This window comes from Prunus mume, linkage group LG6 (genome assembly GCF_029339155.1).
Source record: "Prunus mume cultivar Tortuosa linkage group LG6, ASM2933915v1, whole genome shotgun sequence".
Lineage (NCBI taxonomy): Eukaryota > Viridiplantae > Streptophyta > Magnoliopsida > Rosales > Rosaceae > Prunus > Prunus mume.
In genome coordinates, this window is record NC_142703.1 from 3,382,812 (window position 1) to 3,453,368 (window position 70,557).

A 70,557-nucleotide genomic window follows, 5' to 3' on the forward strand; every position below is an offset into this window, starting at 1 on the left:
AGCTTTGGTAGCCGTCTCCCTTATACCTTTTTTAACATGTGAATCGGCAGAATCGTGGATTAACAACTTTACCTTCCACGGCTTAAGTTCCACCAATTCACAAAGGTTAGCAGCGTCCTCCTTAGTCTCCACAGCAACTTTTGATTTAGACCTAAGAGAAGCTATGGACTCTTCCATGGCATCTTCTTGTTTCTTCAACCTTTCGTCCATATCTTTCAATATAATTTCATTAGCCCTCTTCTTTGACTCACAAACTTCCTTCTTGAGTGAGTTTCTGACATGTCCGAGTCGCTCAAGAAGGAAGTTTGTGAGTCAAAGAAGAGGGCTAATGAAATTATACTAAAAGACATGAAGGAAAGGTTGAAGAAACAACAAGAGGCTATGGATTTACGTTAGCAACTAGCAAGTAAAAATTTTGGAAACTACAATCAGAAAAGAAAGATGCAATACTTGAGGGGCAGGGGGAGGGGGTATTTAATGATTGAAACCATATGCATCCATTGTCCTCATGCAATTAAAATGAATAGGGTAGAATGTGGTTAACATGTTAACATGCAAATGGTAAGTGAACATGTTCAAGGGATGAACTGACCTTTTATCAACGAACATGAGAAAGCTATGGACGAACCACAAACTACGGACAAGGGATTGAACTGACCTTTTTATCCTTCCACGCAGTGCGCACAGTGGACTCAAATTGAACATATATACTATGGACAAACCACAAGACGCACGAGGAGCATCTGTGCAATTTAGTCAATTTGATATTTTCAGTTTCGGTTTGAATTACAGTAGAAAAGTGGTCCCACCCTTACTAAAAACATTGGTGGTGTATTATAGTGGTGATTGCATTTCTTACGAGGATAAGGGAAGGGAAGTAATATACATTTCTTACAGACTTCTCAAATGTAAATTGAGATATTCTTTTAGGAGAGAGAGAGGTTTAATTGAGAGATACCCTTTTAGAGCCCATCGTGCATTGTATTTTAATAATCTAAATTGTCTAAAAAAATAACTCTAATTTGATAAATCGTCTAATTTGATGCTATTTCTTCTCAATGTTTAAGTACTTTATATAATGCACTATCTATATAATTAAGCTTCGATTAGTTATAAACTATAGTAGTTTATTTGGTGGGAGATGAAAACTTGTTCCGATATTCATTAGCCTGTGGAATTTATTTGGTAGGTTGGTATTGATGTGGAACATCGCTGTCAGTCTTGTTTGTGCCTTGCGTGGCTCTTCCTGACTCACCCCCTATTCAAAGGAATCATAGTACAATTTTGACTGCTTTTGCATTAGTATCATTTATATTAAAACTTTGAAGCAATGGTACGACATTTGTGTAGTGTGGTTCCATATGATTTAGATGATATTGATCATTTGAAGGACACTATTTGTATTTGTTTCTGTAAATTTCCCCATTTTGTGTCTTATCTTTTGACGCACAAATGTAAAAACTACTTCTTCTTTTTTTTTTTTTTTTGGAGAAGAAAATTTGACAGTTCAAATTCTCTTTCATAGGTTTATTCTGCTGCAAATTGCTTGCTTTATAATTATCTCGTGTGTATTTGATCCGTGCTATAATTCCTTTTCCTACTCCTCAAGTCATCTTCGTCTCCAAAACAAAACACACACAGAGAGATAGATCATGTTCACCTACCGTTTGCATGTTAACCACATTCTACCCTATTCATTTTATTCGTTGAAACCATGCATACATCGTCCTCATACGATTAAAATGAATAGGGTAGAATGTGGTTAACATGCATATGGTAAGTGAACATAGTGATTTTTCATTTAGTATGACTGAATTGAATGGATGCAAGGCTAGTACCAAAATAAATACTTAGTGATTGAATAATTACTAATTAACAATAATGACTGCTGGTAGCCATTAATCTTAATTTTCATTCTTTAATTTTGCACCTACAGTCTACATGAAAAAGAATTTTACTCTCACACTCTCATATTCTCACACTCATTCATCACAACACCAGTAGACAACAAGAAATAAAACAAAAAAAAGGAAAGGCAGCACTTATGTGGGTTTAGAGTTGTCCAATAGGCAGTTTTAGTGTGGAAATCACCATGAAGATGCCCAAGGAGGGTTATCATTGTGAAGCCTCCTTTACCGAATTTGAAGATTCATGCGGTTATGGTTTTGGGCGCTAGAACATTCGAAACAACAAAACTACAAACTTTGCTTACATACAAATGAGAATTAAGTGGCCTCATTTTAATTTTTGGACATGGGCCATTCAAAACTCAGAATTGGCACTACTCTGCGTTGGCTTAATTATACTTTTGGTGTTGGGTTCATGGGTTTAAAAGTTTATCCTCATAACAAATAAGATATACTAGCCCCAATTGGTTTTTTTTTATTTTTTTTAAATTAAAAAAAGATAACATGAGTAGTTATGTTCTTTAAAAGTAGGACTTATTATTTGATTTTTTTTTAATTTTTAATTTTTTTAATATGAAAAAAATATGAATTTACCATATTATCCTCATTTAATTAATAATTTCAATTCTTAATATTTGAATTAACTAAGGGCATTTTCTGGTATTTTGAATGTTAATTTTCTGGTATTTACCATATTATCCTCGTTTAATGAAAAAAATAAGCAAAAACAAGTATAGCCGAACGGCTATACTATCTCTTAAGAAAAAATAAAAATAAAACAGCAGAGTAAAGCCGTTTGGCTATACTCCTTAGAAATTTTCTTTTTCCTGGATCGAAAATCAGCGAATTACTATGGAGCATTTTAGGAAAGTGATGCGACTGTTGACTTTAAGAAAACACCGTGCGAATCTATCTATATATGGTTAATTTACCATCTTTTTTTCAATATCCTAAAATACTCAAATATACTGAGATTGCAATTCAAACTTGGATGTAAGAGAGCGGGCACACTACCATTGCCAATAGTCAATTGATCCAACACACATGTATGATTGCTACTATATGAGTAATGCACAAAATTGGTCTGTCTGCAATCCAACTGATTATAAGTTTGTCACTACAGCTCTTCTTTTCCCCAGGAAATTTGATCAGGAGCAATCAAAAGGTTTGTAATCGTCAAGTAAATTTATAAACAGCTGAATGCATGTGCCCAAAACCAGTTTTCATTTCTAGGAAATCACCATGAAGATGCCTTCCATTTTGAAACCTCCCTTACCGAACTTGAAGATTCACACGGTTATGGTTTTGGGCACTAGAACATTCGAAACAACAAGACTACAAACTTTGCCTACATGCAAATGAAAATTAAGGGGCCTCATTTTCATTTTTGGACATGGGCCATTCAAAACTCGGAATTGGCTCTACTCTGCGTGGGCTTAATTCTACTTTTGGTGTTGGGTGGGCTTAAAAGTTTATCCTCATAACAAATAAGTTATATGACTGTCGATAGTATTTTTTTTCTTAATATTAATTTTAAAAAATTAAAATCGACCACTGTCCTATATTTCAACCCACTTATATTCCTGGATTACCCCATGAAAATTTTAAAAAGAACGTTAGCCTTTTTGCATTGACCTTTTTTCGTAAACTATAAATTTGGAGAATAAGTTGCAAAAGAAAGTCTTACAGTAGTAAGTAATCAAATACTTGTACAAAAAAGCCAACAAGGTTGGCTCAATTGGTAAGGTTCCTACATTGTGTGTAGTCCCATTAGTGTTTGACTTCCGTTGTCAGCAGTCCTCGTTGGTGTGTGATATGTAATTGCATACATAAATCCATACTGGTGGCAGCTGGCGTTATGCTATCGTAAGTTCTTCCGGCTCGAGGTTATGAGTTTGCTCTGACGCTGGTGGTGAGAGTAGCCAATCTCCTCTTAAACTTTGCTCATAAAAAAAAAATTATTGTTCATACAAAAAGGAGACAAACTTATTGGACATTGTGAGCCTGGAAGGTAAAGCTTTTAATCCACGGCTCTACCTTCAGCGGAACCTATCCTCCATTGTATCAGGTTCTTGGGTCACACTACTTTGATTGACACTTTCCACTTCTTGCACCAATTCATCTTTTGTGTTGTTACATGATGCAATCACCTACAATGGTGTTCTGCAAAGCAATAGAAGTATCAGGTAGTGTCAAAAGAAACAAGAACTTCACTGAGAGAAATTTAAAATTAAAAAAGAAAATAACAATAAGAATAATCACAGTGCAAATGTTAAAATCTAATATAGTTTTAGGGTGTGCTTGGGCATTATTCTGACAGTGCCAAAAGCACTTTCAAATATCCAAAAGTGCTTCTCATATTGTTTGGCAAAACACAAAATGCTTTGGGCTATAGATGAACTTTTAGGTGCGTCATCAAAAAACACTTCCAAAGTGAATGTGTAAGAAGCACGTCCAAAATGAACATGTAAGAAGCGCTTGTGTTCTATACGGGAGCGGATCCGCTGTCCCCAATTTGGTGTCCCCCTCATGTCCCTTGTTTAAATGTTTGACAAGTGTCCTATCACTTAACCCTAATATAACAGTGTTAACTTAATAAAATAAAAAATAGTAAATTTGGCTTACACCCTTCAAATTCAATTTGCCGTATCTAAAACCCTTCACTTTTTGTTCCTATAAATAATACCCAATTTGTATAAGTAAAAACTCATGACTAGGATCCAACTCAGCAAGTTACCTAATTAAGCATAAAATCTGATTTATTGTACTTTTTAGATTCCAAAAATACCCCCAACTAAGTCATTATTGCATTTTGTATATTAATGTATGAATCAATATGGAAACAGTTTTTAATTGGATTGTATATAATGATATATGTTGAATTTGGAAAGATCTCCAAATGGTTGTAATGGATGTAGGAATTAATTTTGAAACATTTTTAAAAAAATTTAACCATAAATTCAAATTTAGGTAATCGGTTTGTTTAATAAAATGTTTATGTTATTTTCTTTTTATGAATTATACATGACTAATAATCCACTTTACAATTGTTTATGAATAAAACTGTACATACTAATTATGTTGAAAAAATAATGTACCTATTACTTGTTTGTTTTATGAAAAACATAATTTACCTAGTATGAAAAGTGTACATAATTATCTATTCCAAATAATGTACCTATACACATTTATAGGTATATTGTAAAATAATTTACTTGTGGGTAAATAATGTACCTATATTTTATATAAATTATTGTGTACCTATTTATAATTATGAAAAATATACGCAATTACAAAGTAACTGACTTTGTTTTTTTTTTTGGTAATATACCTATATTTTATATGTATATATTTATATTATATTTTTCATAGGTACATTATTGGATATGTAATTTACAGATTTTTTTTTTGTTTGCAATTTTAGGGGGCGAGATGTGAGAGGGAATGACAACTAAAAGAAATGGGTGATTGATATGCTATTAATAGGGAGTATATTAATTACAATTATGGCAGTTAATGAAATGCTTAAAATAAATTATAAATAAAATATGAAGTTTAGTGGCAATGACGTAAAAACATAGAAATACTAAGACCTCTTATATCCTACTGGTCATTTAAATTTGAAATTGGGTTTTACATGTAGATTTATAGAGTGATGAGTATATGTCTAGGAAATAGAAAATGTAGGGATCTATATTGGACAAGCTCAATAAAAAACTAAAAATTGAAAAACAACATAACAATAAATCATAGCAGCCACTGTTACCAAGTGCCTCCGCCCAGCAAACACCAACAGTCCACTCCAACCTCTTTTTTAACCTTGGGAGCCTCACGAGCAAAGATAACCGGCATTTGGGGATATGAGGTTAAAGCTCGTCATCAATCAGCATTAAGAACTCCAACCTGGCAGCCACCCACTCCAACCTCTGTTTATGTATCTGTCTCTTTCTCTCCCTCCCTCCCTATATATCGTTCTTTTCTCTGCCAATCTTTATTTTTTGTTTCAATTTGATTTTTGGGTTTGGTTTTGTTGTTTTTGCATGTGTTTACAATGAAAGGGACTGCTCACTTGTGTATGATTTCGGGAAAGGGTGGTTGATTTTTATTGGTAGCAGAGCTTTAACCCACTACTAGATCGTGAACCTGGGGCGGCTTACGTTGGGTGGCTGGCCTAGGGTAGGGTAAGAAAGGTAGGTTGCCGCCAGTGGGATGGGGTGATTGGGGTGGTTGACTGTTGGTGTTTGCTGGGCGGAGGGACTTGGTAACAGTGGCTGCTATGATTTATTGTTATTTTGTTTTTCAATTTTTAGTTTTTTATTTTATTAAGTTAACAATATTATATTAGGGTTAAGTGATAGGACACTTGTCAAACATTTAAAGAAGGGACATGAAGGGGACACCAAATTAGAGACAGTGGATCCGTTTCCGTTCTATACTCCTAAAATAAAAAAATAAAAATAAAATAAGCATGCCATAAATGAAATTGAGTGCAACTTTGTTTGAGGAACAAGTATTAACCAAAGTGAAGATGCTCACCAATACTCCACCAAGATTAGTCCATCAACTAAACTAATATTAATGGGCTCTTGCGCATATCATTCCTTAAATTTAAGATTAAGACCTTGTTTTGGGATTCTAACCTAATGAATTTCAGTATTTTGAATTGGGGTTCTTCGATCTAAGTCTAAATTCCTAGCCGTCATTGGGTTTAGTCCACACCTTTTTTGCTGTAGATTTGGGTTCATTGACTTTTATTAATTTTTTTCACGTGTCAATTTTACCCTTTGAGGTAAATAAGGAAAGAACAATAATTGAAAATCCAAATTAATGTATCGATTCGTTTCTTCTAAATAGATTTCAGATTTAAAATTTGAAATCTTTCTATTGCCGCCATGACATAAAAGAAGTTCATATAAAACAATGAAAGTAGGAGAATTATTGATGATATCTTCCCAACAAATATTTACCTGACTACTAGGTAAATATGATATAATATACCTAATTATTAGCTAGGTAAATATAAGATAATAGACCTAATCAATATTACCACCTGTCCAACCATGCCTCATCATCTGCCTGGTCGCCATCTGCTGTTACAGGTACAAAGTACCCAGTCCTTCATTTCTTGTCTTATTCTCGCATTTCATCACCACATTTTGCCTTCTTAGCCAACATTTCAGGCACCACCGAACCCATTAGTTACGCTCAAGCTATCCTTGATCCCAATTGACAATATGCCATGCAAACAGAATTAGATGCTTTAGCATAAAACGATACATGGACTCTTATCCCGCTGCCACATAGACACAAACCCATTGGTTGTAAACGGGCTTTCAAACTCAAATATAAATATGATGGCACCATTGATCATTACAAAGCCTAGCTTGTGGCCAAGGGCTACACACAGGTGGAAGGCATTGATTACCAGGAAACATTCTCTCCCACAACCAAACTCACCACATTGTGTTGTCTTCTCACTGTTGCCGCTACTTGTAATTGGTTCATCCATCAATTAGATGTTCAGAATGCCTTCCTCCATGGTGATTTGCACAAAAGTGGTGTACATGGAACCTCCTCCTGGACTTCGCCGACAGGGGGAGAATACCGTCTGTCGACTCAATAAGTCCCTTTATGGACTTGAACAAGCTTCCAGGAACTGGTTCTCCAAATTTTCTGGTGCTATTCAACAAGCAGGCTTTCATCAGTCAAAAGCCGATTACTTATTATTCACCAAGGTTCGAAATAATTCTTTTACTGCAGTTCTTATTTATGTGGATGAGATACTTCTCACAGGGATGATTTGCAAGAAATGGAGCGTCTTAAATCTTTTCTCCTCAAGCATTTTCGCATCAAGGACCTTGGTGATTTAAAATACTTCTTGGGTATTGAGTTCTCTCATTCCAAGAAAGGTATTTTCATGTCTCAAAGAAAATATGCATTGGACATATGCAGGTATCTTAGGCTCTTGCCCAAATAAGTTTCCTATGAAATACTGATGGTTAGTGGGACGTTTGATCTACCTCACTATAACAAGGCCCAACATAGTATATTCAGTTCGGACATTGAGTCAATTCATGCATGAGCCTAGAAAACCACATTGGGATGCAGCACTTCGTGTTCTTAGATTCATCAAACATTCTCCAGGTCAAGGCTTATTATTTCCTGCATCTAACAATCTTGCTTTGAGAGCTTACTGTGATTCAGACCATGCCGGTTGTCGTACCACAAGACAATATGTCATAGGTTTTTGTATTTTTTTGGGAAATTCTCTCATCTCATGGAAATCCAAAAAGCAACAACGTGTTTCTCGTTCATCCATAGTAGCAGAGTATCGAGCCATGGCTAACACTTGCTTGGAACTCACTTGGCTATGATACATACTACATGATCTGAGAGTCCCTCAGGTTAACCCGACTTCTTTATATTGTGCCAATTAAGCTGCTTTATATATTGCTGCGAACCCTATATTCCATGAGCACACCAAATATATTGAAATGGATTGTCACATTGTTCGAGAAAAGCAACTAGCCGGACTAATCTCTCATTCATATGTTCCTTCCCATGCTCAGTTAGCAAAAATTTTTACGAAGCCTTTGGGAAAGAACGACTACACTAGATTAAGCAGCAAGTTGGGACTTCATAACATTCACTCTCCAACTTGAGGGGGAGTATTAGAATAATATATTGTAATTGATATGTTATTATTGTAATATGTCAATTATAGCCATACACAGGGTAGTTTACTTGATATAGGTAGACAAATCCAAATCAATCCCTAGGATTGAGGATCACGCTACAGTGACTTTGTAGTATTGGTAGTATATATTTTGCTGTACTCCGCTATTGTCAATACAACAAAATCTTTCAACCAAACATTCTTTACATGTTGTGCTTGTTCTCATCTTGCCAGTTTTTTTTTTTTTTCATACCGAATACCAAATTTCTAATCACGATCTTTAATCAAAGAGATCCAGTGGTCAAAATTGTGCCACATGATCATTCTAAAATCATCACGTAAACCTCTGAGGAAAACAAAAACGAGAAAATAAATGTGTGTTTTAAAAACTTGTCTGCTGCTTTATTGGAAAATAATTTCAAAAAATAAGTAGAGCCAAAACGCGGTTTGACCCTATAATGTTTTTGTTACAAATTAATGAAGTAGCCATAGTTGATTTTTTGGTTCATCATTTCCACATTTTTTTGCTCAAAATTTGACACCATTTATAAAACTAATTAATCAAATCCTTCATTTGGAATGTTTGTGGGATTTAATCATCATGGAGAGATTGCTATTTTTGAGGCGGCACCATGGAGCAATGAGACTGCTAGTTCATTTATATATAGTGGGTTTTTAGGTTTAGTGGTCCCTAAACTTTGATTTAAATATAAAATACTGATAGTTGGAAATCAATTTAAGTTTCAATTAAAAATTTTACAAATATTTTATGCACCCATTTTCTCCTCTCATTTTTTTCATCTTCAATTTAAATAGGCTAAAAGTCACTTTTGGTCCCCATAGTTTGGCACTTCAACCACTTTTGACCTTGTAGTTTCAATTCTGTCAAGTTTAACCCTGTAGTTTCGTATTTGTAACAATTCAAGAACAAGTTAGTATTCTGTCAATTTCTTTGACAGTGCAAGAGGCAATTTCGTCAACTCAAAATCCTTGAGCATAAAAGCTCGTCTGAAACTCCCATAATTTCATATTAGGGCTTGAAATTGGCCATTTGGGTTTAGGGTTCTTCAAAAATTGAGATTAGCAGTTGAATTTTGAGCCCTAATATAAAATGGGGAGAATTTTAGACAAGCTTTTATGCTTAAGGGGTTTTGGGTTGAAAAAAATTGACCATTGCATCGTTTAAGAAATTGACAAGAATATTAACATGTCTTTGAATTGCTACAAATACGAAACTACAATAGCAAAATTGACGGAATTGAAACTACAAGGTCAAAAGTGGTTGAAGTGCCAGACTACAGGGACCAAAAGTGACTTTTGGCCATTTAAATATATTAGGTAAAAAAAGGGGGAGAAATCAACAGGTGATGAAGTAGTGATTGAAGAAAGAAAGCAACAGAGTTGCATAATTTTTACGAATTGAGAAACATGAATGGAGAAGAGGGATGGATGCTGGAGAGAGAAGAGGAAGAAAATGGGTGCATAAATTAAAAATAATACAAAAATACCATTTTCACCCTGCATTTAACAGAAAAAATAACAAAATTGACGGTAAGACCATTTCTCTTAGCAAAAGTGAAGTTGAAGGACCACGGGAATGATTTTGGAAATTGAGGGACCAAAATGCGAATCGGGTCAAAGTTCATGGACCATTAGACCTAAAAACCCTATATATAGTTGTTTGAAACATTTTGGAGGTCATAAAAACCTTATTTATTGAAAAAGATCCCGCAGTGGCTTGTGCACATGTGCCTAATATGTAGACTTTACCCTATAAAGTTATGCTCTCCAGATTGTTTCACTCATTTGAAGTACATCCACTGACAGATCCTTACTTGGGCCTGTAGTAGAGGATACCACATGTAGCTCTATGTCTGGAGATGGCCTTAGTGCCTCAAACTACACACCGAATCAATACAGTACCTGAGTTTCTACTGGTTTCAATTTATACCTTAAACTAGACTACAGATAACCGAACCAAACCAAACAAGTCTAGTGATCAATCGGTTTGGCTAAGCCTAGATTAACCATAAGAAACGGACCAACTTCTTGCTCATTGATAATACAAAAAGAACATACATACACAAGTTAAAATGTACTAAGATTAGGTTTCATGATCACAAGCTTTATTGGTTTACTTATTTTTCTGTCATGTATATGTAACTTGAAATGAAACGGTGAAAATCGAAATTACAATGATAACAAAACTATCATTTTTTGAAAAGTTTGATTCCCTTCCATCTTGATTCCATGTAGTTACTTGAACCAGATAAGGCACCATAAACTCCATATTTGAAGTAAAAAGTAGCTCGACCGTGATCGTTGACGACTAACTTCTGGTCACCGTCGATAAAAATTGTCACTTTCCCTGCACCAACATTGTGAATCACATTCAGTCTAACCCATCTACTGTAGATATTAGCAGCTACCACATTTTTCCAATAGTACTTCAAATCCCCATTAATGACCCTTAGTTGCAGAGTTGTAGCTTCATTGGCTGCACCAAAGACCTGCATTATTATAGCCCCCGAGGTGCCTTGTGGCACAAAAAAGTTGCCTTCAAATTGCCAAACTCCAGAAGTGTAGTCATGTCCCTATAAAACAAAATCCATGCAGGAAAATAAAAAAAATATCAACTTGCTAGGAATTGTGTAACAAATAAACTATATTATTTTAATTTGAGATAAAAGTTAGAACCCTAACGCTAGAGAAATTAAACCAACAATATAAAATCTTACAGTGATTCTTATTTCTGTGCGTGGTCTGGTTGGACTGCCTTCTTTAAAGGGCTTGTCATTGGTGTAGATCCAGAACTTTTCAACTCCATCCACCTTACTGTAACGATCCTCAGGAGCTTTGTCATATGGTTTCTGTAACATGCGGTTTTCGTCCGTGAATTGCACACGGGTGAAGCCATCAGTGGGATCCGCAGCACATGAATGCTGCTGGGCTGCCAAAGAGCTCAAGAGCAGCAAAAACACCACCTTCTTTAAGCAAGAGGCCATTTTCATTCTGTAGGATGTATATGCATATCTGCGCATGAAGCTCAATATATTCATAGTGTAGATATGAGATGCGGTCAACAGCAGCATGGTCCATTAATGGGCATGACTTTTATCTATTCAAACTTTTAGGAGTCATTGCCTAACTTAGATTGCCTTTAGACTACGTTATTGCTGCAATTATTAGAAGAAAACTGTGGGTATTGAATTGAAACGGCGGGTCCATCTTTAGTCATTCACATTAGATTAGACCAAGTTACTTGATATATATTGAAGCAATTGAATTAGGTATTGCACATGCTCTGCCATCACATTAGATTAGACCAAGTTAACTTGATATATATTGAAGCAATTGAATTAGGTATTGCACATGTCTGCCATCTAATAATATAATGCTTTGTATCGTTCTAATTCAATCTATACTAAAAGATCCACTAGTGTAGCGGTTTGGAGCAATTACTCTCTCAAATAAAGGTGCTGAATTCGAAACTTAGTATCCGTATAATGTGTGTGTGAGAGTTTAATTTGCTATTATCCCCTAGATGAGGGTAACATTCACTTCTCATTTGGAACCAAAATATGGTAACATTCCAATTTCTTTGCCAATTTGTCAAGTTGCCAATTTCATTATGTACAAGCCCTGTCATTTACGGCGTCAATGAATCTTACTTGTCAAAATATGGTAACATTCCAATTTCTTTGCCAATTTGTCAAGTTGCCAATTTCATTATGTACAAGCCCTGTCATTTACGGCGTCAATGAATCTTACTTGTCCATGAGCGCCTTTGATCGGCTCAGTTGTAAGTTAAAAGTTAGGGAGTAGCTCTCTTATCTTTATATTAACCTCGCGCGCGCGTGCCAATTTGATTTTTTTTTTCAATGAACTTTATAATCTGCCTTTTGAAATAATAAAATACAAATTTATAAATAAACTCAATCCTAGACATGTATTTATAAAAAAAAAACCCAAGTACTATTTAAACATAGAAACACAGCCAAAATCAACCCCAAAGTCAACACCAAAGTCAACTTTTTGGGTGTGTTTATAAATGGGTTTTGAGTGTGTGTAATGATGGGTTTTGGGTGTGTTTATATGTTTAAATAGTGCTTGGATTTTTTTATAATTTCAACCCTCATTTTGGGTGTTTTAGTGAAACTCCCATAATAAAAAGGTCTGAAGACTCTCTGCCTTTATATAAATAGAGTTGAAACTTTTTTGAATTAAAAAATATTAGTTAATGTAAATGTTTTTAAAAAGAACTGGGAGGATAATATTATAAATAACAATATTCACATTAAAAAGATTTAAAATAAAAAATAAAATGAGAACATGAGTGTTATTTTCATGGGATAAGAAGACCAATTTCTCTTTATTAATACGAAAATGCCCTCCGTTAGACGTCGTCGTTGTGGAGTGGACACATATCTTTGCCTTGGTAAAAATATATCAGAGTTGCAAGCATATATCCTACAAAATGACCACTTTTTATAATTGCAGGAAGGTTGTGTGTTTGCTGCTGTTGAGATTTTTGGAAGCCCTGTGCGCTTCTGATCCTACTGATGGCTTCACGCGTGTGTCATCATTGGCTGCACAAAACCTCAAGTTACAGATACCATATGACAAGTCTCCGGCGGATCGTTACAGCAAAGTCGATGGAGTTGAGAGGTTTTGGGTCTACACCAATGACAAGCCCTTTAAACAAGGCAGTCCAACCAGGCCACTCACAGAGATAAAAATTTCTGTATGTATTGATCTCTTTCCCCTCCTCTCTATCTCTAGGCTGATTTTATTGAAATTAGAATAATATTTTTCAGATTATGCCCCAAATTAATATTTCATTAAGTGAATTTTGAACCAAAGTTGTGTTTGGGCCTACGGCTTTCATGTCCTTCGTATTGTTGCGAGGAAAACATGTGAACCTATTCCAGTCACGTGACATTGCTGAATGACATAAAAAATTATGTTAAAAGACGTGTCATGTATCTAACAAGTAAAAACTTATCATCACACACTTAATCGTAAGACATCTTTTAACTGATGCATTTTTTAGTTGAACACTAGCAAGAGCTCCTAAAGTAGGAGTTTAGTACTACTTGTAGAAAGTCTGTCCTATTTGGTGGAAATAGTCCACCTCATCCTAAAAATCAGTACTTTACCCTAAGAGCTCCTAAAATGAAGAAAAATAATATGTATAACCCATCCTCATGAAAATTCCTGACTCCGTCTAGTGTGCTCAGACCTCAAATTTTATCTCAAAACAAATGTGTATTGTATTTGATCGGCACAATTCCTAACAAGTCGATCGATCTTTTTCAAGCACCAATTTTTATTTTTATTTTTTCTTACTAGGGATATGACTACACATTTGGGGTTTGGCAATTTGAGGGCAATTTCTATGTGCCACAAGGCAGCTCGGGCGTCATAATAATGCAGATCCATGGTGCAGCGACTGAAGCTACAACACTGCAACTGAGGGTCTATAATGGGGATCTCAAGTACTACGGAAACCATGCAAGAATAAAATAATAATAAAAAAACAGGTTAATTAATAAAGCTTGTTTTTTGGGCCAAGAGGTATGTTCCGTCAATCTTTAACTCTAGGAAGCCTAAGAGGCAAGGCGGGTTTGGGCCGAATCACAATTTTGATCCTTGGCCGCCTGAAGAAGAGTTTGGGTTTTACTTCTCATGTCACCTAAGAAAGAATATAATGACAAATCAAAGTTGGCTGATACTGGAAAAACAATGTTATTATAACAACTAATATAATAACGGAAAATGATTATGAAAAAAAAAAAGTCCTTCACGGAAGACAAAATGTTATAATGGTCCAACTCCTCCAAAATTGGACAGATCAATCCAAATAGTGATATAAAATAACTCTTATGTCACTATCGAACAATGACTGAGAGTTGTTCAACGTCACTCTCAAGAAATGACTAAGAGTTTATTTCATGTCCTGTCGGATAGTGTCTAGACCCATTTGTCCAATTTTTTAGGGATTGGACCATTTTGTCTTTGTACCCTTCTATTTGTCCTTTTATGGTAAAGCCCTATATAATAAGATTGTTTTGTTTTATTGGCTGGAAAAATATGCTTGGTGAATTGAACGAAGAAAAGGAAAATGAAACAAGGAGCTATGGCAGACTGCTGTGTTGGCATGACCAACTACTCTTTTGAGTATTTGAGGAGGGAGGAAGTGGGGAATGCTATTTCTGGATTGAAGGATCCGACAAGGCAATATTCATGCGATAAGTTGACGCATATGACAAATAAATAATTATATAAGCACAAACAGCATTATTTAAACTTTGGCTTAATTATTTTGGATTAGCGGAAGCAAACCCACGTCAAGATTAACAATATCTAATTCACTTCCCTGTTTAATCATGTTACTAATGATATAATATTTGATGGGGGCAAGTTTAACACAAAAAAAGGGATGTTTTCAAGTGGTTAAGAGCATTTACTCCAACACTCGAGGTCCTATGTTCGATTTCCCCTTTCTTCAATATTGCTTCTATCCGGGAAAAAAAAAAAAAACTAGATGCCTCATGTAATTACCACTCAGTTTGATTGACCACAAAAAGAAAGATATGCATAGAATTTCAACTGGTGGAGTTTGTCATAATCAATAGCACCAAAAGAACAGAAACAAAAGCATGAAAGCAATTATCAAGTTGTTCCTATAAATAGGCTTACCATATTCTAGGTTGGTATCCATCTTCCACAGCCTCAATTTCCATTACTTCCATGTTGCCTTTAAATTGCATTAAAATGAATTCCTTCTTCGGCAAGCTCCTGTGCTTGATCCTATTGATCTTGAAGTACCGCTATATTTGTGCTGCTGATCCTACTGATGGATTCACCCTTGTGCCACTAACAGAAGAGAACTTCAAGTTACAGAAACCCTACAACGAACCCCTCAATGATCGTTACAGTGACAAGGATGGAGTTCGAAGTTTCTGGATCTACAACCATGACAAGCCATTCAAAACCGATAGCACAACTAGGCCCCGTTCGGAAGCGCGCATAACGGTACTCTCTCTCTCTCTCTCTCTACTTCCCCGCCCCCCAAACTCCTTCCTATGGCAATAACAAGTTGTCTCACTCGGGTTTTCTTGCAGGGTCATGACTATTCTTCTGGGATTTGGCAATTCGAAGGCTATGCATTTGTGCCGAGTGGTACTTCTGGGGTTACAATAGTGCAGATCCATGGTGCAGCTGAGGGAGCTACATCTCTACAACTAAGGATGTATGATGGAGATATCAAATACTACAAATACAACGTAGTAGCTACCAATCTCTATGATAAGTGGTTCAGAGTAAACATAATCCACAACGTTGACAAAGGGAAGATAATAGTTTTCATCGATGGTGTGAAAAAGTTTGTGGTGAAAGATCAGGGACCAGGGGACCTGTATTTCAAATGTGGAGTATATGCTGCACCAGAAAACTCGAGCAACTACATGGAATCACGGTGGAAAGAGATCAAACTTTACAAAAAATGATGGGATTTGTGGAATATTTCTATTTACTATAGCTAAAGTATGCTGTTACAGTGTCTATCTATCTATCAGTCTATTTATTGAAGTACAAAGCAATGGTTTGACTAGAACTATTATAACTCTTTCTCCCTCTTCTATTTCGCTTAAAGTAGATTTTATGAGTGCAAATCATACAGGGTTTAGTAGCACCTTTATAATGTATAAACTAAAATTGCCTGTGATCTCAGCCTCCAGCTACCAAGTAAACAACTCGTACAATCAATAAATTTCTTATTCAACCTGTGCTAAAAAGATGAACAAACTGCAAAAATGTTCTGGAAATCTAAATTTCTAAATGAACTATGTGAAGGTGCGATAGAATTGTTGACTCATATAAGCAGTTTCTAGAATGTCACATGATTACCGTTCTCCAAGTGATTCAAACAAACTCAATATGTAATGAACTATCTGACATGTTACCGGATATCTACAAGCAAACATCACTTTGTACATGCCTTCGAACACATTTGTCAATATGTTACAGGTAATTCTTCAAACCCACAAGTATGTTTTGTTCTTTCTTTTTCCTTTGGGGAAAGTATGGAAAGCTCAAGAAGTAGAATCAGGAAATTTTCAAGAAATGTACGTGACAAGTACAAACATAGTTCTGGGTGATAATTAGACAAACTAAATGTTACCCGGGAATATGTAAAAATCAGTGTCCACGAATAACAAAACAAGCCATGATGCCCAAACTCAATTGACCCTGTCCACTGTCCTATGATTGTGTGCTTGCAAAACATGGTTGGAGAAGATTGGGATACAGCATCAAAATAACAAAGCAAATATTCAAGCAGGTTTTTGTGCAAGACCCGGTATTTATATTTCATAGGTCAATCAGCACCAACACAGCACTAAATAATGAAAGACTGGGAACCAAAAAATTGATTTAAATAATTGAGCTCGATTGAGCACAGTTATATTCTTATTTTGTCAGTTTAACTAACTGAAAATGAAGTTTGGTGCAATCTAATTCTGTTACACAAGCTGTGAGAAACCTACATTAGCTTGTAAACAATATTATCAATCAAACCCACACAGGGAAGCCATGAATGAAATGAATGAAACGCCAAATTAAAATGATATGACTATAAAAAAATTATAAAAAATGAAGAAGAAACATATCTGTACAACAGTACAAGACACAGCAAGAATCCTACGAACCACATGGCAGGCAGCACCACTTCTCAAGTTGAAGAAAGAACCACACCAAAGGGTTTGGAAGTTCATCTTCCTCTGAAGATGAAGTTGGCAATGGTAGCACAGGAGGTAACTGCCGATGAAACGCATCAACTGCAGCAGCTACACCGTCTTCATTCTCTATCAACTTTGCTATTTCTAGTACCCGAGATTTAACCTAAGATGTAAAGCCCTGGTTAGAACAAATGCATGGTGTTGCTATGTTGCTGCAATATTTTCATAGCAACCACATGACCTCTTATCCACTAATGCTACTACTGCTCAAAGCATAGCCACATAATTTCACATATTCTTTGACTTCAAGACACTACATTTAAATTGCCAGATGCAAGACCAACTATAAAATAACAATAGAATGCTTTCTTCCTTTTTCATATTATGGGAGTTTACAGCCTTAGGATATTCTTCCTTAATTTACAATACAATGAAACATACGTGCACATCTCTGGAATCTCTAAATGTCATTTTAATTTGGTAATATTCTCCAGTTGTTTATGTAAGTGACTGTTCAAGCAGGTAGACAATGCATCGTGTGTGATCTGGACTGAAAATACTCAAGTTTAAAGAAATCTTTTGTCATGCTCACATAATGTAGTTCAATATGAAACTTAAACAAGTGACATGTTTTGGGATTATGGAAACAAAAAAACAAAAAAAAATTATGAAAGGACTCTGTTTTTGTGTTTTTAAAAGCGATCATCTTCACCCAAATAATACACATATTACATGGGAGCTATGTATTTTTAGTTAAGAAACTATAATTCAGGTCAAAACGAGCAAAACATTGTGAAAACATCTTTGATATGCATTGTTTGGCCCATTGCTTAAGCTCTAGTGTTTTATTTGTAGTCTAATATAGTGTCAGAAAAGCTCTTGTTGCAGGAGGCCTCGTGTTCAAACCCCCCAATTCTCATCTCCAGTAATTTGTTGATTGCAAAGTGCAAGGTGAGGCTGCACCTATATAATAAGCCTCTCCGCGTGCAAGATGGGGCAATGCATGAAGGAATGTGTGAGCTCGATACACATTGTTAACTCATTCTTTAACAGTTTAATCTGTTGGGGGTCCAGTGGTTGTAACACCCAAAAAACACATACACACACACACACACTCTCATGCATGTGTAATCTCTTCATGAATAAAATCTATAGCTAGGTTGTATTTGATTCAATAAGAATTAAGAAATATTAGGTATGAAAAGCAATCTTAAGTTGTCACAACTTTGAAAAATAACTAGAATAATGAATGCCATAAGAGTTAAAATAGTATAATTATTTCCATATTGTACTGCACCCGTCAATTTCTTCATTCAGATGATAAATAATTTTCAAGCTAACATGTTTTCTAGATAAAATAGGCAGAAATAGAAATTAGAAATACCTCTGGCTCCAGCATGAATCTGATAGCATTTGAAAGGCTCTCGACACTGAGCTGAGAAATAGGTATTGGTGCAGGCCCCAAGCCTTTCTCATATATCCTCTCACCCCAGAAGAACTGATCTCCAAAGAATGGCACTATGGTTGTTGGACACTGTACATTGTAAAATAGTGCTGTTAGATCATCTCCAACAAGTTTCAACTCCCTTCGAATAATAAACAAATAAATAAATATATCTAACAGGTAAAAATAGCTTTAATTGTCACAGATCGTTGAGACTATTATCCAACCCAAGACCACACAGCAATGGATGGAGACGCCTAAGATCTTCTAGACTACTATGCAAGGCTTCCATTTACCCTTGTTGGATGATAGTCTTAACAAGCCCCTCATGTGTGTGTCGCATTCAAGCAAAAAATGTGGACAACTTAAATGGGTGAGGTAGGAGCACGTAGGTGGAAGCACATGTGGCCATTAGGCCCAACACATGGATGACTTGCACTAATACCATGAAGATTTTGTGAGTTTTCTTAATATATTCTTCTTAAGTGGAGGATCCGTTAAATCTTACAAAGACTAAACTAGTAAATATACAATAATAAAGCATAGATTAAAGAATAGAGTTGACTTGAGAGAGCTATACACAGTAACTCATAAAAACAAATAACGGAAATTAAGAAAGTTGTGTAACATATTATGTGACTAAAGTTATCTTGTATCACATAATATGTTGACTCATTCAAAGTACTCTTCAAAACATTGATCACAGAATACTTTCTTTTCTTTTTCAGCTTGGCAAGATTTGAATCAGGAAACGACCCCAACTCCACTCCACCCTTACCACCTCAGCCACAGGCCAGGTGGGTTGATGCCAAAAAGTCTCAGAAACATGTAAAGATAATGCATCCATTATCCCAGAAAGTATGGATATCGGAACAACCACACCGACTGAAAAGAATCTTACCCCAGCTCTTAATCCTGTAGCTGTGGTTCCAGCACCACCGTGATGAACCTGCATATTAGTGGTAGTACAGCTTCAAGTTAGCTGACCATCCCCAAACTCTAAACAATAGATATTTAACAAAAGCAGTAATAATCAATCTCTACAATTTTTTCTCAATTGATTTACCCACAGTTTGTTACTGTATGGCACTTGGAAAATTTCCAGTTTCTCTAAAGATTACAGGAGTAATAATTAGTTAAAAAAGAACAAAAAGTGAAACCTACTACTAATCTGTAGACTAAAAACTAACATTTTCTTAAAGAAAAAAAATTAAAAAAAGCTTTTTTTTGTCAAAAAATTAAAACAATTCACCTACATCTAAAAGGTCCCTTAAACTTATTTAAAAAAAATGCAACTCACTACTGCTGAACATTGAGGAAACAGCCAATCGTGAGGACAGTCCTCCAATAGGAAAACATTATCAGATGCTTCTGTAACTGCAACATGGAAATCAAATTAGACAAAAGCATATCAGATGCTTTATCATTAATGCAAAACAACTGACTACAACTGATTGTCTTTTTCCTTTTTTTTTTTTTGGGGTAAAAATACCCTTATAACAAACATGTAATTTGATAGGAAATACAAAAAGTAACATGAATAATCAATTGAAATTCGAAACAGATAAAGGAAATACAAACATATGGGAGAGTATGTCCAAGGGCAAGCATATGTGAACAATAGGCATTATATAAACCAATAAATTATGGGAACAATCTTTGACGTAACCATTACAACAAACATAATCGGACAGAAAATACAAAAACTAACATGAATAGTCAAATTGGCATTCAAAACAAACAAAGGAAATATAAAAATGTGTGTGTGTGTGTGTGTGTGTGTGTGTGAGAGTGAGAGAGAGAGAGAGAGAGAGAGAGAGAGCATATGTCTAAGAGAAAGCATACGTGAACAGTAGGGTTTACAGACCTTCTAACTGTAATGCTATCATGACCCCAATCAAATTCCAAATCTTACAAAAGTATCATCCCAAAAGATGTAGCCTTTATTAACTCTACTGTTTCTTACCAAAAGATGCAACAGAAATTAATTAAAAATAATGGCAATATAGTCCAGTTCTATATCAACATGGACACTGATTGGAAAACCAAAGTGCGTAATATGTAAAGAACTATAAAATACTGTGGAATTTCCAAGGAATATCAGATTAAAGCATGAAATTTTATTGGAAAAAGAATACACTTACAATTCCCCAGGTCCCCCCAACCTCTGTCAATTATTCCTCTCTGTCCTGTATCTTTCAATGCCTCCAATATAATCTCCGTAGTTTTCTTGGGGTCCTCAAGTGGCTTAACAAGCAACAGGTGTAGTTTCAGATTTTAGTGCTTTCAAAAGTCATGATGAAAACATGATTTTATAAGCCACGAATGTGAATCATGAAAGAATTAAAAGGTTTACAAAAAAAGCCATCCATCTATACATATCCCACCTCCCTCTTCAAAAGAAAAATATACTTTATTATGTCCATAAATTATCATCCAGATTCCATGTAAGGACAGAAATATCTAGAGGTAGAAAATTCAAGTCTACACTATATGCAAAGGTAGGAACATTATCATTTTTGGAAATTAATTAGTATGGTTGTCAAGCTACTCAAAGAGCCCTTGGAACTTCGTTAACAGAAGATACATACAATATTAGACGAGATAACCGTCCATTTTCTAGGAACAAGGTTAATTCCCACCAGTCCTTCCAAATTTGATATAAGATTTGATTATAACATAGCATGTACCCTTCCTCTCTGTTGGAGCAAAGCATCATGTACAGGAGCTTATATATTTTTAGAGTATAAGAGCCTCTCTTCTAATTGTGATACTTTTGAAGGAAAAATTGACAAGAAACTAACAGAAGAATAAAAAAGGAATACACACTACAACTTGAATCACTTCATACATGAGATCACATACCATGCTTCCGAAGCCAATATATATAGGTTTCGACCCTTTCTGAATCCAACGAACAAACTCATCTTGAGGTTGATGCTTTGACCCAAGGTTTAGGAAACAATAACCAACGACATCCACAAGAGGCCCCCAATCTGCAAGTATTATACATTGTCAAACCTTCCATCAAATATAGCATAAACATTGCATACATTGACACAGGCAGTGACTAAGACAGTGGAGGGTGTCAAATGACAGCTGTTATATTCACATTGAGACGAACTCCATTAAACTTTCAAATATAGCATAAACATAGCACACATTCACACTGGCAGTGACTAACACAATGACTTACCACTTGGCTTTGGCACAACATGAGGGCTCCACATATAGCCTGTTGGCAAATGAGATATTGATCCATGGTATGTGCTGAAGTATGCAATAGGAGCAAGCTTCAACTTCTTTTTTCTGAAATCATTAATATATCCCCTAATGCCCCACCATATCAGCAAATCCACAACAATATATGAAAGCTGGATGTGGCAAAGACAAATGGGAATAAATTTGTCATGAAGTTAGTTCAGTAATTCAAAAAATATGACAAAAAAAAAATAGAAATAGAACACTAAACAAAGAGCATACCCAATAACCAGCACTTTGAGGTACACGTGCCAGTGGGTGAGGAAATTCATAAGTAGGCCTGCCTATAGAAAAGATAGGTAAGATGGCATAACATAGAAAAAAGTTCCAATTGAAATAAACCAGTATTCACATGCTACTGGAAAAAGAATAATAAATAAGAGCATAAAATATTTAAACTCCATTAATTAGAATCTCGAGTAATTTCATACATGTCAACTTAAAACATCAATGTAGTCCATGTGACTGAGAAAGTCTTTTCCAACCTTTTCTGCTTCTGGGTGGTATATATTAAGTAATTATTATATTTGCAACACTTCACTTGACACTTTCTAAAATCTAAACTAAGGAAGAAACTTATGGAGGTAAACCTGGATCTTATATATCAAACACTGGTGAAGATCAAAAGGCTCAAAATGGGAGCATTCTGATCCCATCCATGAAAGTGTTTTAATCCTGGACCTAACAATCTACGATCACCTCTTGTGTTGCCTCTTTTTTTAGCCTCTTACTAGAATGTTACTGAATATACATATAGGAAAACATTCTCTAATTAAACAGTCTACCATATTTTCCGACTGTCAATTTGAACAACTTCTCAAGTGGATTCTTGTTTGAATGAGTGGTCCAGAAGATTGACAGGTTAAACACAACATGTCAGATTGTCTTCCAAAAGAACATTACTTGAGACACATACACATGGATATTATTAATCTACTCATGTATACAAGACATGTGTAAACAAGTGAAACTGGGCCATCTTATTGTTGACTTAGTACAAATATTATTCCAAGCATCGCTCTAGTTTAGAAATATAGATTCTTCAGGAGAAGTAAAAGTTGACATGATACATGCATGCAATATACATATGTGAGCCCTTAAAGTGAGGATGTTTGCATTTTAAGATACATGTGAACATCCTCTCTCGGGTCACCCTGAAATGCAATTCAATGATTAGAAAGGTCTGTTGCTTGGGTCGCTCCTTAAGCATCATCCATGTAAAAACTCACCAAACCGGTAACTGTTTGGCCATCTAAATTTTTCGAACAATCCGTCAGCTTAAATTTTTCGAACAATCCGTCAGCTAAAACCAAAATTACTTTCATTGCAATCAAATGGCTAAACAATTTTCTGTTTGGCTGATCTTTTGCATGGATGATTCCTAGAAGAGAACCTAAGAAATGGGCGGTTCCAATCATTGGAAAGCAGACTGGGGATAGTTTTAATTTTTTTTTAATGCAAACACTCACCTGAAAATGATCCAAGATTTATGTTTCACAATTTGTCAAAGAACATTCAATTTGTAAATGGTGTTTTTTCTGTATCAAAAGAATGCAAGAAAAGAACTGGTCAAAACTCACGTCCATGGCATTGTGAAGAAAATATGAAGGGGTACTCCAAGAGCTTCAGCAACATGAGCATGTCCTGCAAGACAAGAAGTGGTTAAGAATATGTTCATATATTCTTATATAACAGGAGGATAAGGTTAACACTTAGTTCCTCTCTCCTCAGACAACATATTCCACCAAAACTATTTGACTTTAAGGAATTAGCAACCACGGAGACATCTATTTACTCTTAATAGCCGAACTAGAAATAATGTCTCATTCTCCAATAAATAGTTATACTTCCAAGTTGTAACTGGGCCAGGCCCAATATGTTATACAACCATCTGTTACTAAGTCTATATTTCAGTGCATGGCTTCCAACCACTGTGTTATTCTCCAAGATCAATGGGGAAACTATTCTGATTTCAAGCTCGATAGGACCCTGCACCCAATGTAAGGGAGGATCTAGAGTTTCAATTAAACTTGATTAGAATGGCATGGTCCAGTAATAAAAGATGAGGTAAGACGCAAGAAGTCTGAAATGAAGTGTTAACATTTACACAAGTGACACAACATTTAGAGAAACACACAGGACCAAATCATAAGCTAAGAACACAACTTTCTAATTCTATTGTCAATAAAAGTTCATTCTAAAACCCTGGCATAGACAGCAATACATACTGACTTAAAGAAAATATAACTCAATTGAAGTGACATTAAATATTCCACTTGTGAGAACTCACCATAAGCAGGAGGGTTTGCAATAATTGCCTGTGCCTTAAAAGGCACACCAGTTTCTATATCTGGTTCTGTGCAGGCTGGAAGAAGAGATTCAATAATTGCCTTCAGTTGCTTTCTTTGTATAGATATTTCAGCTGGCCCAGATGGAATGAGACCTTTGTTTCTGGCCATATCTAAAATTAAAAGGCACTGAATTTCAGTTATTCAATAAAGAACTTGAGGGGAGGATGTGATAACATTAAATATATTTAGACGTGTTAAAGATTGTCCTTCAATTTAAAGTCCAAGCAATGAAAAATCTTCAACTTTGGCTAAAAAAATATAAAAGTTAGTAATTCTAAAGCAGTCAACAATCAAATATTTAACTTGAGTTTCACACAAACTCTTACAGATTGACTTTCATAATAAATTAGGGAGAGAGGGAGAGGGAGCATGAGCCAGAAAATTATTAACGCTTCTGTCACACCTCTAAAGAATCACATGGTAGAACTGACCACATATCAGGCAAAATAGACAGGGACACAGGAAGAGAATCTACCAACAATATCGCCACAAAAATAAGATAATTTGCAATATATTATCAAAAATGTATTTTTAACATTAGGGACCTCTTACATCCTGCCAAAACACGAGGATCACCACCCAAAGGATAAAAGTCTACACCAGCCGACTTTACAAAAGCACTGAAGTTAGCATGAGTTGCCAGCCTAACATGATGGCCAAACTCCTGCAAGAAAACATCAAACCATCTAAAATCATTAAACCATGGAGAAAATAAATGTAGACAATAAGGTAGGTACCCTACATTATTTTATAGCAAGGACAACGTTACAATCATTAACCTATCCACATCCTTTTAGCCCAAAACTTTGAGACGCAATATATCACAACAGTGGTACAAAACTAAGCTTCAGAATGCAGTCATTGGACCAACAAAACAACACCTAACCATAAAGATATAAACAATATCTGCACTTGCTTAAGAACCAGTACATCAAGTAGAATCCGCATAACATCTGTATAATAAAAATTTGTATTACAAGTACAAACTGAATGCCAAGGTTACATGGATCTTAAATGTAATCTGGATTGATGAGATGTTGATTTTGAAGGAATTCTTTCACACTGAAGACATATCATGATATTTATAACTACAAATACCTACGAAAATACTAAGAAATCAGTGGCATCAAAAGTAAGCTATTCAAAACAAAGTCATCCAGTTATGTTAGACATGCCTGAAATCTCTTCGCCATAGCCAGAAAAGGCTGTACATCTCCTCTTGTTCCGACCACAAGTATGGCAATTTTCAACCTTGGAATTGACTTGGTAGTACTGGAAGTCATATTATCAAGATTGACAGGCACATCTTCAATACTCTGGAGCTCTAACAACTCAGAGGCAACAGGTGCACTTTTTTCTAAATCAACTTCTACTGTTCCATCATTTTGTATCTTGACCATCTCAACAATTAATTTTTTCTGCAAACCAAAAACAAAAATAATGATCAACCAAGAGGAGAATGAACCACAAAAATGTGCAAGAGTACATAAAACCATCTACATTTATAATTTTGTTAATGCTGATTTGGAGGATGGTGGATAGCTAGCAGACTCAGTGGTTGGAGCCACTAAATTATTTAGCAGTGATATAACTCAATTTATGTCATTATTCTTATTTAATCATCAGGTCCGGAAACAGTATAAGATACTGTAAGACAGGGACGGTGTCGGACACTCATGCTTTGCAAATAAAATTAGGGAACAACATTCAGCATTAAGTTGCAGTTGCATGAAAGAAACTAGCCCAAACAAGCATGTTTGTAATGAATAATGCACATCTCTTGTACCTTCTGCAGTTAGACAAACAAAAATTTATATGCAAACATGAGTATGCCAATGAACTAGCTCATGCATATGATGGTATCTACCTTTTCACGCTCTGACAGTCTATCCAGCTTGAAGTCATGCCTGGGAAGTCCCTTCTTCTCAGTCATGGATCTAGAGAATTTAATCTCATGATCCTCAATTAGCAAACCTTTGGGAGTGCCAATAGGTGCAGTGATGTAATGGTCCAAGCCTTCATTAACATATGCTTAGGTATCAGTGAGCATATATCCGATAAACACTAAAACAACAGAATAACATACGGTAAAGGTGTTCTAATATGCTGTTAAAGTCCAACAACATCGGGGGTCAGTATGATCATATCATCCTACTAATTGGATTAACGGTTCTGATCATATCATCCTACTAATTGGGTTATTGGTTCAGATCATAATCAGACTATCCAACTAATGGGATCATAATAAGATTCATGTCATCCTCCGATCCAATTACAAGCTTAGTAATAGGTTTGGCCACAACAATAATGGTGGATATAATCATATAAATCCCTCAATTTTACAGGTCTGAGTTGTTTCCACAATTTAGACCACATTAAGTTTTACTTTTTGTTTTTTTTTCGGTTTTGTTCTACCACTTCAATCTGGGCATCTATATTCCATGTTCCAACACTTAGTTACATCTAGAAGGAACTTCACAAAGTAATTTCTGATTACTAAACTATAGATAAACATACAGTAATAACTACAAAGGTATAGCTGCTTTTGTTGGTTTTCGTTTTCCCATTGTATATACAAATAAATTAACAAACTCTGGTTATGTAGAGATAATATCAAGTTTCTCGGCCAAATAATAGTAATTCCATATTGTCTAGAAATTATTAGAAGCATATAGGTCACACTAAAGAGAAAGAAGCTGATCAACTCTCTTCCCGGAAAAAGCTTCATTTTAAGTCCTTCAATGCATAACAAACAAGAAAAGCAACAATAACTCAGACTACGTGGGCACTAACCTCTCTGAGGTGTCTGAGGTGAAGAACCAACATTGATCTCCTTTGACTGAAAAATCTCTAAAACTGAAGTGTGCCTAGAAGAATTTGTCTTCTGATTCCTCTCCTCCCGAAAAGAACCTGCATCCAAATTGTTCATTTGAAGACTAATTATATTATCCATTTCTAGTGACTTATAATAAATTCCACAAGCGTGCTGAAAATCCTTACTCTGTTCTTGGCTGCTAACACTTTCCTCTACCAAATCTTTCAAGGGATGGTCAACCCCATTACTCCCCATTTTGCCTATTGCAAGGCTTGAGCAATCGAAGCCCACGAAACCACAACTCCAACAACCTTAGTTTCAGTTCCTAATATCCAAATTCTTGAATTCACTAAAAAGTGAATCTGAAAGCATGAGGCAATATCAACATCAACCAAAACCACCACCTAATCCCAACTGCAATAACTTACAATTCAGTTCCCAGTACCAAAATGAATCTACTGAAATTGCTGTTGAGGATATTAATAAAGACAAACAACAACAAAAGACACACCAAAACAACAACCCTCAAACCCTTTAAAATCAGTTCCCAATATCCAGAACCTCAAGTACAAAACAGAGAGAAGAGCTGAGAAACCAAGAAAGCCCAACCAACAACCAAGACCCACCAGTCCCTCAATTTCAAAAACCTTAAAAAGCTCCACACAGGGTCTAAATTATTGAAATTTAGCTGTTGCATACGCGGATCATTGACAGCTCTACTTGCTAACTGTAATTTGACCCACCACTACCAGTCAGTCAAAGCACAGAACGTTTGGTGGCCAAAAGTTTTAAAGTTTAAACCGCCTTTAAATCCCAAAAGCAATACCAAATTGAAGAAAAGTGAACTTTCAGCAAAGAATCCAAAAAACAAAAACCAATTTTATGGGTGCTGCTGAATTTTGATGCCCAACAAAATATGGCGCTTCAACTCAACTCAACTCAAGTGCTAAAGAAAAGTCGAAGAACTGCTACAGACAAAGGGAACAAACTTGAAGAAAATTTCCGGGTCTTTGAGTTGAGAGGTGGTTCTGTTGTAGAAGCAGCAAAAGACAGGGGAGGGGGGGGGGGGCAAAGGAAGCTTCTCACTGTCTGGATTTCAATGAACATGGACATACATGAGACAGAGTTGTACGGGACTGAGTCGTGACTCGTGCAAACTCTAGTGCTTCTAATTCATGTCATATCAAATATGTGCTAACTCATCATAACAGCACTTTAATTCAATATGAATTTTCAACTTTGCCCTCCTATGAATTCTTATCGCCTCAAAGGTTTGGGGATTATGTTTTTTCTGATTTATTTTTAATTATTAGAACAGTTAATTATATTTTTATCTATGTGGAAGTGGGTTCACTTGCCACGTCATCCATTCAAGTGGTGTGATGATTTATGTGTATGAAACTACAAAAACACCCCTGCCACGTCAGGAGTACCTGGGAAAGTGGGAAACATGAGACAAAAATTATGGTACCGTCCCTTCTGCAGCGCACTGTGCTTCTTCTTCTTCTTTGCTCTCTCACGCGAGCTCGACAGAGGGGCAATTCTCGGCGTGCAATCGGCTTCGTCCGACCTCCGATTGACGTGATTTTTGTTGCTAAATGTTCTCATCATCCCCTTCTACATCACTCATTGATCATCCGCTCCGATTTGCCACTTTACGCTGCTGATTTTAGCTCCAAAATTTCTTAGAATTCCGGCCACTGTGAGTTTGACTGGCGATTTGGGTTACTTCCGCCCATCTTTCAGGTATGGTCCAACAACCAAAGTTTCTTAGTCGTTAAAGATCTTCATTTTGGTATGAATTATGACTGGTTATTTGAAGTTTTTCGTCGTCCAAAAATTACTCCGGCAAACCACCAGCTGGGAGGCCCGTGGGGTACTGTTGAATTTATGTGTTTGGCTCGGTGTGTAGTCCTCTATGTCCTGAGCATGAGGGTGTGCTCAGACTTGCGATAGTTTGATTGACTTTTGTCTATTGTGACTTTTGTCTTTTATCTATGGTGTGCTCAGGTTTGTTTGCGCTTAAGAAAAAAAAAATCTCCATGGATGGTATGTTTGTGTGAGAACTATAGGTCATCTCCGAGAGAGTCTGGGGCTAACTATGAGGAAGCGGGTTTTGTTAAGTCTAAGTGAGGTATTAAGTTTCAGTGGGAGGAGTCTTTTTTGTTGTTGAACTTGAAATAGTCTTAATTTAATGCTTGTTTATCTTAGAGTGGGTATTCAAATGTTTAATTAACTGCTGACCTTGTTTTCTAATAGGAAATGGACCCAATAAAAGGAAGAGGAAGAGGAAGATGCATAGGCCGCCAAGGCAGAAGTAGAGCCGGAGCTTTACCACAGACAGAGGTTGTTTCAGAGGTTCCGGAAGATTTTGAGCAGGAGCCGGAAGTTTCGCATAGGGCAACACCTGTGCCCACTGTACAGTTGGATGTTCATACGACAAAGTTGTTTGCTGAGTTCTTAAAGGCCAGAGGACATGGAGTTGCTCAACCTGCGTCTAGGGATCCTCCATTGCCTGAACATGTTGCCAATTCTCGATTGTGTGCATTGATCATTGAGCTCAAGGCACTAGGAGCTCAACCTTTCTTTGGGGGGAGTGATTTCATGATGGCGGATTACTGGATTCGTGACCTGAAGAACTGCTTTAGTATAATCGAAATCACAAGTGTGGAAAAGAGGAAGGTAGCCGCTTTTCTCTTACAGGAGGAGGCTCGTGTGTGGTGGGATACTGTGGTCAAATCCAAGGATGAGACCCAGATGGATTGGGAAGAGTTTGAGGCTCTCTTTTATGATAAGTACTTTCCTTATGTTGTGAAAAAGGCGTTACAACGTGAGTTCCTGGAACTTAAACAAGGGTCCCTAACTGTAAGGGAATATGAGTCCAGATTTTCAAAGTTGCTTCGTTTTGCACCGGCGTTTGATGAGGAGTTGACAGCTCGTCGGTTTGAGGAGGGATTGGCTGATCACATTGGCAGATACGTGGTTGCCTCGACAAACAAAACCTTAGTTAAGGCGGTACACTCTGCCATGGCTGTCGAGAATAGTATTGAGCCGTACAGACTGTACCAGGATGAACGAATAGACTATAAGGGCAAAGGGAAGACATCATCTCAGAGTAGCTATGACTCGGGTAAACATGGTGGTATTAGAAAGAAACAGAGAACGACAACTCTGTATGAAGACATCGCAGTTGCATCTGGTCAACAGGGTGGGCTAGGGGAGTGTTACCATTGTGGTGGAGTTGGACATATGGCTAGAGATTGTATTAATCGCAGTGCTCATGTATGTTACACTTGCAGTCAGCCGGGGCATATTGCTAAAAATTGCACTCAGGGGCAGACTTGAGTGTTCACTGGGCGGGAGAGAAATGAGGAAATGGAAGTTATGTTTATGGAAGTTATGTTAACTATTGTTAATAGTTTTGTTGAAGTGTTGTTTGATACTGGAGAATCATGTTCATTCATTTCTTAGTTTAACATAAGAACACTTGACACCTCATCAATTTAACATAAGATCAAATGGGTAAATTCACGGGATATATAAATTGTTTGAATATTAAAACATTACGGTGTAAATTGACAAAATTAAAACCCTGTGGCTCATTTTGAGAGTGACCTTGAACCTTCATGGGCTAATATATTGGGGTTTTCAGCCTTAGACTACACAATTACAAATTTTATGTTGAACTATATTATAATTTAATGACAAAATAGACATAAACAAGTTATTCCATAAAAGATAAAAACATCTAAGTACTAGCATATAATAGTTTTTTGAGATTCCGGTATGAGTTTTCAATTTTGAGTCAATTCAACCCTTCAAATGGTTGGTTATGTTTAAAATGTATCTAGTTTCTGAAATTTTTCAAGAAAATTCCGAAATATGTACTGAAATTTTCCAAAAATTGAAAGTTCTCCAAATTGGACTGGATATTGAAATTCCGAATTTTAACATAATTGAAATAGAATTTTCATTCCAAAAATCAACCCTAGTTCTGGGCTATCCTTAAGTAAAACGCACGCTTTGCAGACAAATTTTTGTTTGCAGTTTTAAGCGAATTTCAGTTTATACGTTACATAATAGGTTTTGGTCATGAACAATATGTTTACATGGATTTGAAACCTTCTTACAAGCTTTAGAACACCTACTGTATTGTGCAGTGAAGTTGAGTTTTCATGGCCCAAAGTTTAGCTTGAAGAGAATTGATGACAAGGGAGGCTAAAAGATGTAATTTGGCCTTTTGTATTTGATCTTAACTGGAGTTACTAATTCTGCTGAATTTAGGTATACTCATTCTGGATCAGAATGAATTCAATCCAACTTAAATTTTTCTGGTTTAACTGACAAAAGTTTTCCTGCATTAATGTAAAAAGAGGAATGAAAAAGTGGCACACTTACAAGTTCCCATTACTAAATTTCACAGGATAAAAGTGTGGATGGAGTAGCAGAACAAATGGCAATTGACAATGCCTACTTACAACTTGAAAGAAACAGACTGTCAAATAAAACAGTCATCAGCTACAGCAAGAGGCTTTACAGTTTGCTGATGGTGTTCTTGGTGAGGCTTTCCATGGCCTTAGCCTTTTCTCTCAATACAAACTTCTGCACCTTCCCAGTCGAAGTCTTTGGCAGATCTTCAAAAACAACTGTTCGAGGAGCCATATAGTGGGGTAACCGATCCTTACAAAACTTAATAATCTCCTCTGTACCAGTTTTACAGCCATCCTTCAACTTCACAAATGCACAAGGTGTCTCCCCCCAATATTCATCAGGCCTTCCCACAATAGCTGCCTCAAGAATATCTGGATGACTAAAAAGCACTGATTCCACCTCAATTGTGCTAATATTTTCGCCCCCGGAAATGATAATATCCTTCGAACGGTCCTTTAGTTCTATGTAACCATCCGGGTGTTTCACCCCCAAGTCCCCACTACGAAACCATCCACCTTTAAATGCATCCCTTGTTGCTTGATGATCTTTCAAGTATCCATTCATCACGGTGTTGCCCCTGAACATAACCTCACCCATGGTTTTTGCATCAGACGGTACACTCTTCATGGTCACAGGATCTTTAACATCGAGTTCCTCCATGCCAAGATGTTGCAACCCCTGTCTAGACTTGATCTTTGCCTGTTCAACCCGAGGCAGGGAATCCCATTCAGGCTTCCAACTGCAAACTGTCCCAGGACCATAAGTTTCTGTCAAACCATATGAGTGGGTTACATTGAACCCAAGTTCTTCCATCTTGAATAGTACCTGGGCTGGTGGCGGTGCAGCTCCAGTCATGACTATTACCTTTCCCGGAAGTGGCCTTCGCTCATTTTCTGGTGCATTTACAATCATGTTTAAAACGGTGGGTGCACCACCCATGTGGGTCACCTTGTGCTGAGAAATACAGCTAAATATTCCTTTTGCAGTGACATTTCTTTGGCAGATATTGGTGCCACCCTGAGCAGCCACAGCCCAAGTGAGGCACCAGCCATTGCAATGAAACATGGGCACACACCATAAATACACAGGCATTGAGGGCATCTCATTGAGAAGAATTGCTGCAAACGAATTGAGATAGGCACCTCTGTGGCTATAAATGACACCTTTTGGGCTTGATGTAGTACCTGAAGTGTAGTTGAGTGAAATTGGATCCCATTCGTCTTTTGGCTGTTGGATCTCAAAATCGAGTTTTCCCCTTCCTAATAGGCTCTCATATTCCAAGTTCCCAGAAATGGGGTTGCAGAACTCAGGGGACAATTGATTACTCTCTGGGATTAAGACTAGAACAGGTAGCTTGGTTCTAGTCTTGGACAGAATGTCAAATGCTCCTTTAGCAACATGGAAAAGTTGGTAGTCTACAAAAACGAATTTGGCATCAGAATGTTTTAATAATACTGACACCATTTGTGAATCATGGCGTACATTAAGTGTACAGAGAACTGCGCCTGCCATTGGAACACCAAAATGGAGCTCATACATTGCTGGGATATTTGGAGCCAATGCAGCTACCTGTGGGAAAAGGACATCACGAATTAATCTGCACTGGTGCTTTAAGAATAAGGCAAAGAGGAGTAAAATCTAAGAAAGAAAAGAAATCAAAAGTTTTAATGATTTATATACCCCAAGCCTTATGTGAAGAAGAGGGTAATTAGAAAAGAAATTCAGGGAGAAAAAAGTGTTGCACTGTGAGCATGACATGCACATCATTGGCTAGACTGAATCTCATGGAGATACAGAAGGATGGCCAAAATAAACATGGATTTTGTGAATCACTCTTAAAGGAGAAACTTTAAAATTCAATTACTTCAGGTACAAATGTGTTCAAAGTGGCCAGAACATGGTAGTAACGACACAAAAACATCATCAAAATCTGAAAGCAAGGAGAACAACCAACCTCCTCTCCCTCACTATGTTGATTGGATATTGGGACATGTCACAAATCCAAACTTCCCCAAAAGGAAATACAAAAGAGCAAATAAACAAACCAAATCACTGAAACCATAAAAAATGAAGATGCAAATTGCAAAGTAGTCAATAATGGGAACAAACAGAGCAAAACTTCTACAATAACATGAAATAAGTAGTTTGTTGCAAACCACATCTCCACGAGAAATTCCGAGCTGGGAAAGAGCAGAAGCGAGTCTGGTGCATCGTTCAAGTGTCTCTCTCCAAGTGTAGATGATGCTTCCGTATACAACAGAAGGCCTGTCTCTGTAGACTATGGCCGAGCGCTCCAGGAAGCTGATTGGAGAGAGGGGGATGTAGTTAGCAGAACACCTGATTGAACCCTCCATCAATTTCACCAGTCAGGCAGCCCTGTCCTTTTGAATTAAGTGATGGAATAGTCTGAGAAGTGATAAACCTCCAAACTCAATATAATTTTTTTCCCTGTGAGTTATCAGTCATCGGTTCTTTTCTGTTTTATACACCAGTATCAGAAAGAAAAGAAAAGAAATCAATTATAGAGATAAAATAACACAACTAGCACAAGAAACTATCACAGGAATGAAAAGGTAAGTGTTTGACTAGTATACAAAACTTGGGAAGAAGATAAAGGGCCAAAACAATGAAGGTTGAAATTTTGTATGGGAAATACTGAATTTGATTAGCATAAAAATCTGCTCATTTCACCGCCCACCTTTGGACTTGGGAAAGATTGAATTTTCATATTACAATTGTTGACTATCAGTACATGGACAAGAGAAAGCTCCACCTATATACCATTTGACCATCTCAACAATACCAAAACCATTCTGCTTCATAAAATCAAGCATTCATCTATTTATGTTGTAGATTTCATATCAGCTTTCATGTTTTGCTTGGACAGAGCAGAATCTTTTTTCTTCTTAATCTATATATGTCTTTGTTTTTTCATAATCTAGATTAAAACCCACAATCAGGAAAAATTTTCTCGACAATCCAAATTCCTAATTCAAACTAACCCACATCTTTTATAGCAAAGTAAGATGACGAGAAATGAAACTTTCCCACATCAGAAATTATAAACCAAAGCAATCAGATTGGAGAGAAAGACCTATCTTACTTGGGTTTGTTGTGTTGCCGTTGTGACTTGCGAGTGGTTGAGAGGCAGAGTGAAGACCGAAGAGAGAGAGAGAGCCTATTCAGCATTACATTGTCATCATATTTATATAAAAAGAAACTAAAAAAAAATCAGTTATGATCTCTCTCTCTCTTCACCTGCTTCAGAAAAAAAAAAACACTCTCTCTTTTTCAATAAATACTGAAAAGATGTTTATGACAACCAAGAGATTTGACAATTTCTTCCTATTCTATTGCAAGACCTATTTTACATTGTGAATTTAAACCAAAAATCAGCATATATACACATATATAATGAGTACCACATCTATTGACAATATTGTAGAATACCTCTTTTTTTTTTTTTTTTAATTTAAAAATATACAGAAATTTCAGGATTACATTCATAATTCAGTATAAAAAAGAAACTAGCTACAAAGAGCTATTACAATAATAAAGCGATCCAGCATCAAAATTTAGACAATCTGCGACTCATCTATTAACGATCATGTAGGATTGAAGAAACTTTGGTATAGACATCCCAACTATAAGAGTGCAAACTCAGAACAAACCAAAATAAGTTAAGCTTGAAAAAATCAAACCACAAGAGCATCCACAATGGGCTCCCTAAACCACCTCCTTAGCTATAATTTGGGGAGGAATTGAAAAAACCCACCTCCAATCATGCTCCTATCCAGCTCTAAAATAGGAGAGACCTCTAGGAGTTCCTAAATCTGAGGAGAGAGAAAAGGCTCCTAGTGACTCCCTATAATTAAATGCTACCATATTTTATTATTATTTTAAACATTTATTAATGATATCTTTAATTTTATCAATTTTTTTTTCTTTCTGCATTTTATATTTGTAATCACTTTCTATTGCAAGCTACCTACACCGTCTGTTCTATTCTTTCTGCCGTAGCTGTAGGTGCTTTGCAAAGCACAAATAAACATTTTTTTTTCGATTCTTTTCACTGTAGACATTTGCAGCACACAAACACCTCATCCATTAAGTTCGATTTTCATGTAGGATTGAAGAAACTTTGGTATAGACATCCCAACTATAAGAGTATCAAACTCAGAACAAAAATAAACTTACAATATCATTGTAGTTTATTATTTTGGAATATTTAGTATTTGAATATGAATATTTTATTGCTTGAAAAAATCTCCAAACCATAAGGGAGTATGGTTGACAGTTGGAATTTTTTAGAGACTCCCTAAACCACCTCTTTTTTGTGTTTTTAGCTAAAATTTGGGGATGAATTGAAAAAACCCACCTCCAATAATGCTCCCTATAAAAATCCAGACATCCTAAAATAGGAGAAATTCAAACTCAATAATATTCAACACGCATAATTTACATAATAAGTATATTCCAATTGATGCTTTTTAACATACAACAATCAAATAAACATGTGTCCATTTTTAAAGAATTAATTTACTTTATTACAGTTGGACTTAACTTTTATCTTTTAAAATAAAATTAGAAAAATAAAGTTTAGAAAAAGACATAATAACCCCACTATGAAAGAATAATGTTCCAACAACCCTTCATCCCCAAATCAAAACCAAACACAGTATTCCATAACCCCCAATCTGTGCCACCCCTCTCCTTGCTCTTCCTCTAAACACTCAAATATCGGATGCTCAGCAGACATAATATCACCTTAGAATCCAATTTTGAACCCAAGTATTTTATTAGCCAAATCAAATTGAAGAAGATTGTCCTCCAATTGATGCGCTCTGATCACAATGGCAGCACCTTGGGTTACTTGGGCACAACATAGCATCCACAAATCCTAAACACAACACATCTTTGTGCACCTGCACCATGTGAATTTGCTACAAACACACCCTCTAGTACACTCTCACTCTGCAACACAAAATCAATGAAAGGCACAGCTGATGTGGATTGAGTTGAAGCATACTCTGAAAGGCGCTACAGATGCCACCCTAGGAATGGTACTGAACATGGACTAGCTTCCCTCAGAACTCATGCAAGGGGTCTCACCACAACAAGACCTCTGGCGTAGCTTTGAGTACATGGAGACGGAGGGTTGGACCCCAAATCCATCAATTTTCTTTTTTAATACTTTTCTAATTTGTATTACTTAAAAGATAAATAGTTAAGTCCCAGCTGTAAAATCAAAGTACCATTTAAAATATTGCTTTTTAAAAATGGCTTACACAAGTCCAAAATAATTGAATGGGAGTATCATATGCTCAATGTGAGTACATCCGAACCCTTGATTATTCTATAATTTCCTAAAATAAGACTTATGAATCCCAAACCGGAATATCCTATAATTAAATCGCTACCATATTTTATTATTATTTTAAACATTTATTAATGATATCTTTAATTTTATCAATTTTTTTTTCTGCATTTTATATTTGTAATCACTTTCTATTGCAAGCTACCTACACCGTCTGTTCTATTCTTTCTGCCGTAGCTGTAGGTGCTTTGCAAAGCACAAACAAACATTTTTTTCGATTCTTTTCACTGTAGACATTTGAAAATCTCCACGAACACCTTTTTTTTTTTTCCTTACTACTTTTTTAAGTGGAGCATCTTTTCCCTGTAGGTATTTTGCAAACCACAAACAACCAAATTCGTGAGAATATCAAAATTGAACAACAAATGGATGAAAACCTCACCTACAAAATAGGAGAGAGATCATTGTAGTTTATTATTTTGGAATATTTAGTATTTGAATATGAATATTTTATTGCAAATCGCAGAGAGGGGAGAAGGCGCGGAGAGAGAGAGAGAGAGTTAAATTTCTGAAAAACTCTTCGAAATAAAAACATTTTTGATCGCCAAATTAGGGAGTATGGTTGGAGTTTGAATTTTTTAGAGAGCTCTTATAATAGCTTTTTTGTGTAAATTAAAATTTTCTAAGAAATAGGGAGTGGGGTGATTGTGGATGCTCTAACAATATAAATAAAACACTCACAATGTAAAGATGGAAAACTCTCATAATGCAGAGTACCTCTCTAAAATCAGGTGCAAATGATATTAAGTGATAGCCAGTAAAGTGGTCGTTAAATGCAGGTGCAAATGATATTATCAATATAATAACATACATATTTTCTCCTATATAGGCATCTGCATATTATTATTATGTAGATGCTATATATTTTATATTACCTCTCTATATTTACAATGATATCCACACAATAATAACTGCGAACACACCCATTAATATGTTGGTTCAATCTTTTTGTATTGGAGCTGAATCAGTTGTTTGGAAATATATGGGAAAAAGCCGAGAATCTGTGGAGGTTGTGATAAGAACATGTTAGGTGGTCCCCCTTTGGATCCTTGTGTGGTTGTTGTCTTGCCGATGGTTCTTGTCCGCATTTGGCTTCATTGCCCTTTTTTAATGGTACTTTCATAGTAGCTTGCCAAATTTGTTACGCAAACAACCATATTGGTATTTGACAAGTCACAGACACCACTCGTACCGACTTCATTCCAGATTGCACATTTCTCGAAATAAAGTTGGGGTGAGCATCACTAGCACTCATCACTTCCCCTCGAGAGGATTATCCCAATTAGGTTTGAAAATAACATATAACGATATACGCACTCTAATGAAATGATGCATACCAAACACAATGTCAAATAATATTTTTTAATTTTTTTGAGCTGACAACAATGTCGAGTCTTCAAAATAGATCGGATGCTTACACAATTGTTTTATTTTTTAATATAAAAAAAAAATAACATGAACCCCCAATAAATACTGTAGTATAATTATGTATAATTTACACATATTGAATTACTATGCTGTACAAGACTTTTATATAGCTACCTTCCTAGACTCCTAAAATCAATTGTCTACACAAGATTTTTTCATCTCCTTGATGACCAAAGCTCTAGCTCTATTGATCGTCACAAGACACAAATACACATGCTCTTGAAGCTCCTCCACTTGCTTTCTGAACCCAATATCACTCTTCTTAAGCTCCTTCACAACTTGCAACGAAAACTTATCCTCTCTCCTCTCCAAGCAGAACCGAATCATTGACTTGTTGTGTTCAACCTCATCATGAAGCCTTGCCACAAGTCGGCTCATTGTGTCGAAATCCCTGTTCAGAATATAAGTCCCCTTGGCGGCTACATCAAGTTGCTCTCCGACTTTGGTAAGAATCCTACTTCTCAAAGACGGGATACTACTCAACTTTTTCTTTAAGCGCTTAAATGGGAAGCTGAAGATAGCTGGTCCCATGAGCAAGGCAGTGAGAGTATGTACGGTTAGAACAACAGCTGATATAGCAATCAAACTACAAGCTGCTGTTATGCAAATCCCAGAAGCCTTTTTGAAAAACTTGACGAGCTTAATCTTCCGTGACACCTTTCTTCTCATCGACTTCAGGTGGTGCAAAACCGACGAGTACTTGTCATGAATGAGCTCAAAGTCATGGTTATTAGGATTTGAAAAAGGGTTAATGTTGTTTTGGAGAATGAACAAGTTTAGCTCAGAAACAATCGATTTGATTTTGTTCGGGGAATAGTCCTCGAATTTATCAAGTGCTTGTTGAACGACGTGGTAGTTGGATTGGATACGTTTGATGCTTTTTAAGAGGTGGCTACATATTTTTGAGGCCTCAGCACTGATGTCAAAGTAGTTGAGCATAAGGCCTTTCAATTCAGGCACCTTCGAAAGAATCGCAGATTCAAGAATACCAGGTATGGCTTCTTGACCAGGTTCTAGGAGGACTTCTGAGAATTTGTGATCATGGCTGTAACTAAAAGAAGATGATGGCTCGTTTACAAGCAATTGAGCCTTATTGTAGAAGTCTGCATATGATTTGGTTCTAAATGCACTGAGGTACTCCTCGTTCAGATTGAAGCTTTTTCGAACTTGTCTTATCACTTCTTTCCCTGAAAACCAATAATCCAAAATTGTAGAGGAAAAAAAGATGAAGATATAACTTTCAACCGAAAAATTTAATTAAACAAAAACATATACAACATACCTTTTGCAATCTTTGAAGAAGCTTTAAGTTTTGCCCACATATTGAGGTCGATCTTTTAATCGGAACAACAGACTTGATGTCGATCTTAGCTAGGTTAAGAAGAAGAGCTAGCTCCCAACTTGTGAAGAAGAGATTTAATAATGATCTTGAATTCATAACCCAACTGTGGGGCTTGCTTATAAGAACCTTAAAAGAAAGAACAAGGAAGGGCTTGAATGAGCTAGCTATTCAACTTTCTAGCTAGTTAGTTTGTTGAATATATCTCTGCTTTATTAAAGGCTGTTTAAGGATTGTAGTTCACGCTGTCTTTTTCATAACTCCAATATTTTCATGAGAGAGAGAGAGAGATGAGTTACTTCTCCAATTTGTTTGCAAGCTTTAAGGCAAAATTTGCTGAAGAGTCCTCCCTTCTTGAGGACCTTTTCTGCATCTGACACAGCCCTCTCTGGCCTCTCTTTTTCGCCTTTATGTATATTTTCTTCTTACAGTTATACATAACCTATATAGAGGAGTATCAAGGAGGCCCAAAAAACACTGCTACAAGCCTACAATCAAAATGGCCATTGTACCCTTCAAGATGAAATTCTCATTTATACAAGTTATATAAAATAAATAAAAAATAAGTTAATTATAAGTTTTTGGGGGGTATACGTACACACCTTATAGAGGCACCTCTGGATGTTTGCATGCCCTATCACCAATTTTGAAACTCAATCATTGATGTCTAGTAAGCTAAATATATTTATCTTTGTCATGCAACTGCTATCATTGTCACATTTTCGTCATCAATCAATGCTTCTTCTTTCTTTCGTAGATGTTCTTCTTTTCTTAAATATTTCCATGATCTAAAATAAAATTTTCTATTTTAATCCAAGCATTATCTGTTAGAGTATATCTACTTTCATCAATTTGGCAAATGTGACATAATTTGTAGGACTTTCTGGTATGTAGATGTATACGTACCTAATTAATTAATGAGAAACCATAGTCCCCAAGAAACTGCCATGCATGAGAGCCACCATTTGTAAGATACAATAAATTTAGTTTCATGTTCTAAATATCAATACTTTGCCTCCCTCAATACACTTTGCATCATTGTTCCTTTGATTTGGAGCACTTAAAACTTTGGTCGGTGTCTCGAAAATGAGAAGCATGTATAATAGACATAAACTTCAATGACGTAAACAAAGGTTCAAAGATGCAAGACTTGTCCGATTCTGTAGAGTTGTTGTTTTCTTTTTGTAGTTATTTTCTTTTAGTTAAAGATATAAAGAGGAAAAAGGATGGTACGGGGATTGTACCTTAGTGGTTAAGAGCTTTTTAGTCTTAAGGTTCGATTCCCCTTTTCCCAATATAAGATGAGAGAAATGAGAGAGCGATGAAAGATGATCACCAGAAGAAGAAATGAGTGAGAAAACAAAGAATTAAAACTTGAAATTGTTTTTAATTTTCCGTTCTATGTTTTTTACTCCCCTAACATAAGGGCTTAACCCACCTTTAAACAAACATGCAGAGGGAAGTAGCATTGAGCTGACATAACTAGATTAGGTCGTGAAATATGGGAATGGCTTTAGGGAGCGTCGATGCTTCACCAAGGTTGGTCGGCAGGCAGGCAAACCTGAAACCTGTTAATTGAAATATGAGGGTAGAAGTTAGAACACCGCTAACAATTTTTGAGTTTGTCAAATCAGTGCATTTGAAAAAGGCTTGTGTGATTAAAAAGACATGGCGTCTCATAATTGAACACAAAATGCTGCGCTAGGACACACGTGGAGCCTTTAGCTAATGACATGTGGTACTGCAGTTTACAGGTTTAGAGAAGATATATGGGAGAAAGTCCCATGCACGTAAGGAAAGATTTCACAAGATACTCAACCTTTAAATGAGAGAGAGAGAGAGAGAGAGAGAGAGAGAGAGAGGAATAAACGTGGAGAGTTCAACATGTGATGGAGGGATCATGCATATCTCATGCATTTGGTTTGGCAAATTGGCATTCTTCTCCCAAATATCATTAATTAATGCGTAGAGCTAATAGCCTTTTTGTTATAAAAAAAAAAAAAAGAGAGGATAATAATGCATATATACGTGTGTATATATATATATATATATATGCGCGAAAATGATGTGAGGTCACACCCATCACACTGCTGTATCATTCATTCATATTACAACACGTGTATGATCTAAGTTCATGATATATTCATCATATGTTATCCAGCAATACTATAACACATATAAGATCATGAGACGGTGTCACATCACACTTCAAAATTTGTTATGCATTTGGTCTCCTACATGTTTTCCTCATCCGCTATAAAAATTAGGCTTTTTAACACAAAACATCTTTAAGGTTCATGAAACTATTAGGTTGCGTTCTGCCAACGAAGTCTAGCCCAATGGAAAATGGCCTTAACTTGCAGACCAGAGGTCTCAAGTTCAAATTCCCATGGCATCATAGTTATGTGTGTGTGTGAGAGAGAGAGAGAGAGAGAGAGAGAGAGATCCTCATGCCCTGCAGTTTAGATTGGGGATGGCAACGGGTCGGGTAAGGGTCGGGTATGACAATACCATCCATGTCCCAGCTCTCTATCCCTGCCCTCGTCCCTGAACCCATCCCCATTTAATAGGTTTGGGAATCCCGTCCACGTCCCGTCGAGGACTATCCCCATACCCACCCGAATACCCCTTTTTTCTGCATTAAAAAAAAAAACGATTTGGTAACTTAGTTGATAACTGTTTTCAAGAGAACAAAAACAATGAAAACGCGTCTAGTAGTAATATGTGAAAAAGACAAAAATAGTGAATATGTAACTTTAATTAAAATGCATTTTTTTTTAATACAACAGTATGTAATCAATATGTGAGTTTCAAAAAAAATAAAATAAAATTAGTACATATATTATTTTTTAAAAGTATTTTTTTAATCATCTAAAAGAATACCATTTAAAAAATAGAATAAAATTCTAAAGTATAAAACTAGAATTATATATATATATCTCTCTCTCTCTCCTCAAAATTGAAGAATCAGACCAACCCCCCTCTTTTTTCCACTTTCTCTGCATGCTACTGCACCCTCTCTTTGTCTCTCTCTCACTGCAACCTCACCTTCCAGTAGCTTCCTAGCTCCTTTTCCTTTTCTTGGACTGAAAATTGGTTCTGCAATTAGTTGTTCAACAATGGTGGTTCAATTCAATTGCGTAGAGATTCTGTTGGGTTCGATTGAGTGATGGTGAGGTCAATCTGATTCGATGGGGCATTGGTGATTTTGATTGTGTAATAGTGGTGGTTCAAGCTCTGCATGTGGTTCTCTGCTGTCAGCGTCTGACAATGGTTTTGGTCTGATGGGGAGAGAAGATTGAGTGAGAGAAGCATCGTGTTTTCAGTGTTTGTTTTATGTGAGAACGAAAACAGTTTTTTTTATGTTTTCTACAAGTAGATGTGAAGTTGTTCTTGTTTTCATAAAACATTCTCCGTGTTTTCTATTTTTGCCCACCGAACAGGTTTTTTGTTTGTTTTTATTTTCTCAAAATGAAAATGGGCTCTCAAAACATAAACGAACAGGGCCTTAGTTTTTTTTTTAATTTTAAAATAATTGTTTTTTAATTATGGAAGAAGGCGATGACATTACCCATTTTCTTATTGGAAAAAAAATTACATTCAATAAGGTAAACTTGAAAAACAAAAACTATGCATTCATGATAGGCCATATAGAATTGGGAGTCGATAGAAACTGATTATTCTAATCATTTAGTCTTAAATAATAATACACTCATAAAGATGAGACCAATTAAGCCATTAAAACACTGCGACTGATTCATGCTAAAACATAATTAAGATGAACAAAATAGACCCTACTAATTAAGTAACTAGCGTGGCTAGAGACCCCATGCGTTATTCTTATTGATTGAAGATCTCAAATTCTTCAAGGGACCAACTTCTCCAAATTAGGAACAACTTTTACATTTATAGGATCATGAATTGATGGTGGTGATGGTGGATTTGCCGGCGGGGATTTAACATGATCGGCTTCATCACAGTAACCCTTGAGTACATCAGTTTCTTCCGCGGTAAACCCTGGTGTGCCAAGTAAGGCAGGCCAACACTGATGCTCAATGGTCCGAATGGCTTCACAACAGCTATGACCCAAGTAAGTCTCAACATTCAAAAAAATAAACATGACAACCTCATCAGAACATGCCTGGAATTGGAACAAAGAGTCCCAGCAGTTGGAAGATTCTTCACCCAAATTCAACCTGGCAGCGAGGTTCGATTTCAACCGAATTAGGTTAGGATTCAAAGGTTGAGCACTTGTGGCTAAGAATGACATAGTCAAGGCTAGAAGAGCTGTGAGAAGGAAGAGCTTGAAAGTTGTGTAAGCTGCCATTTTGATTATTGTGGATGAGTAAGAGAATGATACGAATGAAGGGTTTTATATAGATGGTGAGGTGATTGTGTTATAAAATGAAAAATAAAAAACATTACGTGCATTGGGTGGTGAAGAGGATGTCGAGGATAACTCATAATGACTATGATCATGTGATTATTTAATGGCAAGAGAAGTGGATAAGACTCAACTCATCATCTGATGATGCATATATTATTTATAACAGAATTTGTGGGAATTAAAATGATTAAATGTAATTCCCAACCAATGATTTATTAGACAAATTAATGGATAGTTTCTCGTCTTTGTGATGGTTGGTTTGCTTGCTAGCTAGTGTAGGTTTTCTTTGCTGATGTCAAAGGATCGACCATTCATTTGCTCACTGGAAGTTGGTTATTGTATTCACAATTCGTGCTCATTCCCAAAAGATTGAATGAGACCCCTAATTCGATGATTAAATTTATGTTTGCTTTATATTTAATTTCAATTTTCCACTGAATTTTTAATTATTGAAAAATATGCTTACCTATTTAGAGCTAGACAACGATAATTTGTGATTGTGGGTTTGCTTTGGCATTGGTGCTTTTGCATGTCTACCTGATTATATAGAGATTTTGGGCTTTAGTTGGTGCCCTTCAGCCTTCGGTTGCTAACTTCAGCTTCTACTGGACGAGAATTCTATAGTACGGGCCTTATCTAAGCCTCTTGGATGTTTGTTTGGCTCTGTTGTGCTTAATTGGGCTGTGTTTGTTGCTTGCTATGTTTTTAGCGTGCCTTTGTGTTTCCCTTTTACTTGGGATACACTTGTTATTAGGGCTGGGCATGGTATAAGATGACATGGAATGAAGGTCATTCCGGTGTCAATTCCGAATAGGGGAATCAGGATAGGATGACACGGGATGAGAGTTTATGAAAACACATTCAAATCATACCGGACCCAAACGGGATCGGTATGATTCTGTATTAATGTTGATACCTTAAAAAATCTGCAACAGATGATGTATCAAGTGAAGACTGACAGTGAATGGACATAGTTGAAAGAGATTCATCATATTCAAGAGTTAACAAATAAGTCATAATTCAAGGCTTTGCTTGATCACTACTGATTTCCAATATCTTTGAAAATAAAATAAATTACTTTCCACCTTAATAATTAGAGTGGGAGGGGTGGAAAATTCTGTTATATATTATGCCTTGTTCAATTAGGACATATGAAGAACAAGTAGAACAAGGCACAACCTTCTCAACCTGCTAAGCTTGATTTAATTGCTCATGCAGAAATGGTAAAAAGAAATGGAGATTTCTGGTGGAAAGGGAATCGATATGGCATGTGCCGTGATGGAAAAAGAAGAACAATTGAAATATGGAATTCAAGAAACTAGATGGGATAAAATAGCAATGGTGAGTGAGTGAGTCACTCAGAAACTAGATGGTATTCCGGTTTTGATGCCCACCCTTACTTGTTGTTCCTTTTTGAACAATATCTCTATAGCTTACAATACATCTTAATGTTTTGTGATTTTGATTATAGCATATGTAGTGATGTCAGTCTTCTTATAGCTCTGAAATTATATATATACTAAAGCTGATCAACCAAATCACTATTCATAGACTGTAGCTTAGGAATAGTAAAATTACGGTTTTGACCCTACTTATGTTCTTTGTTCTTTTTTGTCCTATTTGGCATCACAGTAAAATGACCATATTGCCCTTCTCTCTTTTAACTTTTTGTCCTATTCAACAACAAAAGGCAAAGATTTTTTTTAAAATATATATATTTTAAATTTTAAACTTCCTATAAATTACATATTACTTATAATTATATGTATGTTTTAATTAATATATATATATATATAGAGAGAGAGAGAGAGAGGGGGGGACATTTTGGAAAAAGCAAAAGGAGAGAGAAAAATTTTAAAAGAAGCAAAAATGGACAAAAATGCCCTTATTTATTTTTAGATTTCCTAAGGAATCCAATACATTTGCATGTCTTTGATTTGAAAGTTGAGCGGTTTTTTTGTCTTTTTTGAAAAAGCTTTGGCTTTTCCCAAAAGTGAAATTTTTTTTTATGTCTAAAACCTAAAAAACCTTTAAAAAGTATATGTTTACTTTTGGTTTGTATAAATATAACTTGATGTTTGCTCTAGATAATTAGAATACTACAATTGTTAGGCCCCATTTAATATACTTATTTTGTAAGTGATGTTTATGTATAAAATTAATTATCTAATTAAATGTTTAAATTAAAATAGTTTAAAATTTCAAAAAATACATGGATGCATAGAGTACAAAATGGAATAGTATTATACTCCCTATATTTGGATATAACAAACACATATGCATTTTTGTATTCAAACAAGTATATTTGTCAAAAACATATAGTCTTAAAGTTATATATTCTTAATTATCATGATTTATATTTTTGTTAGGTTATAATAACCACACATATTATATTCAAACAAGCATATTGGCGAAAAATACATGGTCCTAATAAAGGAATATATACTCATATAGATATGCAAATATATGTATATATGTTGATGCTCTTTGACAGGACCTACCTGAATTTCCTAACCCGAGATTTAATCCTCGGAGACCTCGGCATCACCCCCATGGTTCACTCCTTAAACTATGTCCTCTTTACCAAAGAGGATTAAGCACGAGACTTTCTCACGAAATTCCGCAGTCTCCCCAGAATTGAACATTTCAAAATTTCCACCGCATAAAACACATTTTATAACCCAACCAAAGCAGCACGCACAATATAATCTCATGCAACTTACATAAATGGCCTCCGGCCTTCAAATGATTCTAGCAGACTGCCCACACTGTTTTTAAAATAACTTCATGCATCAAACATGCACATAACCAATTCAAAATCTATCTATGCACACCTTCGCTCACTCAATCCACAGGACAAGTCTCAATCCAACCAAGTTTCGGGACCAATCACGAGGTCCGCATCATACTCGATAAAACCACCTAAGTGGTGTCTAAGTCGTGGCTGCACCTAGGCGCTATCCCAGGCTGCCTACGTACCCTACTAAGGGATCAAGCCACACGTAGCTCTTTCCTATCAATCCTGGCTCCTGATATCAAATAAACCATTACATCCATATAAATTCATACATTCTAGGGTTTATCCATCACAACACACCAAACACAATCGCATAGCTCCCCTCATACGACGGACGCACCCGCCTTGTATGATGGGTCTGGCTAACACGCCGCTAATCCAAAGACGCGGTGCGACCTCACACCGCCCGGCTGCATTCTCACCACCACACAATCATATCTCCTCATACGCCGGACGGCCCGCCACGTGATAGGGTCTGCCAACATGTCGGCTAATCCAAAGACGCGCGCGACTCACACCGGCATGGCTACATTCTCACCACCCTCACACAATCATATCTCTCCTTATACGCCGACGCACCCGCCACGTGATGGGTCTGTCAACACGCCGCTAATCCAAAGACACGTGCGACTCACACCGGCCTCGCTACATTTCACTTAACTGCTCGCTACATTCACCACCCATCATCATCGCTCACTTGGCCTCAACATAATCACAATATGGGGGGGTACGTGGGGTAGTGCATATAGCACTGTAAACTAACATTCAATCCCTTTATATATCATTATACATCCACACAATTAAATATATACTATATAATTTCTAATACTACAATAACATCAACCAATAAAGCATCCCATGAACTCCCCCATTTAAATAATGAACTGATATCCTATACCCACATAACCAACATACAATCAAGACCCGTCACTACGGTCATTTTAATCTTCCTAGGAAGTCTCAGGGTCAATCCTGGGGTCAAACTACCCAACCTTGGTCAAACGGACGGGGGCCCACGACCTCCAAATTCTCGATCCAAAGTTCCTATAGGTTCTACAGGCTCTAGGACACATGTCCTGCAAGTTTGGTCCAGATCGGACGGTCGGATCGCTCACGATCACACGATCGGACGGTTACTAAACCTACCCCAGGGTTGGCATTTCGGAGTATCCGGACTCCGTTTACAACCGCTGAATCCTACACGATCCTGGTAATACCTAGATCAACATATAATAACCAGGACCATCCAACGGTCCAAACCTAGCGAACCCGGAAAATACGCGATATGCAATATCCGCTCGACTCTAACGGTGCATCAAATGAGATCCGAGCACACCTACGCGCTGTGAGAACCAGAGATCATTTTAGAACCTCGCCGTCCATTTTCCTAGCCTGCACGCTACGCAAAATGCCGTGGGTGCCTTGAGTAATTTCCGAGGCCGAAAACTCCAAACCACCGCCAAGCTTCCTATCCTAGATGTAAAACCCTATTCTGAGCCACTTTTGTTCTTGGGCATACCCCAAAATCTGACCGGAAGTGGCCGAAATCGCGAACCCAAAACCGGCCGAACCCTAACTCGAAAATCAGATAATCTAGGCTCAAAATTAACGAAATCCTACCCATCCATCAGCTAGATCATGAGGAAAGGATAGATTTCCATACCTGGATCGCCAAAAATGGCGGCCGGACGACGGAGAACGGCCGGTGAAGTTTCACAAAACCGAGCTTTTCTCCTTGTTTTCCGGCGAATCACGGCGTCGGGCGGGACTGGACTCGGTAGGAATAGGACTGGCGGCTCATTTGGTACCTACCACGACTTTGGTGGTTTGGACGAGAGCACAACCACCAAAACGTGGACTGGCTATTTCACCGTCGCGAACCGTAGAAGAGAGAGAGAGGGACGCGGGAGAGAGAGAGAGAGAGAGAGAGAGAGAGAGAGAGAGACGGGGCAATCCGTCTTTTAACCAAAAATTCCATTTCAAAATATTTACGATTTTGCCACTGAGGGTATTTGGATCAGATCTCTCTCGCATAAACCCGATTCAAGCCCACTACGTGTCTACGAACTCATCTCGCCGTGCTCTACTTAACGGTACATCCGGAATTCCCAAATTCCTTCCGGGTAAGAAAATGACTAAAATACCCCTATCCCAAGGGTAAATTCTTAATTTCACTCAAATTAATTAAAACAGAGATAAATTTGGAGTCGGGTGTGTTACACTTTTTTTCGAGAGGGTTAACTTAGAGAAAAAGGGATTTGCCTTCAGCAGGGAAAGGGTCTGGGACTTCAATAAAGGCTAGCCTGTAGAAGACAAAGATAAGGGAAGCGTTCAAGCCCGCACCTGGTGGTGCCTACTGAAGGCTCTCCGATGCTTAAGTCACCAAGAAGGGTAATTTTGCAGAGTAATAGTAAAAGGCGAAAAGTAGTTACCCTCAGATTAGGCACTGCTCCTTTATAGGAAGTGAAAGTGGGAGGTTGGTGTAGATTTCCTGATGGGACTCGTGCAGTCGTCGGTGGTGACACGGTCATGAGAATTAGGTTTAACAATGTGAGCTTTGGCAATGGGAGTTTCAAGAGTGTTTGGCATCTCTGAAGAGTGTCTTCCTTCGGCAGAGAGAAGGCGTGTCTGCCTTAGCTTTGTCAAGCTTAGTTTTTAGAGTTTTCTTGATGATCTTGTTCACAGCTTCCACCTGGCCATTAGATTGAGGATGGGCTGGGGAGGCGAAGCAAAGCTTTATCTTGAGGTTGGAACAAAATTGCTTGAACTTTGCGTTGTCAAATTGCCGGCCATTGTCTGTGACGATGGTGTTGGGGATGCCAAAGCGACAGACGATGTTTTGCCAAACAAAAGTTTCGATGCGGGCTGCAGTGATGGTGGCTAAGGCCTCAACTTCAGCCCACTTGATGAAGTAGTCCACAGCTACAACTGCATACTTGACTTAGCCCTTGCCCTCAGGCATAGGTCCAATGAGGTCAAGTCCCCATTGGGCGAATGGCCAAGGACCCGACCATGGTGTCAATGGCTCACCGGAAGTTGTGGGATGTTGGCAAATCGACACTTATCGACTGGGTGAAGGTTTGGGCATCAGTGTGAAGTGATGGCCAAAAGTATCCTCGCCAATGATCTTGTGTGCTAGGAGCGAGCGCCGAGTGGTTGCCACGATACCCTCATGAATCTCTCAGACATAGGTACCTTCCTCTGGGGTCGTGCACCAAGGTAAGGGAGCTCAAGCCGCGCTTGTATAGGCACCATTGATGATCAAGTATCGGGCGAACGATAGCGAACACGCCGCGCTCGCAGGATCGCAGTAGTGTCCTTCTCGCAAGAACCGAGTGATGGGGTCCATCCATGTAGGGCTTTGATCGATGACACAAATGAGTGGTGCCCGTGTACTGGGCTGGTCCAAGAACTCGATGTGGATGTTTCCGACCTATGCCCGCTCCATCGCCGAGGCTAGCCTAGCTAATGCATCAGCATGGTTGTTCTCAGAGCGTGGCACCTGGCCTATGAGATAAGCATTGAAAGTTGTAAGCAGGTGGCGGGTATGTTGGAGGTAGTAAGCTGTCATGGAGATGTCCTTGGCCGTGAAGTCCTGGTTGACTTGGTGGACAACAAGCTGCGAGTCGCTGAATATTTGGATTTGCTTGGCGCCCATCTCCTTGGCTAGGCGAAGGCCGGCTAAGAGTGCTTCGTATTCGGCCTCATTGTTGGAGGCGTGGAATTTGAAGCGGAGGGCGTACTCAAAAGGGCAACCTTGTCTGGGGATATGAGAACAGAGGCCAGCTCCACATCCTGGGCATTGGAAGAGCCATCCACATACAAGGTCCACAAGGGCTGAGTTAAGTCTAGGGAGCCGTTGCTGGCGACATGGACCTGGTTCGAGGTAGGAGTAGGCGTGATTGCAATCGAGGACCGCCGAGTATGGGGTTCGGTGAATCAGATATGAAATCAGCCACGGCTGGCCCTTTGTGGCTTGGTGAGGTTTGTAGTGGATATCAAACTCACCAAGTTCAATGGCCCACTTAACTAACCTCCTAGAAGTCTCTGGCTTCTGCAACACTTGCCTAAGTGGTTGGTTGGTTAAGACATGGATGGTGTGAGCTGAAAGTATGGCCGAGGCGCTAGCCGAACCACCGTGCATGTAAAGCAAGTTTCTCAATGTCTAGGTATCGAATCTCCGCATCTTGCAATCCTTTGCTCACATAGTGCACCGGATGCTCAGCACCTTTGTGTGGTCGAATGAGCACTGAGCTAATCGCTTATAGCCAGACAGAGAGGTAGATGGTGAGGACGCCCCTGACTCGTGGGTTGACAATAAAGGGGCTCACCATGTACGCCTTGAGTTCGCCGAATGCCCGGTCACATTCCAGCCGTCTGTAATGCTTGCGTGCTACCCTAAGTGCCTTAAAGAATGGGGCGCAACAATCAATGGCTTTAGAGATAAACACGGTCGTAGGGCGACACGCCCTGAAGGCTCTAAATGTCCTTGACCGTCTTAGGTATCGTCATGTCCAAGATAGCTTGGATCTTCTCTGGGTTGGCCTCGATACCTCTTTGGCTGATCATGAAGCCAAGGAATTTGTCGGAGGCCACCCCAAATGCACACTTGGTGGGGTTGAGCCGCATCCTATACTGCTTCAAAATGGTGAACATGGCGAGAGAGGTTGGGGATGTGCTGGTCAGCGGCAGTCGACTCTTGACCAACATGTCATCAACATAAACCTCCATGGTGTTGCCAATTAGTGGAGCGAAGATGCTCGCTCACCGACGTCGATATGTAGCCCCCTGTTCTTGAGGCCGAATGGCATGACTTTGTAGCAAAGAAGGCCACGGTCGTGATGAAGGATGTATGAGCTTGGTCCTCGGATGCATGAAGATCTGTTGTACCCGAGTAAGCATCCATGAAGTCGAGGAGGGCGTGGCCGCTGTGGCGTCAACTAGCTGGTCAATGCGGGTAAGGGAAACTATCCTTTGGGCATGCCCGGCTGAGATTTGTTGGCGATTAGTAGACTTTTTACGCCAAGCATAGCAGCTCGGGCGCTAAGTTGATCACCACAAGACCATGCCCGTGCCATGGGGCGAGGAAATTTCAACAAAGAACATATGTGTGGAAATGAAAACCTTCATCCGGGCCATGGCAGGTGGCGTCCCAGATAACGTTGTAGGCTGGGGCGTCAATAATGAGGAAGGGAGTGGTGACCGCTGCTCACCGGGAGCTGCTCCAATAGAGATAGGGAGATGAATGCTCCCAACAGGTCCGGACCACATCACCGAAAAGCTCACCAGGTGTGACGCTTGGTCGAGCAAATGAGATGGGACCTCGAGCTCATTGAAGGCATCAGAAACATCACACCGACCGAGCCGCCGCATGTCTACCAATATGCCCAACGCCAAAGTTAGATATGTCGGCGCGGATAATGATTGGGTCATCATGAGGGAGGATAACGCCGCGCTCCTCCTCCTCGCAGAAGGTAATGGAGGCCCACTGTTTTTTGTGTCTTCGCAAGCGCCCTCGCCGCTGTCAAGACCGTGCGCATAAGTAGAGCGGACATAATGTTTGATGGAGTTGTTGGAGGTGCCAGCCATGGTTGGGCCACCACTGATGGTTGAGATCATGTTGATCTGCCGTTAGTGAGGGTTAGGTGGGAAGTTGTGCACGTATTTATCCAGCTTCCCCTCGCGAATAAGTCCCTCAATGATGTTGCGCAAGGCAACACAAGATTCGCTATCATGGCCACCGAACGATGAAAGCGGCGTAAGACTCTGTAGCAGTATAGGCTTGCCGCCGCTTCCGAGGTGGAAGCCGAGGTATGATAGGTGCCTCTGCACTAGGACATTCTCATAGGTGTTGAGGGTGGTGAAGACCTCAACTCGGGTTTGGGTGAGAATGGGAGTGGGGCCCGCCATTTGTCCCGGGGTTGCTTCCATTAGATCAAGCGGGGTTCCTATGTGTTCCGCCTGCTTGTTATTGTTGAAGGTATGTTGGTAGCTATCCTTCCTCTTGGGGTGCTGGGCACCCTCGGGTGCTTGGGTGAAAGGTAATGTTGAGGTGGAGCCGATGGGTACCAAGCAGGTGGAGGATCGCAAAGGATTATGTGCCGAGGTGGTCGGGCGCGCTGAAGTTGAAGTACTGCCTTGGCATGAACTGCGCCGCTTATCACCGCATATGTGTTCCAAGGGTTGCTGGGGACCAAGTACAAAGTTGGACTCTGAGGCCACTCTGAAAGCACCGGCGGCACGATCATCGATTCGGCAGCGGAGTATTCGTGGTCGAGCCCGGCCGCATACTCGGCGGGCTCGCCTCACCCATGTATAGGTCGTCCGCGAGTGTAGAGGCGATCGGTCCGATCATGAAATGATCCAAGAAGGCCTGCTTCAAATCACAAATGTGTTGATGGTGCGGGGTTCACCAGAAACCGGCTCAGTACGCACACCGAGAGGAAGGAAGAGGAGGCACATGCCTTCGCTGAAGCCTTTGCACCCTAGGCGACCGGAAAGAATGTATGTGGTGAGAGGATCCTCTGTGCTGCAGAAGGCGGCGCGAGTGGTTGGATGTCCTTCTGTGGTACTAAGGATGCCTCGCAAAGGGCCTGTGTCGTGGCTTTGCTCTAGAGGGTTGGTGGTTGCGCTGATGTTCGCCTCCAGCGCCGGACTTTCTGAAGAGAAGCCTCATTGCCAGGTCTGTATGAGGGAGAATCTCTGGTGCTAGAGGTCCGTGTGTGGGTGGCCATGGTGGGTAGAATTCTTCAACGCCTTGGCTTGATAAGACCAGTATCTCGAGCCCCGCCTCTCGAGTCCCTATACCTTCTCCAAGGGGTAGTTGGGTAGGCTTTGCTGGGGCCTGTGTTTCATCTTGGGTCTTGGAGATTAACAGAGATAAGAGGGGGTTCCGTTTGACGGTCCAGGATACGGTCCCTGCAATCCCTGTAGACCTTTGTTGGTTCATGAGGCCGGTTCCTTGGTGGGGAGATGCGGAGAAGCCGCGACTTGGTCGTTTCCGGATAGGGGCCTTTACCCTGGCCGGCCTCGGGCCGGTTGGGACATTGTGGTGGGAGTGCCCGCTGGTTTGGCTGTACTGTGCTCGGGTAGGCTGCGCTGGGAGCCTTGGGTCCGATTCATCTCCCGCTACGCTCACAGCGGTAGTCATGCTCGAGCTCGATGTTCTTAGCATGAAGATGGTCATATCGACATCCCGTGACACCGCGCGAGGCTCTCGGCCTCGCTTGGAGATTGGCATCCGCTAAAGGTCTCTCTCGGGAGGTACCCTATGGGGATACGGCCGAGTCCCCGCTATCCTCAAGAGGCATAGCCGAGTGTGGAGTGAAGAAGAGGCGACGGGCCGGATAGGAGAAGGAGCCACTGGCCGGTAGAGAAAATGGGATTCAAGCATCGATTCCCACGCACGCGCCAAACCTGTGATGCTCTTTTCTGAGAGGGTCAACTTAGAGAAAGGGATTGCCTCAGCAGGAAAGGGTCCGGGCCTTCACAAAGGCTAGCCTGCGCATAAGACAAAGATATGGGAAGGCCAAGCCCGCACTGCAGTGTGGTGCGCCGACCAAGGCTCTCCGATGCTTAAGTCGCCTAAGAATGGTAATTTTGCAAAGTAATAGTAAAAGGCGAAAGTAGTTACCCTCTTACTAGGTACTGCTCCTTTATAGAAGTGAAAGGGTTGGTGTAGATTGATATGGGACTCGCAAGTCGTCGCGGTGGTGACACGCACATGAGAATTAGGTTTAACGCTTGTGAGCTTTGGCACGGGAGTTTCGGCAGTGCTTGGCATCCTGAAGAGTGTCTTCCTTCAGAGAGAAGGCTGTCTGCCTTGGTGCTAGTTGTTTGAGACCTGATATGCTCTGCTGATTATGGTGTAAATATATATATATATATATATAGGCATGTGTCTACTTCTTTATGTATACATGTATGTATGTGTGCTTTATATATACACATACATTATAACCAAAATAGGTAGACACGTATCAAATAGTATATAAAACATGTTATTAGTTTATCTTTTGTAACTAAAACTTGAGAAACTAAATGCGATGACACTATTTACATTTTCATGTATATGTACATAGAACGTAATCCCTGCCTATTTTCATATACACATTTCACTCAATTTTAAAACCCGCAGCATTGCGCGGGCACCCTTTGCTAGTTTCTCCTAATAACAATCAAAAGAAAATGATAGCTACAAAATGTTTTCCCCAGCGTGAAAATGTCATCCTCTCCGCTTTTGTGAAAATTTGAGTACATTCTTATGACCAGATTGAATTCATTAATCATGTGGTCTTAACTCCACTTCTCCAAATATTTTACAATGAAAAAAGTTACTATAATTTTATTCAAGATACAACTAGCACTGCCAAATCCTACTCAACTTATTGTGAAGTTAATGAACCTCTCATGAATTCCATTATGTTGCATAATTTGAAACTCGGAGATGCTAAATAAGAGAAGACCGCATAATTGAATAATAAATTTCACAAACTATCAAAGATATGATCAATGAAACAGACAAGGGAGGAGTTCCAACAAAGCATCGATTTTAGATCAGAACAATGCCAATGTTTATCGTCTGATTGAGAATTCTTGTTGGCTTACTTCATCCTACACACAATAGAATATAGCAGTTTAAATAGTCACATAAGAACCAGGTAGGTCTAATGAGCCTGTAGATTTTGAGGTGAAAATTTCATGCGAACCTGGCCGATAAGCATGCAAATACTTTCGATCATTTTGAGTTCCACATTAGTAGTGTGCCCAGTATCGGCCATGGCATCAGGAAACCAAATTTCAGTTGACAACAGGACACAATTGGCTGGCTTCAACAGCAGTAGTCTTGTAATTATGTACTTGAATGCAGAAACAAAAAAAAGTTGCAGTATGTCCTGTTTATTTGCATAATAAATCTTGCATATACGTACTTTTGCAATGGAAAAAAAAGCAGCAAGATAAATTGTTCTCCTCTCCTACTTAATATCATTGAAACGTGTTGGAAGACATATCATTGAAACAAACAAAACAAACAACCATTCACTTGTTGGAAGATATATCATTGAAACAAACAAAACAACAACCATTCACTCTATCTTAAGATAGATGAGATCATGGAAGACATATACTTGATTGCTGAAAGTAACTACTTAATGATTTGCAGTATGTTAACAGATACTTTGCTCAAGTGCTAAATAATATGCAGCAGCATGAGTTAATTAACCTGATTAATTAGTGCTCTGCAGTAGTTAACAAAGAAATGTTCTTTCTCAGATGCATAAAGCTCATGTTATCAACCAAGATGACAAATGTACATGAGAGAGAGAGAGAGCAGAGGAATTATCATTGAAGATATGAATCTAATGATAAATGCATGGCTACAAAATAAAATGTAGGGAGACAGATGGTGGTGACTTACTAATAATATCCATTGCGAGAGCAGTGTTATTGGCCTTTAAAGGATTGAGGTGCAGATAGTGGCGGATCCAGGAATTTTTCAGGGAAGGGGCAATTTTGAAAGGCTAAAAGCTCAACAACAACAAAATTTAGAGAATCAAATATCCTTCAAATTTAAACAGTACTAATGTCATTAATAATTCATGGAAAAAAAAATAACATTACAAAATGCATGTTACTTTATTAATTAAATAATCAAATTGTAATTGATCAAATACAAAGAAAGCAAAATCAGAAATATATATATATATATATATGAAAAAAAAAACATATTATAAAAAAGAAAAAGAGAGGAAAAAAAAACATAAGAAAGAAAAAATAGAAGAGAACAACAACATGAGCAAAAAAATTGAATTGCTCCTCTCCGCTCTTTATTAAAGGGTTTATATATAATATGCTCTACTGATTTCAGATGGGTAAGGCCTTGTGCACGCTTTTTTTTGCCTAGTCCAAAACGACGCTGCTTTGGGCTAGGACTTTAAAAAAGAGCATTACGCTGTAGCAACACAGACAAGAACAAAAACAAACACACAACAGCTCATCAAATAGAAAGGAGTTTCACTCAGGCAAAAACACAAACAGTTGGTGGGCAAACCAGAGGGGCAAAGTGCGCCACCACCACAGTGTTTTCCGGTGAGGGGAGGTGCAACTGCACCTCTTTGCGCCTCTGTGGAGGAGGAGTTTTTAACGAAGGTAGCAAAATTTTAGCTCCTCTTTTAAGAATAACAGTTTTTATAAAACTTTTCAACAATATAAGAGGGGGCAAGACCTAAGTAGCAAATCAAAAGTCCTATGCACCCCCTGCTGTAGTTGAAAATTTTCATAAAGTTGTTAAAAAGAGGGAGAAAATCTTTACAAGTTGAGAGAAATTCAGATATGCTCCTAAAACAAAACAAGGAATAGAGCCAAATAAAAAAAAAGTGGGAGAACCAAATGAAGGAGCAATATAAGGCCAAAAGAATGAAGCACAAGCAGTGGAACAAACAATAGTACTTCAAATCCAAAAAATTGAAAACTAGAATTAGCAAAGCAGCAACTCACATTAAAATGCAGCAGCTGTGATGCCTCTTGCTTTGAAAGTGAGGAATCATAGCTCAGTCCCAATCACATCGATCTTTATTCTTTTTCTGGTCCGAGCTTCTTCAACAACATCATTTAAGTCTGCCTCTTCTGAAAGAGCATAGGTATTGCAGAAGAGAGATTTTTGGTGAGAGCTACCACTTCCACTAGGACTAGCCTCCTCGTCATCGTGGCGTTGTTGACCTTGTGCATCAGCTGATTTGGTAGGACAAGTAGTAGTGCTCTTGATGATGGATTTGTTCATCATGATCTGGTTGAGTTGTTCCACATCTTGCTCGTGCACCAAACGAAATCCACACTTCTTCACACAAGATTTTTTGTCTCCCCGCATTATGTCTTGAGAATAATCAGTTATGAACCAAACCTTTATCTGACCGCATATCTTCTCAAATTCTTTAACAGATATATAAACTACCCAAAGGTGATCTGACAAAACATTGCCTATTTCAAAAGATTTTGAAAATTCTCCATTTATTACTCCTGGTGCGGAACAACTAATTTTAAAATAATGAAATTCAGAAAGATCAGCCGGAACTTCAAACACAACATATAAAGCAATTCCCATCCCCGTGGTACATGAATCCAGAGGTAGCTGCATAGTTAGGGAATCTCCCAAACTTTGATTACTGAACCACTCTGGAATTTTCCTTCCAAGAGTTAAAATTTCTATTCTGTGAAGATTTATACGAGGGAGTACCTGTACCATATACATAGATATATACGAGGTTAGTAAGTTGTAATTATTATTATAGCAAACAACAAAAGAGAGACAAACAGATAGACAGAGAGAGAGAACCTTAAGGTATCGATGTAGCATTTTCAGTATTATACTATCGCAGCCTTCATTGTCAACCAATACAAAGCAATTGGCACAATCAAAACTACGATGATAAAGATCCACTAATGAGCAATTTGACGAAAGATGTGGTAACATTTTTAAGGAAGTGCAATTGGCTATGTTTAACCAATGAGATAAGCTTAGAAAGATCTGGCAATTGTTCAAGACTTTGGCACCCATCCACCCAAAATACCTTAAGCTTAGAAAGACATCCAATGCTTGCAGGAAGGCTAACAAAATTGTTTCCACCAAGCCATAATCCTTCTAAAGAGGACAAGCAACCAATATCACCGGGAAGATCCCCTTCACAAACACCACAATTACTCAGATCCAAATACATCAAAGAGAATAAACCATCAAGGGAAGCCAACACAAAAGCCTTTCTTCCATTTAAGCGGGGGGGGCCCCACCAAAACCTTGATTTATTAGGATATGATCCACTTTTTCCACCCAAATATAGACCCATCAGTTTTTTGAAACCAACAATGGAGCGTGGCAGCTGTCTTATAGAAGTTTCATACAATTGAAGCTCTGTAAGAGACTCCATCTCCCCCATGTTCTCTGGGAGTTTCTCAACTTTTGGGCATCCATTCATCCAGAGCCCTCTAAGAGACTTGAGATTACAAATTTCACTCTGAAGACCCAAGAGATTTTTGCTATCCGATAGATTCAGAGTAGTAAGGCCAACTAGACATCCTATTGATGAAGGTAATTTCTCAATGGACGTCCCCGATAAACTAATCGTTGACAAAATTTTCATTTGCCCTGAAAATTCTGGAATATTTTTCAATTTTGAGCAAAAATCAAGATCCAAGCTTTTAAGACATTTAAGATCTGCAATTGACGGGTGAATCTCAACCAAATTCTTACAAAATCGAAAACCCAACAACTCAAGATTTGGAACGCCACTGAAATCTGGGGTTGTGGTCAAGTTTTTAGAGCCAATAAGGTCCATTTTTTTCAAGTTGGGCAAGTCCTACACGATTCATAACAATGGTAGAACAGATAATTATCTCAGATTTATTTTAATTTTTAAAACAAAATATTTAAAATAAAATAAAAAACTAATTTCTAGAATGGCATATGGTCTACTCTTACCTTTCTTCCATCCCAAAGCCGAACAAGTTTGCTCTCACGCATCCTAAGTGCAGTAAGGAAATTCGGTTGAAAACTTGAAGGGAGAAATTTTGAAGAATAACGACTCCATTTGATACTTCTCAAGGAATTAGGAAGAATTCTGGGGCTTGAAGAAATGATCACATTGTCGAATTCAAGAACTTTCAGGTTACACATCTTAGAGAAGGCTTCACAATTCCAATCTACCATTTCAAGTCTCGCCATGCGTGTAAGGCAATGCCTTTAATTTTGTTTGTTGCCTGTAATTAAGAATAGTAAAGGAAAAGTTAATTGCACATTTAAGTCAAATTTCAGGATAAAAATAAATCATATTTCTTTCAAAACTTGGTATTTTCTACATAATTCTTACCGTATTGTTTATGAATACTTGAGAGATATCGTCATGATTGCACAATCGACTTCGTCTACCGGGCTCATCAGGACACTCTTGACGAACAATTTCCAATGCCATTTCTTGTATCAAATTATGCATCTCAACAGTGTTTGTCGAAATATCAATAGTTAATAGTGATTTCTGAACGAGAGCATTTATCCCAATATGACCACATAGGCCACAACTGTCTAGTATTTCAACTACATGCTCCTTGAACATCCCCTTATGAAAAAATGCAACATCAAGAAATATATCCTTGTTCATCTCATCCAATCCATCGTAACTTACTTTGAGCAAATTAATAATTTCTGAGTTAGGAATTTTCCGCAGCTTATCCAATTCACTTTTCCATTCATCTTGATCTCTCTTATACACTAAGCATCCCAAAAGTTTAAGAGCTAGTGGAAGGCCTCTGGCATAATTTACAAAACCCTTGGACAATTCCAAGAAACCTCCTCTGGCTTATTTTTTTTAAAGGCATTTCGACTAAAGAGCTCAAGAGCATCATCATGACCTAACGCCTCTACCTTATATGATATATGTATATCATGTTTAACTAGCAACCGTTTATCTCTAGTTGTAATAATGATTATACTCCCCTTACCAAACCAATCCTTTTCACCAGCCAACTTTTCAAGTTGGCTTGATTCACTCACATCATCAAGAATGAGAAGAACCTTTTTATTATACAAGCAATTCTTAATGACAGAGGTTCCCCACTGTTCATCCCAAACTTGAGCAATTTGATCCTTTAAGATTGGGGAAAGAAGTTGTCTTTGTAGATCAACAAGACAACCACGTTGAGAAACCTCTAACATCAGCAAGAAAGCTGCTAGATTCAAAATGGGTAGAAATGCTATCATATACTAGCTTAGCAATGGTTGTTTTGCCAACTCCGCCCATCCCCCATATCCCCATAAAGCGAACATCATCCGTTGGATGAGCTAAAAGCAAATCTATGTGCTCACGTATAAACTTCATTCCCACCAACTCTCTGGAATCTAACAATTTGAATCTGCGAGGTATTTTCATCCACACCCATTCAACAATATTTTCAATAAGCTTTCTTTCACACCTACAAGGAGAAGTAAAAGGATCATGAAGTCTAAAATATAAGACATACATATAACAAGTTACCTCAAATGCCTTACGACAAAACTTACTCATTTTGAATCAAACCCAGATAAATTGGCCACTTTAGTTAAAGCATCTCTCCAGCTCTTCACCCTTTCTATGTCTTCCCTAAACCTTTCCTCATGCTCAGTGAACGCGCACGCAAAACTTCCGGTTTGTTTTCGTACGTCGGAAGGATCCACATGATAAAACACTGGCAGAACGGTGCTCTTGGAATTCATGCATTGGAGAATCTTTGTAAGTTCATCCAAGCACCAGGAAGAAGACGCATAATTTGGGGAGAGAACAATGATTGCAAGCCTTGATTCTTCGATTGCATTGAAGAGCTCTGAAGAAATAGGTGTCCCTCTTTCAAGCTTAGGATCGTCCTTGAATGTTTTAATGCCCCTGAGCAGCAATTCGTGGTATAAATGGGATACAAAGCTAAGTCGAGTGTCCTCACCCCTGAAACTCAAAAACACATCGTGGTTCGGTTGAGGAGCATACTGATCAGGTGAAGGAAGAAAGGCAGAGTCTCTTTGGGTGCTCAATGCCATTAGGAAATCTGCTGCTGCTGAAAAACTCAATGAAAATAAGCCTTTTGCTAACTAAATAGAAAGATGATGAGAAACGGCAAAAAAGAAAAGGATTAAAATTTAAACCTGAGGAGAAATAAGGACAATGAGGAAACAAGTTTCAGAGCAAAGAAAAGGAAACAACAAGAGAGAAACAGAGAGAAACAGAGGAATTCAACATATAAACATTAGAAGGAACAAAAATACATTTAAAACAAAAATTTAATGCCATCTAAAACAATGCAGAAATTAATGTTTTACTTGAACAAAACAGAAATGTGGACGAAGCAAGCCAAGAAGTTTAGCTTAGTGTTACCTCAACACCGAAAAATTTACAGAGCCAGAGAATTTGTAAGACCAGCAAGCCAACCAGAACCTCACAAAATATACAACTTCTCAAGATCAGCCAAGAAACCGACAAGAAGAAACAAAGCTAGCAGCCTCAGAAAAGAGGAGATATAAGTAGTGGCCAGAGAGAGAGAGAGAGAGAGAGAAGGTTGAAACCGTGTACTTACAGTAACCACACGCTTTCTGTTGTCAGTTATCTCCAACGTCTCCAATGGGAGTCTAAAAAGTCTTGGGTCAATGAGTGATTTCATTTGCTTTTCAATGAAGAGGCCAATTATTTGATCCCGAAACGAAAATATATATATATATATATATATATATATATATATACACAGTTTACTTTTGATCCGTCTAGAAGTCATCAAGAGCGAAAAATGTAATTACAAAAAATTTAAAAGTTGTAAAGCAATTTCAATGAGGCTTTGCTTAATCAAGGGTCTCGTCCATTGCAAACAAATATTTTAGACTAAGACTCTTAAACAACTAATTAAATACTAATGAACCGTTGAGATGTTCATATCAAAAAGTAAATTAATTAGTTTCAAGAAGACAAATAATAACCAAAATCCTATATTGTCGATACATATTTGTATTTGTATATAGCTTCAAAGGTGCCATACTAAATTAAATAAGCTTGCTATTGGATTTTAATGATAAGTTTTGTTGCTTAATGCTTATGTTAACGTTACTGAAAACCTAAGATGGCAATTAATGCGTCCAATGAGATACCATTACAATTTACTAATTAATTAGCTTTCTTTGTATCCCAATTGGATTTCAGACATTTAATTAATACACAACATTGTCCCATGTCTGAGTCAAAAAGAAAAATGGGAAATGTCTGGTATAATCACAAATCGTAAATAGTAAAATAAATAATCAGCTACAAATTGTATTCTAATATAATCACTTGGGACGGAAATGACCGGCGCCTCCATATAAAAGCGATGTATCAACCCTTTAGCGCCTCTTCTTTCTTCTCAGAGCTAGCTTGGCATAGCGTTTTTGTTCTCCTGTTGCAGCAAAAATAGGGAACTCTAGGTTGCAGACATTTTGGCACCGAGCAATCCAATCAGAACCCATCCATAGTCACAACCCGTATGTCCTAAACTTTCAACCCTAGTTTGACCGTAGCTGGCCGTGAACGCACCGCCTCCATTGTTGACCTCCGCATCGAAGTGATCGCATGATCTCACGGAGAAGCTAAAGTGGCGACTTCCTCGCGTCATATGAACGGAGGTGAGTTCGATATTGGTTTGGTAGTGGTGTATTATAAAATCGCATCCCCTTTTCACCACGTATGGGCGTAAGAGCTTAATTTTCAGCCATGCATGATATGTTGAAATTCATAGTTTGTGTTAAAATTGACTGAATGCTTGTATAATGTAGTGCAATGTGTTTGATAATGGGCAAAATAACAGCACACAGAAAAATCATATGTTAACTTTGTCTGGCCTAAAAGTAGGTTTGTTAGGGTAGTTTTAGGCTGAATGTAGATGCTAATGTGGGGAATTTATTGGCATTCTGGGTTTGTTTTGGTAAGAAGTAAAGTTTGTGTGTTTTGGTTTCCAATTTGGTAATTGAGCTTATACCACATAATATGTTCTGTATCACAACCTGAGCCTTTTGTTGAAGTTGTTTACATTTGTTGAAAACCCTTAGAGGTTAGAGGGTTCATATTGCTGCCATGGTATGTTTATGTGAGTTTGTGAATAACTTGGAACCCACAGCTATGTACAAAATCAGAGAAAAGACAGAAATGAATAAAAGTTCCTTGTTGAAGCAACTAGAATTTGAGTTTGGAAGATTTATAAAATGATACGTGTAGTGGTATGTTTTTATTTGTTTGAATGTATCTTTTTTAGTTTTATTCATTGTCGTAGTAATTATCTATGTTATTTGCAGAAATGGATACTGTTGGAATATTGGTATGCTACAATGGAAGTTGGGTTAAGAAGGATAACATTGAGAGTTACGAAGGTGGGGAGGCTAAAGGCATAATAGTGTCACGGAATGTAACGTTTTCCGACCTTGTTCAGCGCATTTATAAGATCATGGATGCATCCCACTTAAATATATTGTCACACTCAAATATTGGCCTCAGATCCTCATCCGTCTGTAAGCATATAAGGGTTGAAGACAATGATGATGTTAAATATTTTGTAAAGTACAACATAGATGTTATGGCCTCTAAAGTAACCCCTTTAGTAGCAAGCTTGAAAAATATTGAAGGTCATGGTATTGAAGGGTGCAATGGCATTGTAAGCGTTGAGAGTAGCAATGCTCTTGCTGACTTTGTTGTGGAACAAAGAAATGTGGTAATTCGGGACAATGAAACTGAAAATGGTGGGAATGATTTTAATTGGAGTGATTGGGTTGAAGAAGTGAATTTTGAAAGTGGTGAAAACATAGTTGCTGATTTCAATGAACCTAGCAACGAAGAGGAACCTATAATGCCCGATTCTCGCATCCTCATGAGGACAGAATGTCGAACCGCCCACTGTGGTAAGTAGCAGTAATCCGAACCTCCCACAATCAAGTTCGATCAAATGCATACAAGTCGGGTGATTTGAAGCATGTCGAGTTTGGAATATATTCAGTATGGTGGAGGCGTTTCGTGCATAAATTGGGAAGCAAATTTGAAGGTTGGCCGAGTTTATCCAAATAAGATTGCCCTTTTAAAAACCATTACTTAGCTATTACAGTGCCACTTTGATTGAGAACCTGTCCAACTGGGAAGCATCGGTTGTGTGTTCGCTGTTGTGCAGCTTCCTTGCCCTTGGAAAGTTTGGGCATATAAAGTTGGATTACATGAGTTTAAGGTTGTTAAATACGATCCACTTCATGAATGTGATATAACGTATATAAGTAGTCATCATCCTCAAGCTACGACTGAACTGCTATCTGACTGTGTTAAGTGGAGATTTCAGGATTCGCGCAGCATTTATACAGCAGCTGATATCAAGAAAGATGTGAAACAAAATTTCGGTGTGAGCATAAGCTACTCTACAGCGTGGAGAAGCCGAGAGTTAGCTTTCAAAAGAATTAGAGGGTCTGCAGAAGAGTCGTATTCCCTTCTCCCTTCCTATTGTTATGAATTGGAGCGTACAAATCCGGGAACTTTGACATACATTGAGACCGATGCACTGATCACTTATATTTTTTATGGCAATTGGTGCATGCATACGAGGATTTAAGTCATCAATGCGGCCCGTGATTGCTGTTGATGCTACCCATTTGAAGTGCAAGTATAAAGGTGTTTTGTTTGTTGCGACCGCATTTGATGGAAATCGGAACATATATCCTGTTGCCTTTGGGATTGGAGATTTGGAGACGGATGCAGCTTGGGAGTGGTTTTTGAGAAAACTACATTGTGCAATTGGTGATTGCTCGAATCTCGTTGTCATATCAGATCGCAATGTTAGCATACAGAATGGGTTATGAGAGTTTTCCCGCAAGCCATGGTATTTGCTTTATCACTTGAAAGGCAATATCAAAGCCTCACTGTTGAAGCAGAGGATCCGATATTGGGGTATTTTGTAAGGGCAGCTAAGTCTTATCGTCTAGCGGAGTTCAATCGTCACTTTTCCAGGATAAACAATGACCGAGTGCGAACTTATTTACTACGCAAAGGCCCGTATGGTCTCGGGCCCATTGTGATGGACGACGATATAATGTGATGACAACAAATATTGTGGAGTCCATTAATTCAGTTCTTCGGTTTGCAAGGATGCTTCCGGTGCTACACTTGATTGACGAAATTACAAATCTACTTGTCTGTTGGTTTAGGCAACGTCGAGAGTTAGCAATGAAATCTCATTCTACACGCTGCGTCAAGGATGAATGTGGTGAAAATCAATGACGTCGAGTATAATGTTCTGGATGGTGATTTGAACGGTCTGGTGCACTTGCAAAACCGTAGTTGTACATGCAGGAAGTTTGACTTGGAGCAACTCCCGTGCAAGCACGCTATTGTGTATGTCGGCACTTGAAATTGAACCCCTACTCCTTTGCCTCTTCTTATTATACACGAGCTACATGGGCAGCTGCATATGCTGAATCTATTTATCCTGTACCACCTGAAGGCACATGGGTTATTCCCCAAAATTTGAAGAAGGTCAAAATCCTCCCTCCTCTTTGTAAGGTTATGCCGGCGCAAAACGCAAAGAATAGCTTCGAGAGGAGAGGAGTCCCGTCAAAAAAAATGCTCAAGGTGTGGTGTGAAGGGCCACTACCGAAGTACATGCAAACAACCATCCCACCAACAAGCAAGACGCTGATAGATGTTACACTTGTTTAGTTTCTACTGCTTTGGTCAATCATGGTTGATGAATAGCTGTGATGCTGCAGATGGAAGTCGGTCCACTCAACGGTCATGTGAAGCATATTATTAGTAGAAATTGGTGAACATACAGTGCCATATGGAACAAGGTAACAAGTCCTTTGCAATGACAGCCTATTATTAGTAGAAATTGGTGAACATATACACATCACCACAAAGTGAAACCATAAATTAACAATGTTCTACTGGCCAATGTGTGTTTCAGATTAGCATTGCTGTTCGTTTGTTATGTACCTTTCATTTGAAATTGAATTGAATTTGATTTGGTGTTCTCTATTGTGATTGTAGTCAAATTCTCATAAATTGCTTTCCTTTCCTAGACAACGTCATGTATTCCTGTCTGTATATTCACACTATCGTCATGTTGCTGTATTTTTGTTATGCCGCCTAGAAGGCTAACTACAATTGCATCTCGTACATAAAACTCCTTCAAATGCAAAGCTTACGCAATTACTGTGATACTGGTAGTACTTCATGATTGCTCATTCTTCTCATCGCCACAGAACAGAATATATAGAGAATTTTTGGGAAAGTATACATGCAACTACTCATGGTCAATAGATCGCGATATTATCTATAATATCGCGATCTATTGTGATGTGAACTTTAAATACAAAAGCATTATTCACTTGAAGTCACACACACAGAGGATGAAACCCTTCCCTTCTAGGTTCTGAGCTACTTAACCACAACGCCGCCATCGCTTGATTAATGACTATGGACTCGTATTTATAAGTGTTCGAACCTGTTTTGCAAAATGACAATTATTTACTTAGTGTTCTATATTGTTGCTCAATTATTTCATTACTTGATGTCATTCATTACAAACCCTTTTTAATCCATTTCATGTTATTGCTTCTGTAATTCGAAGGTTCATTATAAGTACTGAAATTACTATCCCTTCAAATTGTTTGCTTGTTTACTTAAATGAACACCCTCCTTTTTTATATTTCGTATTTAATTCTTCCTTTCATAACTGTATTTTTGTTCCACGTAAAAATTTGCATGTATGTATACTGTCCATGGTTTGTATGGAATCGATATCTTTCCGATCTTTCCATGGATATTTTCGTGCTTCAGAACCACCAAACTTTCCTCAACCCGCCATCGTTACGACCTTTGCTACAGTACCTCTTTACCATTACGCAATTGGAAAAGCTATATGCTATGATGCCAATCAATAAAGCATCAATACAATCACAATATACATACCCTACGATCACAATATGACACAATACAGTAGCAATACAAAAACAATAAAACAACAATATAACTACTCTACGATTCCAATATGAGACCATAATATACCAATACACAAACAATATAAGTACTTGACGCTTTTCCAATATGAGGGCAATAAACATACAATAAGCACACATACAGTACACAACACTTTACGTTTATACAAACTTACTAATTTGCCACTCAACCGTGAGAATAAGAGCACGGCGTAAACAAGGCACCACATTCATACAAAATTCATTTCGTGTCCACAAAATGCTTTGAACCCGTACTTACCCTGACCCAGCTACACAGACCCTACCAAAATCCAAATGGTTACAGGTCCATCATTAGATCCATGTCCTTGTTCTTCTTCCTCGTTGCATGCACAAGGCTATGATCAGCCATTCCTTGGCCACAACTATTCAGCACCTGCCAGACACCAGCAACATCTATTTGGCTCCAATTATAGTCTGGTGAGATGACGGAAGCATAATCTCGGAACATCTCGAACCCATTGTTAAAAGATTCAACCATTTCATGGTTAAATTCTTCAGATTCAGTGAATTTTTGCACAGCATCTTTCTTTGTTTCTTCCAATTTGACCTTCAACCACTCTAACTTTGCCCTCCGACTTTTGGCTTTCATTGTTTGCTTCACTTCTCTAGCATATGCATTGTTCAGCTTGTTCGTCAAGTTTCCCATCACCTGGCCATGAATATCACATTTCGTTTCCCACCAATCTGTAGCCGCACACAAATATTGGAGGTCCTGCTTCACTTCAGCAATTTTGTCTAGTGGATCATTGTTGTCAGCCTCACTTCCAGATGACGTGGGATCATTATTTGGAGTCCTAGGTGGAGATGGGAAAGGGACATGCCATGGCGGGTCTCCTGGGTAACTGCCATGGTCGTTCGGAGGGATTACGTCTGACATCTTCAACTATGGATGGGGAAATTGCACACATGCACCGTGCAAAACACTTAACATTAGGTAAATAACTAGGCAGTTTTTTTTCTTCGTAACCAACAATAGGGTGAGCTTTAGTATAGCTTTGCGCTCTGCTATATATGGAGTACTATGTTTGATATGGAATTCAATGAGTACGTTAAACCCTCTTATATAAAGGAAGTTGTTGTGTTTTATATTTATTTCAAATTGGTCATTACAGCTCAGTCTGCACCCTGTCCTCTTTGTAATTAATGAGAGCATTGTAAGATGCCCATTACAGCCTTACCAAATACGAATAAAGGTATGTCAACGGTGGAATAATCACCCGTACAAATATACACACCTAAACAACTGTGAATACACAATAAACACAACCTTACTAAAAAACTGTATACTATCTGAATATTCAAGGTCTTCACATAGTAATACTACAAATGACGACCAAGTTCCCTAATTATCCAAATAACGAAATATACATAAATGTTTATAAATTATTCAGTATTCCCTACAAATGACGATACTATATGTTGACCATATGAGAAAATTAAAGAACATGAAAACAGTCATATACAGTCCCGACCCACATTTCAAGGGGAAGTTAACGTCAAGTGGGCGGAATACACATGAACTTATTTGCAAGTATCAAAATTCACAATTCGGATTTTACCGATATATTTAAAAATGGAACTCATCTACATCCGTTATTTGGAAGATAGCAACAAATAAATTCGAAACACATATACTTTCATGGTCCGTTTTTGTAAACATCTGCATTTGTACTTTGTGAATTGACCGTACTTATAAATTTGGGACATTTTGTACTTTTGGGACATTTGTACCTCATACAGGAGGGAAATTGGTCAAATAGGACAACAGGAATAATTTGCAAATACAACAACGGTCCCATACAACAAACACCAACCAATAACCTAATTACACAAACCCCAAGTGTAACGTGTTGGCCAACAATTGGAGCCAACCACTCCCGCCAAAAATTGGAGCCAACAACTCCCGCCAATAACTCCCGCCAGGTTGCTGACTGTCATCACATTTCTCCTGCTCATTATTACCTCCCACTATTTAATTGTAACCCAGCTGCATCCACCCAACATTTCCATCACATTTACTCCGTCAAAACCCCCCTGCTTGCGCAACAATTTCAACCATATCACAATTACTTCCAGTTTGGGCAAACTAATGCCCACACCAACCCGCAGTAAATACCCAACACCCATGGACCGAAACCCCACACCAAACCCAACCCTTGCCATTACTGAAGGAGGGGACAATGACACACCTGCCAAATCAGCAACGTAAGACATCAAGATGGTCCAAGGACTGCAGCAATGTCGAGCCAATACCATGTTCGGGAAAAATCTCCATGCTGAGATAGTGTTAAAAATTAAAGAGGGCCAAGCTAGGTGGGGTATCATAAAAAACTGCACAATTCGGGCGCGTTATGAAGCCCGGATGCATCTCCTACATATAAAGGTCAGAGCTAAAATTGAAAATGCCCCGCCATCGCAGCTTCTTTATTCAAGGAATCGACGAAATGGCTGAGCAGCAAAACAACGTAACTGTTTCAACTATTTAGGAAGTTTGCAAAATTGTGGATGTAGAAGGAAAGTGGGACATCAACGTGTGGAGGGTCATGAATTTAATGGGTCGCGGTCGCCGCATGTGAAGGGTATGCAACTCGAAATGTATCCACAGACGGAAGGTATGACTTGTAATATGACCATGTCAACGGTTTAGGACAAACTTTGTACAGTGGAATGGAAGTATGACTTGGCCTCTTTTTTAATTATGTGTGGCTGAGGTGCCCTGTTTATGTATTTATTTTGTATTAGGTAAGTTTGAGGGCCTCTTTTTTTCATATGTATAATGTAATCTTCAGGTGCCATCTTTGTTAACATTGTATTTAGTAAGTTTGTGGTCATCTTTTGTCTTGTTTTGTTTGTTTAATATGTTGTTTTATGTAAGTTCACTCTGGGACGTTATTTTATTTTGTATTCTGCCAGTTTGAGGAGGCCTTCGTATTCTGATTGTTCTTGTTGCCTTCTTTATATTAAGTATGCTCGAAGTTTTAAAACAGCAGTTGATGTCATGTGGATGCATTCATTTCAGATCCAAATTATAACGTAATTACCTTCCACATAGTTCAACTTT

The 70,557-nt window shown here is 38.0% G+C and overlaps 8 protein-coding genes and 2 pseudogenes across 13 annotated transcripts; 2 read left to right on the forward strand and 8 right to left on the reverse strand.

Moving 5' to 3' along the window:
• Positions 1-10,606: 10,606 nt before the first annotated feature.
• Positions 10,607-11,640, reverse strand: LOC103336584 (citrate-binding protein-like). The gene is made up of 2 exons (XM_008239641.3): positions 11,322-11,640; positions 10,607-11,177 (listed from the first exon to the last, which is right to left on the reverse strand). Exons 1-2 carry the CDS (start codon positions 11,622-11,624, stop codon positions 10,794-10,796), a joined length of 687 nt encoding a protein of 228 aa, XP_008237863.2. The 5' UTR covers positions 11,625-11,640; the 3' UTR covers positions 10,607-10,793.
• A 3,668-nt stretch (positions 11,641-15,308) lies between these two features.
• Positions 15,309-16,201, forward strand: LOC103336574 (citrate-binding protein-like). The gene is made up of 2 exons (XM_008239629.2): positions 15,309-15,621; positions 15,711-16,201. The coding sequence occupies exons 1-2, from the start codon at positions 15,337-15,339 to the stop codon at positions 16,092-16,094; spliced, it is 669 nt and encodes a 222-aa protein (XP_008237851.2). The 5' UTR covers positions 15,309-15,336; the 3' UTR covers positions 16,095-16,201.
• An 813-nt stretch (positions 16,202-17,014) lies between these two features.
• Positions 17,015-28,283, reverse strand: UGT80B1 (UDP-Glycosyltransferase superfamily protein). Of its 2 annotated transcripts, XM_008239631.3 has the most exons (15): positions 27,381-28,283; positions 27,174-27,290; positions 26,248-26,396; positions 25,556-25,798; positions 24,933-25,044; positions 24,320-24,490; positions 23,610-23,673; positions 22,252-22,309; positions 21,965-22,142; positions 21,634-21,764; positions 20,913-21,015; positions 20,069-20,145; positions 19,670-19,717; positions 18,709-18,858; positions 17,015-17,487 (listed from the first exon to the last, which is right to left on the reverse strand). In XM_008239631.3, exons 1-15 carry the CDS (start codon positions 27,448-27,450, stop codon positions 17,287-17,289), a joined length of 1,872 nt encoding a protein of 623 aa, XP_008237853.2. In that variant the 5' UTR covers positions 27,451-28,283; the 3' UTR covers positions 17,015-17,286. The 2 variants fall into 2 exon arrangements, with proteins under 2 accessions (XP_008237853.2, XP_008237852.2); XM_008239630.3 differs by having other exon boundaries at positions 27,174-27,589.
• A 377-nt stretch (positions 28,284-28,660) lies between these two features.
• On the forward strand, positions 28,661-30,613 carry LOC103336576 (uncharacterized). Of its 2 annotated transcripts, none has more exons than XM_008239633.3 (2): positions 28,661-28,941; positions 29,455-30,613. In XM_008239633.3, the coding sequence occupies exon 2, from the start codon at positions 29,458-29,460 to the stop codon at positions 30,538-30,540; it is 1,083 nt and encodes a 360-aa protein (XP_008237855.2). In that variant the 5' UTR covers positions 28,661-28,941; positions 29,455-29,457; the 3' UTR covers positions 30,541-30,613. The 2 variants fall into 2 exon arrangements, with proteins under 2 accessions (XP_008237855.2, XP_008237854.2); XM_008239632.3 differs by lacking the exon at positions 28,661-28,941 and adding an exon at positions 29,166-29,329.
• Positions 30,614-31,573: 960 nt separating this feature from the next.
• Positions 31,574-34,884, reverse strand: LOC103336577 (butanoate--CoA ligase AAE1). 3 transcript variants are annotated; one of them, XM_008239634.3, is made up of 3 exons: positions 34,730-34,884; positions 33,783-34,102; positions 31,574-33,195 (listed from the first exon to the last, which is right to left on the reverse strand). In XM_008239634.3, exons 2-3 carry the CDS (start codon positions 33,978-33,980, stop codon positions 31,729-31,731), a joined length of 1,665 nt encoding a protein of 554 aa, XP_008237856.2. In that variant the 5' UTR covers positions 33,981-34,102; positions 34,730-34,884; the 3' UTR covers positions 31,574-31,728. The 3 variants fall into 3 exon arrangements, with proteins under 3 accessions (XP_008237856.2, XP_008237857.2, XP_008237858.2); XM_008239635.3 differs by having other exon boundaries at positions 34,721-34,832; XM_008239636.3 differs by lacking the exons at positions 33,783-34,102; positions 34,730-34,884 and adding an exon at positions 33,581-33,660.
• Positions 34,885-38,459: 3,575 nt separating this feature from the next.
• On the reverse strand, positions 38,460-39,949 carry LOC103336578 (UPF0496 protein At1g20180-like). Its single transcript, XM_008239637.3, has 2 exons — positions 39,714-39,949; positions 38,460-39,618 (listed from the first exon to the last, which is right to left on the reverse strand). The coding sequence occupies exons 1-2, from the start codon at positions 39,751-39,753 to the stop codon at positions 38,564-38,566; spliced, it is 1,095 nt and encodes a 364-aa protein (XP_008237859.2). The 5' UTR covers positions 39,754-39,949; the 3' UTR covers positions 38,460-38,563.
• A 3,504-nt stretch (positions 39,950-43,453) lies between these two features.
• LOC148915842 (egg cell-secreted protein 1.3 pseudogene) lies at positions 43,454-46,653 on the reverse strand (annotated as a pseudogene).
• Positions 46,654-50,387: 3,734 nt separating this feature from the next.
• Positions 50,388-51,098, reverse strand: LOC148915843 (uncharacterized). The gene has a single exon (XM_089055005.1). The coding sequence runs from the start codon at positions 51,096-51,098 to the stop codon at positions 50,388-50,390; it is 711 nt and encodes a 236-aa protein (XP_088911131.1).
• A 4,172-nt stretch (positions 51,099-55,270) lies between these two features.
• On the reverse strand, positions 55,271-62,043 carry LOC103336586 (TMV resistance protein N-like; annotated as a pseudogene). Its single transcript, XR_016128206.1, has 8 exons — positions 61,843-62,043; positions 60,976-61,525; positions 59,815-60,913; positions 59,427-59,704; positions 58,287-59,304; positions 57,452-58,187; positions 55,663-56,475; positions 55,271-55,567 (listed from the first exon to the last, which is right to left on the reverse strand). The product of XR_016128206.1 is annotated as a TMV resistance protein N-like (transcript).
• A 5,597-nt stretch (positions 62,044-67,640) lies between these two features.
• LOC148915844 (uncharacterized) lies at positions 67,641-68,412 on the reverse strand. The gene has a single exon (XM_089055166.1). The coding sequence runs from the start codon at positions 68,371-68,373 to the stop codon at positions 67,774-67,776; it is 600 nt and encodes a 199-aa protein (XP_088911292.1). The 5' UTR covers positions 68,374-68,412; the 3' UTR covers positions 67,641-67,773.
• Positions 68,413-70,557: the final 2,145 nt, after the last annotated feature.

Coding starts and splice junctions, on each gene's coding strand:
- LOC103336578 (XM_008239637.3), bottom strand. CDS start 39,753: ATGTGGGCAAAACTTAAAGCTTCTTCAAAGATTGCAAAAG. Junction 39,619..39,713: donor TTCTTCAAAGATTGCAAAAG/GTATGTTGTATA, acceptor ATTGGTTTTCAG/GGAAAGAAGTGATAAGACAA.
- LOC103336574 (XM_008239629.2), top strand. CDS start 15,337: ATGTTGCCTTTAAATTGCATTAAAATGAATTCCTTCTTCGGCAAGCTC. Junction 15,622..15,710: donor GTTCGGAAGCGCGCATAACG/GTACTCTCTCTC, acceptor GTTTTCTTGCAG/GGTCATGACTATTCTTCTGG.
- UGT80B1 (XM_008239630.3), bottom strand. CDS start 27,450: ATGGGGAGTAATGGGGTTGACCATCCCTTGAAAGATTTGGTAGAGGAA. Junction 20,146..20,912: donor TTGGGGGGACCTGGGGAATT/GTAAGTGTATTC, acceptor TCCATGTTGCAG/TTACAGAAGCATCTGATAAT. Junction 19,718..20,068: donor TTCCTCAATGTTCAGCAGTA/GTGAGTTGCATT, acceptor ACTAATATGCAG/GTTCATCACGGTGGTGCTGG.
- LOC103336576 (XM_008239632.3), top strand. CDS start 29,297: ATGAGGAAGCGGGTTTTGTTAAGTCTAAGTGAG. Junction 29,330..29,454: donor TTTTGTTAAGTCTAAGTGAG/GTATTAAGTTTC, acceptor GTTTTCTAATAG/GAAATGGACCCAATAAAAGG.
- LOC103336584 (XM_008239641.3), bottom strand. CDS start 11,624: ATGCGCAGATATGCATATACATCCTACAGAATGAAAATGGCCTCTTGC. Junction 11,178..11,321: donor GCACAGAAATAAGAATCACT/GTAAGATTTTAT, acceptor TTTGTTTTATAG/GGACATGACTACACTTCTGG.
- LOC148915844 (XM_089055166.1), bottom strand. CDS start 68,373: ATGTCAGACGTAATCCCTCCGAACGACCATGGCAGTTACCCAGGAGAC.
- LOC148915843 (XM_089055005.1), bottom strand. CDS start 51,098: ATGCACGGTGGTTCGGCTAGCGCCTCGGCCATACTTTCAGCTCACACC.
- LOC103336577 (XM_008239634.3), bottom strand. CDS start 33,980: ATGGAGGGTTCAATCAGGTGTTCTGCTAACTACATCCCCCTCTCTCCA. Junction 33,196..33,782: donor GAATTTCTCGTGGAGATGTG/GTTTGCAACAAA, acceptor CTTTTCCCACAG/GTAGCTGCATTGGCTCCAAA.